The sequence below is a fragment of the Schistocerca serialis genome, chromosome 7 (assembly GCF_023864345.2).
Source record: "Schistocerca serialis cubense isolate TAMUIC-IGC-003099 chromosome 7, iqSchSeri2.2, whole genome shotgun sequence".
In the NCBI taxonomy this organism is placed as follows: Eukaryota; Metazoa; Arthropoda; class Insecta; order Orthoptera; family Acrididae; genus Schistocerca; species Schistocerca serialis.
This window is the reverse complement of record NC_064644.1, coordinates 596,085,897-596,157,985: the sequence shown is the minus strand read 5'-3', so window position 1 is coordinate 596,157,985 and position 72,089 is coordinate 596,085,897. Positions and strand designations below refer to the sequence as shown.

The 72,089-nt window shown below is 45.2% G+C and overlaps 1 protein-coding gene across 1 annotated transcript; it reads left to right on the top strand.

Annotated features, from left to right (window-relative positions):
* Positions 1–38,716: 38,716 nt before the first annotated feature.
* On the top strand, positions 38,717–53,535 carry LOC126413275 (repetin-like). Its single transcript, XM_050083176.1, has 2 exons — positions 38,717–38,855; positions 52,307–53,535. Exons 1-2 carry the CDS (start codon positions 38,717–38,719, stop codon positions 53,533–53,535), a joined length of 1,368 nt encoding a protein of 455 aa, XP_049939133.1.
* The last annotated feature ends 18,554 nt before the right edge of the window (positions 53,536–72,089 follow it).

Here is a 72,089-nt window from a genome sequence, read left to right as displayed (position 1 = left end):
GGCAGATGTGGACTCTGACCATAATCAATTGGTTATGAACTGTAGATTAAAAATGAAGAAACTGCAAAAAGGTGGGAATTTAAGGAGATGGGACTTGGATAAACTGAAAGAACCAGAGGTTGTACCGAGTTTCAGGGAGAGTATAATGGAAAAATTGAGAGGAATGGGGGCAAGAAATACAGTAGAAGAAGAATGGGTAGCTTTGAGGAATGAAATAGTGAAGGCAGCAGAGGATCAAGCAGGTAAAAAGACGAGGGCTGGTAGAAATCCTTGGGTAACAGAAGAAATATTGAATTTTACTGATGAAAGAAGAAAATATAAAAATGCAATAAATGAAGCAGGCAAAAAGGAATACAAACGTCTCAAAAATTAGATCGACAGGAAGTGCAAAATCGCTAAGCAGGGATGGCTAGAGGACAAATGTAAGGACGTAGAGGCTTATCTCACTAGGGGTAAGATAGATACTGCCTACAGGAAAATTAAAGAGACCTTTGGAGAAAAGAGGACCACTTGTATGAATATCAAGAGCTCATATGGAAACCCAGTTCTAAGTAAAGAAGGGAGAGAAGAAAGGTGGAAGGAGTATATAGAAGGTCTATACAAGGGCGATGTACTTCAGGACAATATTATCGAAATGGAAGAGGATGTAGATGAAGATGAAATGGGAGATGTGATACTACGTGATGAGTTTGATAGAGCACTGAAAGACGTGAGTCGAAACAAGGCCCCGGGAGTAGACAACAGTCCATTAGAACTACTGACAGCCTTGGGAGAACCAGTCCTGACAAAACTCTACCATCTTGTGAGCAAGATGTATGAGACAGGCGAAATACCCTCAGACTTCAGGAAGAATATAATAATTCCAATCCCAAAGAAAGCAGGTGTTGACAGATGTGAAAATTACCTAACTATCAGTTTAATAAGTCACAGCTGCAAAATACTAACGCGAATTCTTTACAGATGAATGGAAAAACTGGTAGAAGCGGACCTCGGGGAAGATCAGTTTGGATTCCGTAGAAATACTGCAACACATGAGGCAATACTGACCTTACGATTCACCTTAGAAGAAAGATTAAGGAATGGCAAACCTACGTTCCTAGCATTTGTAGACTTAGAGAAAGCTTTTGACAATGTTGACTGGAATAATCTCTTTAAAATTCTGAAGGTGGCAGGGGTGACAGGGAGCGAAAAGCTATTTATAAGTTGTACAGAAACCAGATGGCAGTTATAAGAGTCGTGTGGGCATGAAAAGGAAACAGTGGTTGGGAAGGGAGTAAGACAGGGTTGTAGCCTCTCTCCGATGTTATTCAATCTGTATACTGAACAAGCACTAAAGGAAACAAAAGAAAAATTCGGAGTAGGTATTAAAATCCATGGAGAAGAAATAAAAATTTTGTGGTTCGCCGATGACACTGTAATTCTGTCAGAGACAGCAAAGGACTTGGAAGAGCAGTTGAACGGAATGGACAGTGTCTTGAGAGAAGGATATAAGATGAACAACGTAAGCAAAACGAGGATAATGGAATGTAGACGAATTAAGTCTGGAGATGCTGAGGGAATTAGATTAGGAAATAAGACACTTAAAGTAGTAAAGGAGTTTTGCTATTTGGGGAGGAAAATGACTGATGATGGTCGAAATAGAGAGGATATAAAATGTAGACTGGCAATGGCAAGGAAAGCGTTTCTGAAGAAGAGGAGTTTGTTAACATTTAGTATAGATTTAAGTGTCAGGAAGTCGTTTCTGAAAGTATTTGTATGGAGTGTAGCCATGTATGGAAGTGAAACGTGGACGATAAATAGTTTGGGCAAGAAGAGAATAGAAGCTTTCGAAATGTGGTGCTACAGAAGAATGATGAAGATTAGATGGGTAGATCAGATCACTTATGAGGAGGTATTGAATAGGATTGGGGAGAAGAGGAGTTTGTGGCACAACTTGACTAGAAGAAGGGATCGGTTGGTAGGACATGTTCTGAGGCATCAAGGGATCACAAATTTAGCATTGGCGGGCAGCGGGGAGGGTAAAGATCTTAGAGGGAGACCAAGAGATAAATACACTAAGCAGATTCAGAAGGATGTAGGTTGCAGTAGGTACTGTGAGATGAAGAAGTTTGCACAGGATAGAGTAGCATGGAGAGCTGCATCAAACCAGTCTCAGGACTGAAGACCAGGACAACAAAGCTAGGATTAACAAGCTCCAAGGCACAGGCGATTTAGATAAAAATCTTTGGGATTGTATCTGTTTGCTTGTTGCCATGGGAAGAGACACGACTTTGGAGAAAATCATCTTTTCCCCTCTGCGAAAACTTAAAAAAGCCAGTAATCGGCGTTTTTTTTTTCAAAGACGCAGGTTTAATAACTCTTGCCCAGGTTCAAAATGGTTCAAATGGCCCTGAGCACTATGTGACTTAACTTCTGAGGTCATCAGTCCCCTATAACTTAGAACTACTTAAAACTAACTAACCGAAGGACAATACACACATCCATGCCCGAGGCAGGATTCGAACCTGCGACCGCAGCGGTCGCGCGGTTCCAGACTGTAGCGCCTAGAATCGCTCGGCCACCCCGGCCGGCTCTTGCCCTGTTTCATCATGAGTTTGTGCTGTCGTGTGGGAGGGGAGATTTAGCACCTCTAGAGCATTGTGACTGGCTCAAGACGGTGTGAAGGCAGTGTCGTTCACGCACTTTGCGGGAAAACGGAGTTTTTTTCTGGATAGGTGGGAAGCTCTCGGGTGCGGGACTTCTGCTCGAAGCTCTGGCATTATAGTGTTTCGAGAATTTCCACGTAAATTCTAGAACCACTCGGCTTGAGAGTGGCAGAAAGGAACCTTACCTACTGCGCGTCACCTGCCTGTGTGTGCAGGTGTGAAATCATTCGCGACCAAAAGGTCGACACGGCGGTTGAACGGCGGCACCGACAAGTACTTGCCGGTCGGTCCGTGGGAGTCATAATGAAAGTGCACGGCAGAACCAAGGAACTTCTGTGTTATCGTGTGCTGCTTTGTAATTGTGACTATTGTTAGTGACAAAAGAGCAATCGAGATTCTGAACTGTGAAAATGCTCTTAATTTGGACTTGCTAGAGGCAAGACATATTTTACGATATGTGTGTAGTAGAAACATGGTTGTTAAGCCAACTCTTTTCTAAATGGACTTAAATCTGCTTCTAGTGTGAGACGATACGAGTTACTTACGAGAAGTTAAATATTTATGTGCGAAGTGTGAATTTTGTTCTTATAGAGGTCAAATATACCACTAGTCATTGAAAGTATTCTTGGAGTAACGAATTATTTCGCAAATGGTGAGAGAGTCTTTAAGGTTCCTGTAACTAGCATCATTCTTCGGAGAAGATTCAAAAAGCCGGCTATCCAGAGAAGAAGATCGGCTGTATACACCAAGTAAGTCGACTCGTATAAGAGAGATGGGAAGCTTGCACATACACTTCACACACTCTTAGTAGTCAAAACGTTAAAGCATGTGTGGTTGGTGCTTGGGACCTGTCCTGAGACTGACTTCACTTGCGAGTAGTTTAGACTGGGGAGCCTGTGGTGAAGTTCTTACTGTACCGACAGTGTGGCTTCGAACGTCTGTGACTACTCGTTTGCTAAGGGCACACTTTTTTGGTTTTGGTTTACCAGTCTCGACGTTTGGTATCCTTGTGCGATCTGTCATACAAGTGAGCCAAATTGCTCCTTGGTACGACCAGTGAAAGGGTGCGTCACACACTGAAATCTACCGGGATTTCAGGGCTCTGGTAGAGAGTAAATTGCGATCCGTCTGCCTTATTGCTAGACCGTGAGATTTTTGCATTTATTTCGTTGCCGCGTTCGATTCACATGTGCCGGCTCCACGCCTCACCTCCTCCGCCGCACACGTCCCGCCAGCTGCAAGTCACGTCGTCACATGAAGTAAACAGGGTAACATACTACCGCTCCGGCATTGTCAGGGCGTACAGATCTCAATCGCCACTTGCTCTCAGCTGCACCTGTGTAGAGACACTTCAGTTGATATGATCAATCAAAGTCTGCTCAGCGTCACATCAGTTCTGCTTACGTTGTCCACATTTTTAGGGCCAGAGCAGTTGACCCAATGATCACCTAGTTAAACTTTCTTTGACAACCAGGCGCCACCCAATGGAGTGTTTAATCATCTGTTAGTTGTTCAAGGAATTCAATCTATAGCTTGTTTATTATACTTTATGTCTTGTTTGGTAAAATAAATGTTGTTAGTACACTAAATTTTTCCAACATTCTCAATCAACTAAATAGTCCAAACAAGTTACCTTTCAAGTTACTGTCTGCAGGAACTGAGATAAGAAGCAAAATTTGTTAGTTGAAATGGCTACAGCTTTTAACACATTTGCAGAAGAAATATATCAGAATATTCGCAATTTAAGGCATCAGGCGAAGTAGTTTCATAACACAGAGAAACTAACACAGGGAAACAGGCGAAGTTACGTTCGAAAGTAAACATTTTGGAACTTCCAAAATTGTCATTTAACTGCAGGTAATACTGCTGTATCTATAATTATGTGACGTGATATTTATTTATTATATTATTATACTGGGTGTTCAAGAACAGACCTTCAGGAATTTACAAGTAGTTCCTTCAGTTAGTGCAAGTAGAAACGTTCAAATAAACGTATGTCTGGAAATTTTTCATTTATGAGTTATCCGCTCTGTTTGGCTTTTGAACGTCTATAGGTGTAAAAACGACGTCTGAAGTAATATTATTTCGTAATTATTACTTTACCGCATATTAAAGATGATAAACGTAGCTGATGCTGTAAATATTAACGTCACAAGCAGTCGCTCTTCAATGTACTTACGTCTAGCTTGGAAGTTTTGGTTCCGTTTTGCAATGATTATCATTTCTGTTTCTATCGCTGTCATTCTAGTGAACTGTCGATGTTGTGGATATTGTATCAAAAGCTCTACAGTGAGGCTCTTGCATGATACAAAATCATGCCGCCACCTAATCCTCTCTCTCACACTACACGAACCCGGGTCATTTACGTTTTTCCATGCCACTAAAAGTATTAGAAGGGCAGGAGTAGACCAACACTCTTCCATCGCAACCCCTTCCTTCACGTGCAGAACTACAACGGAAAAATCTCCGCTCTCACAGAGACACTCACCTCGCTGTGTGCAAACGCTGCCGTCATCTGGTCCCGCAACACTCTCAGACAGTTACAGAAAGTACTCGCAAGGAACAATCAGACAGTAACTGTCAGCGAAAATTCCCCCCTAGTGAAAATAATTCTGTCAACACTATCTGAGACTACCAAACTGGCTCAGAGCACGAAAACTCTCAATTGTAAACCTTGCCTCAGGGGCACACCAGTGCACCAGCTTTAGTTTCAGGCAGCCACATTCCATCTTCCAAGTGATTCTGCAACCCGTCGCTTGCTCTTATCAGAAATATATGTCTGAGTGATGCTAAATATAGTTATTTTTACATAAAGAAAAGTATAATCTTCTCAGTAACCTTCAAATCGTTGGCTACACCGTTAATATGAGTTAGTGAATTTACTCATCGCACTTTTAATGACTATGCCTATGGACACTTTCAGAACTCAAATTAATAATCAAACTGATTAATTTAATAAGACAGAAGTTTAAATTGTTGGTGCTGTACTTTTGTACGACGACAATAAAATAAAAACAGTAGATAGTTGGGGGAGTATGAATGAGAACAGTAGCGTATTTAACTTTACAAAATATTGACAAGTTTTATTAATACTTTTGTGAGTACAACTAGCTGATAAATGTTCACAAAAATGACAAACACAAATCAGAAAAGGGATGATGTTTGACTGGCAAAGCATACATTGGGGCAGAAGCTTTACTATTGCTCCCCGAAATTAATCCCTTTTTCAACCCAATATGGCTATCCACTATAACGTCCCTCTCTATTCAAATGTAATCAACTACTGAACCACAAACTGTGGTTCCCCTAGGAACAGGTAGCTGTGAATATCATTTAACAACCCTACGCCGGTGCAGCAGAACTTTACCCTTTCACATTGATTCAGGCAGCAGCAGAGAGTGGCGCGTTGCAGACAAAGAGTGGTAAGCTGCGGCTGCTGTAATGTTCTGACGCATCCACGAAAATTTGCAGATTGTTCAGTATGAGGTGCACCCGTTCGCTGGTCTGGCCAAAACCAATTTGACTCACAGGCACGACAATGCGTGTTGGATTTGTCAAACGTCAGAGACGGCCGGCTTAGGACGCAACATGTGTCCGAGATGATATGCAGTTCCAATGTTGGTACATTTGTAAACTGCCAGTGGCTCTTAGTCCACCGCAAGATACAGACTATAAGTCTCACCCACTAGAGAAAGATCTGAAGTGCTCTGCCAGGGGAGGACCAGAAGGAGGCAAAAAACTGCACCCACTTTCCACCAAGCCTCGGTACGAGAGCCGAGTTATCAGAAACGGAACCGCCCTCAGTTGCACAAAGCAATCTAACTGTTCTCTGTACATTGAACCTCCCCTCTTGACTATTCTGTTGGCCTGGTAGCTTGTCCAGACACAGCAAAGGGGTTCCCACGCTGGACTAGCAAGCCTCCACTTCGCATATCCTGAAAGGAGCCAGCCAACGAGTCCAAATCTCTCTTCTCTGAAAGATGATGATTTTAGACTACAGAAGCGACATTCTCATGGTAAGAGTGGCCATGTTTTCTCAAAAAACATCTACCTAGTCAGGGCCACAGTCTTTCATTTGCGAAGAGATCTAATCTTTAAGGGCGACCATTTCGAATTTCTAATAGAAGGCTGTTAAGCTTCCCAGACAGTCGTGCCCGCGGAATATTTGTTTTTGCCGTTCGCTTGAAGATCCCGGTGACTTCCTGGCGTCAGAGGGGAGAGGGGTGGGGTGGGGGTTACAGTCTTGTCTTCACTAAACACGTACACCAGCCGCCCTGTGCGTTTCATCCCAGCTTCTAACATGAGTACCCACAGAGACTTTCCCTCCGTTTACACAAAAGCTTAGTTTACCGATGCCTCTTCTAAATGGGTTCCTCCACCCACTTTGCGCCAACTGGCCGCCTTCGCGATGGACTGTTGCCTGGCCCAGGTAAAATGTTTTGCGAACAGGCGCCGTTTCGTCCGATCCAAAATGGAAGGAGCAGAGGACTTCAGCCAGAAGTCCTTCTGCAGGTAAGATCCACAGAGCGCTGCTTCCCAGAATCACTCGCACAGCCTGGTCGCTGCACTCAGCATTTATGGCCCCCAATTCTTCTCTCTCTCTCTCTCTCTCTCTCTCTCTCTCTTTTCTCTACGTGGCCTTCAGTATGACCCCTCGGGTACAAGTTGTCTACAGGTTACACATGCAGTTGTAAGAACATTCTACCCACAATTTCATCATCTAAAAAAGTCATAAACCACACATACCAATTGTGGTACTGGGTAACACCGAGATCATGACCTAAAATGTGAACGTTAATCTGCCTGACAATGTTGTTAAAGCGAAAGTGGCGTGCCACAACTTAATCCTCAGACAGCACTAGCTGAGCCGTCCACGTCGTTGCTGCGGCGGCGCGAGTCGGAGGCGGCCTACAGTTGTGTGTGCCCGTGATCCTACTGCTTATAAGTGGCTCGCAACAGTTCGTGTTCACACGTCTGGGCTCACAAGCCCTCTCATCTGTGCTGTGATACCTGTACGATCTGCCACTGCTACCCTCACACTACGACGATGTTGGCGGGCGTCTGTGCTGTTTGGATGTCCAGAACCTCATCTACAGGTGTGAAAATGTTCACTTAAGCACTGGTACCAGCGTCGTTGTACAGCTGATGCAGCACCTCCGACTTGTGCAGCACTTCTCCGAAAAGACCATCCCGCAACTTGAATGGGCACATTTGATCCCTCTCAAGCGCGAGTACATCTCCGTGGCATGGTTGCCTGCTTGCTTCCACGTTCGCATCGCACTGAGACTTTCGGCTGTGAGCATTCCCTATTAAAGGCTAGACACAGTTGGAGCTCTGGCAGGCATGCCACTATGCTATCTGCTACCGGACGACGCTGAAACTATTATCAGTACATCTACTATCCCCCCGATGGCAAATTCCGTCATCAGATCAAAATCGATGTCATCTTACAGGTGTACTACTTTTTTTCGGCAGTGTATATCACTGCACGACATATAATTCAAGAGATATGACACTATAAACACTGAGATGGGCGGAAATATGCCGCATAATCATGAAGTTTTTACACATTTATGACACAAGAAGTATGAATAAAACGCCTTCAGTTAATTGTTTTTCTTATTTTATTAAATTTCGGAACTTTTAAGTCCATCTGCAGGCACAAATCTCCTAACACATAATTTACATTCGTTCTTGAATGATGTGGAATGCGTTTCCTGTTATGAGAAATTTGGAGGTGAAGTTCTGTGTTTCGTGAATCGAGTGCAGAAAATATGCGTTAAACAGTCAAAGAAACAGTAAAAAACTAACCGAACAAACAAAGAAGAACATTTTTTTTTTAATGTTCAAATGTGTGTGGAATCTTATGGGACTCAACTGCTAAGGTCATCAGTCCCTAAGCTTACACACTACTTAACCTAAATTATCCTAAGGACAAACACACACACCCATGCCCGAGGGAGGACTCGAACCTCCGCCGGGACCAGCCGCACAGTCCATGACTGCAACTCCTGAGACCGCTCGGCTTATCCCGCGCGGCGAAGGCGTTATGTTCAAACTTTCTGTGTACTGAATACAGCCACATTCACAGCCTTAAAATATGGACAAAACTGATGGAATTAAAACACATTTATTCTTTACTACTCAGACACTCCTACAATCTGGTTAACTTAAGGAATCCCTGACACCTGGCAGCGCTTTCGATACCTTTCAACTGTTAAGCGCACACAACTGTAAGCGAAAATAGTAGTAGTCTGTAGAGCTGTGAAGAGCCGTTGCCATACAGATGTTTACAGAATCGCGTTGTATCTCCTGGACATGTGGGTAGAAATATTGACTATAATCAACTTCTCAGTTAAATGGTTCAAAGGCCGGCCGGAGTGGCCGAGCGGTTAAAGGTGCTACAGTCTGGAACCGCACGACCGCTACGTCGCAGGTTCGAATCCTGCCTCGGGCATGGATGTGTGTGATGTCCTTAGGTTAGTTAGGTTTAAGTAGTTCTAAGTTCTAGGGGACTTATGACCACAGCAGTTGAGTCCCATAGTGCTCAGAGCCATTTGAACCAGCCAAATGGTTCAAATGGCTCTGAGCACTATGGGACTTAACTTCTGAGGTCATCAGTCCCCTTGAACTTAGAACTACTTAAACCTAACTAACCTAAGGACATGACATACATCCATGCCCGAAGCAGGATTCGAACCTGCGATCGTAGCGGTCACGCGGTTCTAGACTGAAGCGCCTAGAATCGCTCGGCCACACTTCTGAATTAATTTGTATTTTGTATACTATGTTTCTTAATTTGGTTACTGTACTTAGACGTTTATACGTTATGCCTATTTATTTGTACTACTGTTTCATAATTTCTAAGATGTTTTGACAAATACATCGAAATGAATTTTCTTCGATATTATTTTTCTGACAGAAAATTGGCAGAATGAATAGCTGGGCAATGCCGGGTTTATTAGCTAATAACTAGATGAAATCAAGTTTAAAACATTAGGACAGACACGGTTAAAAAGGGAACGGATGACTGTGTCTGTGTTACCACTTAGAAATAATGGGTGACCGAGCCACTCTGTGACACATTAAAATCTCACTCCTAGTATTTTTGAAAAAGTCCAGATAATACGCAAAATCTTAAAATACAAACAGTACTCGCCGTGTTGCCAGTTAAAGGAGAGGCTAGCTCCTGTGTGACTCAGGTCTGCCCTCAGATCATCACATGAAACACACACAGTTACAATATGTCGAATCGACAGTTGTGTTGCCCATCTGTGAGACACTGGGGGCTCCTCGTGACGTAAGAGAGCCGCGTGTCAGTGGGCAACGTCTCACTTTAAATCCTGTATGGGATACTTCTTCCAATCATCGCGATTGGAAGGACGTAAACCACTGTCTCACTGAAAGTTTCACTGAACGCAGCTTATTATTCCTCACTCCAACCCTCTGAGCCTCCCATCGACACATGGTCTTGTATGTCACGTACATAGTAACAGACTTCAGATGGGACTGAACAGCGACCAGAAGGTGGAAGGGAGCAAGCTTACATGGTAGGCGCATCAGCGAGTACATTTCCCAGGATACCGATGTGTCCTGCAATCCAACAGAAAACTATTTCATTTTGCTGCCTTTGCAAGAAAAAGGTTGCCTCCTGCACTTCTTGCAGCATTTGATCTGCTGGTTGCATCTGGCCAATAGCAAGGAGAGCACTGTGAGAATCTGAACAGAAGAGAAATTTCTTGTCATGACGCCGTCTCATTTTTTTTCCACTGCACCGGATAGCAAACAATTCCGCGTAATAAATTGGAGCCGCATCCTCCCGAGGACAATGTCGAGGGACACGACGGAGCAACAGAGAAAATATCCCTGATTACAGCCATCTGTGTAAACAATAATAAAATACAGTGGCGATGTAAAACCTCGTTGAATTTAATTTTAAACATTGGTCTGAGGTACAATTCTTCCCATAAGCAGTGAGTTAGAAAAGTAATCTGGACCTTTTTAGTAGCCTGAGGCATTCCCTATTCTACCAGTGGCTTTCGATCTTAATGCTAGTGTCCAGCTTGACACAGTCAAGTCGTTTAAAAATCCGGGCGTGACGTTGCGTATGTATATGAGGTGGGCTCAACTTTAAAGTTGAAGTTGTAGAAAAATAAAACCATCATCTTAGCATTTGTCTATTTTTTTTTATTAATCCCGTCTCGAAACTTTTTGTATTGACAGGATAGGTGTAAGGGGCACTCAGATGAAAACCGAAGACCCATACCAACGGGACTGTGGGATAGTTTCATTCAAAAGTAATAACTCTGAGACGTTTATACCGCTGGGAGGCAACAAGATCGATTCCTGTTTCACAGAACGCTGACGTTCACTCTTACACTTCCTCATCCAATTGAAGACGACGTCCACTCATATCTTTCTTCATGTCACTAAAGATTTCAAAATCACACGGTGACAGATCCGGGCTGTACGGAGGTTGTTGCAGTATTTCCTGACCACATGGCTGACGCGTAGCGTTCGCTTGTGGGGGCCGTATTTGTCATGCAGCAGGATGATTCCGTCCAACAGCATTCCTGTTTTTTGGGGGGGGGAGGGGGGTTTAGGGCGCACAACTACAGTGGTCATTAGCGCCCAGACTAAATTATGAATGCACTGCGAGGCGCAATGTTAAAACAGTAACTAAAAAGGACAACACTATAAAAGGCACATTAACAGCCAAGGGATTAAAAGGAAACAGCATAATCAAATGTCCTTTGACAGGTTTGTCAAGTTGATAAAACGAAGAACTCGAGCAGCTGCTCCTGGGTCTTCCGCTAAAATTTCATCCAGAGTACATGGCAGGCCAAGATCAATGCGCAGTGTATTAAAATTCGGACAGGACGTTAAAATGTGGCGTACCGTTAGCAATTGCCCACATGGGCAGAACGGCGCCGGCGCAGCTGTCAGCAGATGGCGGTGGTTGAACCGGCAGTGTCCAATCCGTAACAGGGCCAAAACGACCTCCTCCCGCCGAGAAGAGCGTGAAGAGGTCGTCCAAGCCGTGGGGAGAGGTTTCGAGGCCCGAAGCTTGTTTTCAGTAAGTGTAGACCAATTGGCATACCACAGCGATAAAATGCGCTAACGAATGACCCTGCTAAAATCAGATGAAGGCACACAACAAGAAGCTGTCCGAGGCTGAAGGACCGCAGCCTTGGCCGCGGCATCTGCAGCTTCGTTCCCAGGGATACCGACATGGCCAGGAACCCACATAAAGCTAACCGGAGAACCGTCGTCCGCCAGCTGCTGAAGAGAGCGTTGGATCCGGTGCACGAAACGATGAACCGGATACGGATCATTGAGGCTCTGGATGGCGCTCAGGGAATCGGAGCAGATGACATAAGCAGAATTTCGGTGGCGGCAGATGTAAAGAATAGCCTGGTAGAGGGCAAAGAGCTCAGCTGTGAAGACCGAACAATGGCCATGGAGCCGGTATTTGAAACTTTGTGCCCCGACAGTAAAAGAACACCCGACCCCGTCATTGGTCTTAGAGCCATCTGTATAAATGAAGGTCATATTAATGAACTTCGAACGAAGTTCAACAAAACGGGAGTGGTAGACCGAACTGGGGGTAGCCTCCTTTGGGAGCGAGCTGAGGTCAAGGTGAACGCGAACCTGAGCCTGGAGCCAAGGTGGCGTTTGGCTCTCGCCCACTCTAAAGGTTGCAGGGAGTGGAAAATCAAGCTGCTGAAGGAGGCGACGAAAGCGAACTCCAGGGGGGCAGCAGGGCAGATACATACAACCCGTATTGATTGTCGAGAGAGTCGTTAAAAAAGGAACGATAAGACGGGTGGTCTGGCATTGATAATATCCGACAGGCATACCGACAAAGCAGTATATCGCGCCGATAGGTTAGTGGCAATTCACCGGCTTCAGCATGAGGACTCTCGACAGTACTAGTATAGAACGCTCCGATCGCAAGACGTAACCCCCGATGATGTATAGAGCTCAGGCGGCGTAAGATGGACGGCCGTGCAGAGGAGTATACAAAGCTCCCATAATCCAGCTTTGAGCGGACGATCGACCGATACAGACGAAGCAGGACGGTTCAATCCGCTCCCCACGACGTACCGCTGAGAACACGGAGGACACTGATGGAACGGGTACAACGGGCAGCCAAATATGACATGTGGAAACCAGCTAAGTTTCCTGTCAAATGTAAGACCTAAAAATTTTGTTGTCTCCACGAATGGGAGAGCAACGGGACCGAGATGTAAGGACGGTGGGAGAAACTCTTTGTAGCGCTAGAAGTTAATACAGACCGTCTTCTCGGCAGAAAAACGGACGCCACTGGCAACACTCCAGGAGTAAAGACGGTCAAGACAACGCTGAAGACAGCGCTCCAGGAAACATGTACGCTGCGCGCTGCAATAGATGGTAAAATCGTCCACAAAAAGGGAGCCTGGTACATCAGCTGGGAGGCAATCCATTATTGGATTGACCGCTATGGCGAAGAGAGCGACGCTCAAATCTGAGCCCTGAGACACCCCATTCTCCTGGCGAAAGGCGTCGGACAGGACAGAAGCCACACGTACCCTGAACTTGCAATCCATTATAAATGCACAAATAAAAAGAGGGAGGCGACCGCGAAGGCCCCGCATGGTGCGGAGAATGGCCGCCCTCCAACAGGTGTCGTAAGCCTTCTCCAAATCAAAGAACACAGCCACTGTCTGGCGCCTACGAAATCCTCATTGTACATTGGAAAGTAGGCGTCGAGATTCGAGCAGCTAAACCAAACGAGAGTTAACCATTCGTTCCATCACCTTACAGACACAGCTGGTAAGGGAAATGGTTCGATAACTGTAAGGCAAGTGCTTGTCCTTCCCCGGCTTAGGAATCGGGACATCAATAGATTCGCGCCAGCATGTGGGAACATGACCCTCAATCCAGATGCGATTATAAGTACGAAGAAGAAAACCTTTACCCGCAGGAGAAAGGTTCTTCAGCATCTGAATATGAATAGAAACAGGCCGCGGAGCGGAGGACCGTGACCGGACAAGTGCACTTTCGAGTTCCCGCATGGTGAATGAGGCATTATAACTTTCATGATTCGAGGAGCGGAAGTTAGGTGGCCTTGCCTCCACTGCTTGTTTTCGGGGCAGGAAGGCAGGGTGGTAATGAGCGGAGCTCGAAACCTCTGCGAAAAATCGGCCGAAGGCATTGGAGACATCCTAAGGGGCCACAAGGACGTCATTCGCGACCGTCAAGCCAGAAACTGGTGAATGGACCTTAGTGCCAGATAGCCGGCGCAGGCTACCCCAGACAACAGAAGGAGTAAAACTGTTGAAGGAGCTTGTGAAAGCAGCCCAGTTGGCTTTCTTGCTTTCTTTAATAACACGACGACACTGCGCACGTAATCGTTCATAATTAATACAATTCGCCATTGTAGGGTGGCGTTTAAAGGTGCGTAAATCACGTCGACGAGCACGTAGAGCGTCTCTACATGCTGCGGTCCACCAGGGGAGTGGTACGCGACGTGGAGAAGAAGTAGTATGAGGGATGGAATATTCAGCAGCAGTGAGAATGACTTCCGTGAGTTGTGCGACCTGACTATTGCAGCTTGCGAAGTTTTGATCCTGAAATGTCGTCCTGGAAGAGAAGAGTCTCCAGTCGGCTTTGGAGATGTTCCAACTAGCTGAGCATGGAGATGGGGTGTGATGCAGGAGATGGAAGTGGTCGCTCGAATATGTATCAGAAAGAGCGTACCACTCCAACCGTTGTGCAAGTTAGGTAGTACATATAGAGAGGTCTAGATGGGAATAGGTGTGAGTTGCGTCCGAAAGAAAAGTAGGGGCGCCAGTATTGAGGCAGACAAGATTGAGTTGGTTGAAAAGGTCTGCTAACAGGGAGCCTCTCGGGCAGGATGCTGGAGAGCCCCAAAGGGGATGGTGGGCATTGAGGCCTCCAGTCAACAAAAATTGTGCAGGTAGCTGAGCAATAATTTGCATCATGTCTGCCCTAGTAACGGCAGACGACGATGGAGTGTAAACAGTAGAAATGGAAAATGTGAAAGTGGGGAGAGTAATTCTGACGGCAACTTCCTGCAGATCGGAGTGCAATGTGATGGGATTGTAGTAGATATCATCCCGGACCAGCAACATAATCCCTCCATGAGCCAGAATACCTGCCACAGGGGTAGGTCAAAACGCACAGAGGTATAGTGTGCCAAGTCAATTCGATCGCATGGGCGTAACTTCGTTTCCTGGAGAGCTACTACGAGTGGACAGTGCAAGCGTAGCAGCAACTTCAAGTCCTCTCGGTTGGAGCGAATGCCGCGAATATTCCAATGAAGAAGTGCCATCGTGAGAAGAAAAAGAAAAAGGAGAAGGGGTCACCTCGAAGGCCGCTGAGGGCCTGGCTTCGAGCTAGCACTGCTGTCGCTATCAATAGGCGGAGAGTCATCGTCCATTTTTTCAAGAGGTTCGTCGGCCACCATGTTAAGATGGTCGGGAGGGGGAGCTTCCTCCGCTGGTGAACGGCCGGATGTTCGGCTACCAGCGGTGCGACCAGGCGAAACAGATGACGGCCTGGGGCGGCAACCGCTGGGTGGCGCAGGAGAAGAAACGCGCCGTGGCGGAGAAGGAGAACTTTTCTTCCTATGAGCCTTCTTGGAAGGTCGTTTAGTCGAAGTACTGGTCGACGGCTGGGAGTTCAGGGTACGTAAGAAGTCTTCACGGGACGGTTCCTTCTTGAAGGGTCTTAGTCTTGGCAGAAGCTGATGAAGGCGCTTGTGGCTTAGGGGTGACGGTAGGAAGAGGAGACGTTGACCGGGCGATCTTAGCACTGGCCGAACGGGCGACCATAGCGCTATAGATAAGATCGTATGTCTGCGTTGATACCTCCCTGGTAGGCAAAGGAGAGGCGAAACGAGGACGGTACTGTATCTCCCCGCTGGGAGCAGCGTGGGCTCCCTACTAGCAAATAGCTTGCGAGCAGCCGAGGTGGACACTTTCTCTTTGACCCGAATTTCCTGAATACAGCGTTCATCCTTCTAGATGGGACAGTCACGAGAGGACACTGCATGGTCACCCTGACAGTTCACACAACGAGGAGACGGAGGTGGACAGTCACCCTCATGGGCGTCCCTGCCACAAGTGACGCATTTAGCCGCATTAGAACAAGACTGGCGGGTGTGGTTAAAACGCTGACACTGGTAGCAACGCGTAGGTGTCGGGACATAGCGGCGAACAGAAATAACCTCGTAGCCCGCTTTGATGCGCGACGGCAGCTGAACACTATCAAACGTCAAGAAAAGTGTCCGTGTCGGTACAAGGTCATTGTCGACCTTTTTCATGACCCTATGGACAGCCGTCACACCCTGCTCAGCGAGGAAAGACTGAATCTCCTAGTCAGTCAATCCGTCGAGTGATCTAGTAGATACGACACCATGCGGCGAATTCAAAGTGCGGTGAGCCTCCATCCGGACAGGGAACATGTACAGGAGTGTGGCCTGAAGGAGTTTTTCATCTACATCTACATCTACATCTATACTCCGCGAGCCACCTTACGGTGTGTGGCGGAGGGTACTTATTGTACCACTATCTGATCCGCCTTCCCTGTTCCATTCACGAATTGTGCGTGGGAAGAACGACTGCTTGTAAGTCTCCGTATTTGCTCTAATTTCTCGGATCTTTTCGTTGTGATCATTACGCGAGATATATGTGGGCGGTAGTAATATGTTGCCCATCTCTTCCCGGAATGTGCTCTCTCGTAATTTCGATAATAAACCTCTCCGTATTGCGTAACGCCTTTCTTGAAGTGTCCGCCACTGGAGCTTGTTCAGCATCTCCGTAACGCTCTCGCGCTGACTAAATGTCCCCATGACGAATCGCGCTGCTTTTCGCTGGATCATGTCTATCTCTTCTATTAATCCAACCTGGTAAGGGTCCCATACTGATGAGCAATACTCAAGAATCGGACGAACAAGCGTTTTGTAAGCTACTTCTTTCGTCGATGAGTCACATTTTCTTAGAATTCTTCCTATGAATCTCAACCTGGCGCCTGCTTTTCCCACTATTTGTTTTATGTGATCATTCCACTTCAGATCGCTCCGGATAGTAACTCCTAAGTATTTTACGGTCGTTACCGCTTCCAATGATTTACCACCTATGGCATAATCGTACTGGAATGGCTTTCTGCCCCTATGTATGCGCATTATATTACATTTATCTACGTTTAGGAAAAGCTGCCAGCTGTCGCACCATGCATTAATCCTCTGCAGGTCCTCCTGGAGTACGTACGAGTCTTCTGATGTTGCTACTTTCTTGTAGACAACCGTGTCATCTGCAAATAGCCTCACGGAGCTACCGATGTTGTCAACTAAGTCATTTATGTATATTGTAAACAATAAAGGTCCTATCACGCTTCCCTGCGGTACTCCCGAAATTACCTCTACATCTGCAGATTTTGAACCGTTAAGAATGACATGTTGTGTTCTTTCTTCTAGGAAATCCTGAATCCAATCACAAACCTGGTCCGATATTCCGTAAGCTCGTATTTTTTTCACTAAACGTAAGTGCGGAACCGTATCAAATGCCTTCCTGAAGTCCAGGAATACGGCATCAATCTGCTCGCCAGTGTCTACGGCACTGTGAATTTCTTGGGCAAATAGGGCGAGCTGAGTTTCACATGATCTCTGTTTGCGGAATCCATGTTGGTTATGATGAAGGAGATTTGTATTATCTAAGAACGTCATAATACGAGAACACAAAACATGTTCCATTATTCTACAACAGATTGACGTAAGCGAAATAGGCCTATAATTATTCGCATCTGATTTATGACCCTTCTTGAAAATGGGAACGACCTGCGCTTTCTTCCAGTCGCTAGGTACTTTACGTTCTTCCAGCGATCTACGATAAATTGCTGATAGAAAGGGGGCAAGTTCTTTAGCATAATCACTGTAGAATCTTAAGGGTATCTCGTCTGGTCCGGATGCTTTTCCGCTACTAAGTGATAGCAGTTGTTTTTCAATTCCGATATCGTTTATTTCAATATTTTCCATTTTGGCGTCCGTACGACGGCTGAAGTCAGGGACCGTGTTACGATTTTCCGCAGTGAAACAGTTTCGGAACACTGAATTCAGTATTTCTGCCTTTCTTCGGTCGTCCTCTGTTTCGGTGCCATCGTGGTCAACGAGTGACTGAATAGGGGATTTAGATCCGCTTACCGATTTTACATATGACCAAAACTTTTTAGGGTTCTTGTTTAGATTGTTTGCCAATGTTTTATGTTCGAATTCGTTGAATGCTTCTCTCATTGCTCTCTTTACGCTCTTTTTCGCTTCGTTCAGCTTTTCCTTATCAGCTATGATTCGACTACTCTTAAACCTATGATGAAGCTTTCTTTGTTTCCGTAGTACCTTTCGTACTTTTTGTGCCTGAAAGGCACAACAAGGTACCGTTACGCATCCTGGTACAAGGTATGACAGGGCCAGTTATGGCATCTACGCCCTTCTGAATAACGAAAGGGTTCACAGATGAAAAATCCTTTTCGTCCTCAGACCTAGAAACTACGAGGAACTTTGGGGCAGGCGGTAGTACTTTTGTCACTGGTGGCTGGTCAAGTTTCCGTTTTTGGGCAGAAGTCGAAAGAAAAAGAGAAAGCCATTGCGGATGAATCCCCCATGATTGCCAGCGTCTCGGATGGCGCGCTCCTTCCTTGTGGGGACCCTGTCAGAGGGCGCTCCCGCCTTAGGTGAATGTTTACACCCGAGAAACGGACGGAGGGACCAATCGGCATGGTCAGAAGGTATCAGATCAGGCAATCACCCCTCCACGGGCCTGGCCTCTACCAGGGAGTACGCACGGGCCCTACTTGTCTACCCAGGGCGGGGAATTACGCTTTACCCCGTCACCGGCTACGCGTGCGAACGCGCGGTCGGCCTTCAGGCACGCACAGGGAGGAAAGAAGAATAGGAAAAAAAAGGGAGAGAAAGGACAGACTGTCTCAAACGCCGAGGCTAAGACCATAGGGTGGAAAGAAGGCAAGGAGAATATTGCAAGGAGAAGAAGGCAAGGAGGAGAAGGCAAGGTAAAAAGTAAGGAAGACAGTGAGAGAGGGAGAAGGACGAAGAAAGGAAACAAACATAGGAAGGAAGAAACCAGAATAAGCGAAAACCAAAATGAGCACAAATTTAAGTCGTTGAACCGTCCGTCTCCGGACGCAGGTGCAAACTACCCCCTTGAGGCGGGAGGGACTCCTTTTAGTCGCCTCTTACGACGGGCGGGAATATCTCGGGCCTTTTCTTACCCCGGACCCGCAGGGGGGAGCTGGGGTTTTGATTATGGCGCTTCGTAATTTTTGCAAAGTGTGTTCATGGTAATGCGCACTGACTGAGGTTCCACGCTCGGGGACCTCGACGAGAAGAAGGCCCTTGATGTAGAAGGAGGTCATCATGGGCTTACTGGAACTTAACAGCATTCGATTTGTTTGGGGAGGGGGGTGGGAGCGGAGGGAGATGTACGATGTTTCCACTGTTGGTTCTCCCATTTACCGTTGGGCTGTCTGTATGCTGTCGGACGGAGGAACAAGACTGGGTGTGGTTGTGGATCCGTCAGCGGCCGACCGCGTTCTACGAAACAGGAACTGATTGTCTCGTCTCTCAGTGGGATAAATGTCTTAACGTGTGTGGTGACTGCTTATGAATGGTACCATTCCATGGTACCACTTTGGCGGGTGTTCAGTTTTCACTTGGCTGTCCCTCATACAAACTAAAGGGGAGTGTAGAGGAAAACGAAACAAGCAAATAATCCGAATGTAAACACTGATCCTTAAGCCAGTGGTTTCTCTAGTGCTGTATGTTGCCACTGAGAATACGAAGTGCTGATATGTGCTTGAGGACAAACACATTAGAAGTGTTGCGCATGACTAACGTCCATACAGAGGCAGGTTCCAGGATGTCTCTTCATCGGTGCCATGTCAAAAATCGCAGGCATGTGTTGAAAGCATTCACATCCATCCACAGTGTGCTCCCGGTGTTCATAGACACCATCAGTCGGAGCAGAACACACGAACGCTTTCAAATATCGCCACAAAAAGAATCCAGCTGGTTCAGTTTGGGGAACAACACCGCGTATAGATCCTAAACTTGACTCAGGTGGTAGTCATTTCACTCGAGCTACTTCAATTACCCTCGCTTCCCGTCTAACCGAAACAAAACGGAGTCTGTGAGTGAAATGACGCGGAAGCTCTGGGTCCGAAAAACTCTCTCCGTCACCACCGCTATTGTAACTTTTTTGGCGGAACTGAGAATCAAAAAGTGGTTCAAATGGCTCTGAGCACTATGGGACTTAATATCTCAGGTCATCAGTCCCCTAGAACTTAGAACTAGTTAAACCTAACTAACCTAAGGAGATCACACACATTCATGCCCGAGGCAGGATTCGAACCTGCGACCGCAGCAGTCGCGCGGTTCCGGACTGAAGCGCCTAGAACTGCTTAGCCACCGCGGCTGGCACTGAGATTCACCGTGTTGAGATACCAGCCGTCGTACACGGCGAAAGCACAGGTGGCTGTCGGGAATATGCTGCCCGTGAGTGCTTTAAAAAAATCTGAGGAGAAAGTGAAGCATTACTTTTGGAGCACGAAAAGGTGGCCTGTCGATCCCTCCCCTCACCCTCCTGCCCCTCCCCCCCCCCCCCCCCTCCCCGGCTACTCCTCTCCGTCAACACTCTCCCGGAGGACAAAACAGAAGCGGCTCAGGTATCTGTCAGGAGGTAAGAAAGGCGGCCATTTACTGCAGAAGGGAGCCCGGAGAGAAGAGTGAGGGCGGTAGCGGGTGGCGGTCAGCGCAGCCCCACCGTGGCGCTGATGACGTCGGAGGAGGACAGCCGGACCGCGCCCTAATTGTTGTCCGGGACCGGCGCTGCCGGCGCAAGTTTGGGCCAATCAGGAGTCGGGCCGGCGCTCGTTAGGCCACTAATGGAAGAACTGTGCGGCTTACTGCGCCGTCTTAACGAGCCGATAGTTACTTGTTACACTAATGAGGGCGGCTGGATGCGAAAAGCTCATTAACAGATAAGTGTGGCGCGCGCCGGGGACAGCGGCGGCTCAAGTCTGCGGCCGTCGTGAGCGCGCCGCGGGCTGCGGGCCGCCTATTCATCACAGCCGGCGCTGGACCGCCCTGCCCCCTGTCCCCCAGGCCCCCTCTGGCCCCCCCTGCCCCCTGTTAGCGTAACGAGTCCTCGCCGGCCACCGCCAGACGCCCCCGCCTTCCGCCTACACCGGCCCTGATCAAAGACCCCGCTGCACACTTCTCCGGAGCCCCCGTGTACCCGGAACCAAAAGACGCGCGCCTCCCTCCCGTAGGAAAGTAACAGCACACGCTTGCACTAGATTAGGCTTAGCGACAGGTGAAAGTTACTGCGGTCTTTCTAAGTGTACAACTACACTCCTCGAGGCGTGACAAACGGCGGCTCGGTTAATCGCATCCACCGGAGCGCTCTGCCAAGGAGCTACCCTGGTTTCGTCGACTCCAGCTGCGTTTACACATTGTCAGCCTCCCGTGAGCAGTGCACACAAGCCTGTCCGCTGTCCTCTCCATTTGCTGCTTTATTTCAGAACAGCTGATTGCTCAAAGATTACGCACACATTGAAATTTGCCTTTGCGCTAGAGTGGAGAGCAGCTAGGAAGGCGGGTGGGGGTCGCGTTCTGCGCACAGAGAGAGAGGGAGGGAGGGAAACCGCGTTGCGACGCTGCCAGTTTCCGTGCGTCAGTTGGCGCACTGACACAGCTGACGGCGCGCTAGTACAAACATCGTTCCACAGTGAACTTTAAGAACTGCATTCTTAGTAACGAGAATCCTTATGCAGGCGCGCACACACACAACCTTCCACATACAATAAATTAATATTGAACACAATCACAGCATTCCCAGTCGTATAAAATATCGAGATAAATAATTTCTCTACATTAAGTTCTATATGGCTCAAGACGACAGACTCTGAAAGTAGAAGAGCTGTAAAGAAAATTATTAAATAAAACAGGAAAACAACTGCATGTACTAACAAGGTATAAATGCAAAACTTTATGCTGTTTTCAGATTTGTAAAAACTTTCTTAAAAACTCTAATTTATATATATGTAATTAATAACGAATATTTTTCCTGTTGTATAACAGAAAGCAAATGAAAGCCCAGCGACGATGATGAAACCTCAATGAAACGTCTCTGGGTGATAGCATAAAAACAAACAACTGTGTTTTGCTCAAGGCGGATCCCTTCCAAAAGTGCAGTTTATTTGTAAAGCAAACACAGACGGAAGAGCTTCAAGGCGATACACACATCATTTTGTCAGTGATCATGATGTAGCTTCATTCTTTCGCTAAATACTGTCAGTGTTTAATGTTCTGTCTTTTGAACGACAAGGATTTGTTTCGTTAATTAAACGAATTTTTGCATTGCTTACATTAGGCACCCACAGTGATCGAATACATTAAAAGCATTTTCAAGTTTTAATAATTTGTGACCATAAGGATATCAGAAACAGATCGTTTAATGTATTACTAGAAGCTAATTTTCTTTCATTGTGCAACCTACTACGGAGTTACAGTATGTGTACTTAATTGAGCGAAATATGTTTTATGAAAAAAAAAACAGCATCGTTATGAGGTCAAAGATGAAACTTGAGCTACTAATGATTTTTTATGCTGCTGCAGGCACAGTCGCACGAAGTTATAAGTAGCAGTAATTGTCACTTACATACTTCACAGCAAGGAATCTACTCCATCGTCTTCGCTATTCGGCATAGATCAATCAGACTCGGCAAGATTGATGACGAATGGTTCCATAACCGTTTCCCTGACAATTTCCCTGTTGTAATCTTCATCTTGCAGCTTTTCTGCGTGGCTTACGCAAACTGCCCATACAGATGTTGAGATGCTATATATTGCCTCATGTGTAAGTCTCTCAACATCCGCCATTTTGAATCTATTGTTCTTTTACGCAATATATGCTTTCATCTGAGCCCATACCAGCTCGATTGGGTTGTAATGGCAGTGGTACGGGGGTAATATAACTATTCGGTGTCCATACTGATTTGCAGTTTCGTCTCTCTCAAACTCTGTATGCAGGCTTGTGTTGATTGACAAGAACCAGCAATTCTGCTCTGGTATGCGACGAGTTATGAGGTATTCCGTTAGATGGCAGCCATGTCTGCCTTTTTGGAGTTCCTATTTGGAGCTTGGTTCACTTGCACCGAGTAGATGCATTGTCCATGACTATAACTGAAGATGCAGGAATAGGTGGCAATAATTGTTGTGTAAACCACCTTTTGAAAACGCTGTACGTCATTTCAGAGTGGTAATCTTCAGAATTCTTAGCTTCGGACGCCTTAAAAATCAGCTTACCTTGGCAAATAAAGCCAGTATATGTTGATCCGACATGAAGCACTATAATTGTGTTACCCTTACCAACAGGAACTTTTAATCCACCGTATCCATCGCTCATTTTCCAGCACATACTCCTTGCGTGGTTCTGATTAATGAAATTTTCATCTAAGTAGACTGTTCTCAAAAACACAGTTCTTTCAGTTACAATATCGCTTCGTTCCATTAACAATTTCCTACCATCGTTCGTTTTCTGATACCTGAACCCCTTGTCTTTCAGTATCCTCAACATGGCCCGTTTGCTACCGTTAAAATTTTAAGTTTCTTTCATACGTGAAACTAGTTTATCTGCTGTTGGATACTCGCCTTCAGCATACATGCTGAACACTATGCGCCGCAAAACCTTTTTCGCAAAATCGTCTAGTCACCCACTTCTTTTTTGAGGTTGTGTTGCTTCCCTGGTGATTTGGAAACAGCTGAGTCGCAGGCTTGGATAGACGTCTTAGCTTCGCTGGATATTCTCTGGACGGTCCTCAAACCAATATCACAGGCTTCAGCTGTCTGCTTCTGGCATTTGGCTACGGTGCGACCAGCGCCTTGTGCCGGCGTGGATGCAGCGGAAGACTGTCTCTTAACGTATTGGTAAACACGGAACACTATTCCTCTTGCCTGTCTGTGTAGCACTTGGCGTGATTGCTTACCATCACTCATAATGAACAATATGAAGACAGTCAGCACTCATCACGGAACACAATGACTGAAATAAACAGTTAGAACTTCCGAACTCAGCACGACCCGCACAGGACGAAGACAAGAATGTCACTGGCGTGCGATTGGCTGTAAGTCACGTGGTGCACTTCCGCACGCTTCTGCGCAGCCGAACCTTACCCGCCTTCGTAGCTGCTTTCCGCTCTAGCATTTTGGCCTCCCGTCGGGTAGACCGTTCGCCTAGTCCAAGTCCTTCGAGTAGACGCCACTTCGGCGACTTGCGTGTCGATGGGTTTGAAATGATGATGATGATGATAACCGCAAGACCGCTACGGTCGCAGGTTCGAATCCTGCCTCGGGCACGGATGTTTGTGATGTCCTTAGGTTAGTTAGGTTTAACTAGTTCTAAGTTCTAGGGGACTAATGACCTCAGCAGTTGAGTCCCATACTGCTCAGAGCCATTTGAACCATTTGATGATGGTGATGATATGGACAACGCAACACCCAGTCCCTGAGCGGAGAAAATCTCCGACCCAGCCGGGAATTGAACCCGGGCCGTTAGGTATGGCATTCCGTCGCGGTGACCAGTCAGCTACCAGGGGCGGACATGATTTAAATAAAAGCACACGAAATGTAAACAATATTATCGTACATTTTCTTTGCTCTGACTGTCTTTATAACCCGTGGAATTAACCAAAGTTAAAGTAAATAACTGTCTACAGTGGATCACAAATAAGAACAACCTGAAATCAACAAAGGACCTGAGCAAAATAAACAGCCTTGATGTGTACTTCCAATGAAGACATGTTGAAAATCGGTAATTATCAGGCAACAGCGTTTAAGCTCTGCTAGAGGAGATATTTTCAAAGGTGTTAACTGGAAGCGTATGATGGTTAAAAGGCACTCCGATAATGCGCTGAATTGTTTCATTAATTATTTGAATATTGTTAATGCTGTGTCGTCCGAACAAGACACAGCCAGGGCAAAAGCACCACAGGCGCAAAGGTGCGAACTGGCGCCAGTGCCCTAGAGACTCGCCTCTTGCGCGAGTTCTAAAAGCGCCACGGGTAGCGCTGAGGATAAAGATATCGACTTCGCCATGGCCAATTGCCGGCTGAGTACAGTCCGCCACTAACCGGACGACATCGGTCAGAAACCTACTCGGAAGATAGGAGAGCAGCTCTCGCCCACTGGGTTATAGATCAGCGTCCACGGCTGACAAACAGGGAACGTCTTAGAAGTGAGCAGACAGTTGCTGTAAATCGTATCTGCTGTGTGCTTTGAAGTTTACCTACGATCATTTGCAAATAGCCATCGAGGCTCTTTTAATTGTGTTATAATAAAAGCAGTGTTGCAGACGTTGTGATTCAACTAGTCACAAAGGTAAGTAAACTTTCTAACTGATTTGTGCGACTTTCTTACTAATTTGTTGGAGTGTTGTAAAACCTTCGTCCTCCTATCCTGTTATCTGACCAAGTGGCATAGCTGTGTACTAGTGGCAGGGAGAAATTTTCTTATCGGTGTACTGCACCAGAAGCCGTTAGAAAAACTCACAGACTCGGCCTATCGTAACAGTAGTGGCAACTCGGTCTCCACAGCAGGAGCGACGAGGCTTTACAAAAGTTAATCTGTGTTCAGACACAACGTCTTTTAGTGAAATGCGAAAAAAAGTCATTTGTTTATCATCTCAATGATTTTATGTTCCTTATTTGGATCTACTTTTTAATGTTTCCATTGTGTTTACGTCCTAAGACATTCAGTAACTGTTATTACGAATTACACATGTAACAGATCAACCCACCAGGGTAGTCGAGAACACTTAATGCGCTGCTTCCTGGTCTTGGGTAGGCGGGCCAGCCCTGGACCGGATCCGCCCTGCGGATTAACGACGAGGGCCGGTATGGCGGCCAGTCTGGCTGTGGCTTTTAGGCGGTTTTCCACATCCCACTAGGTGAATACTGGGCTGGTCCCCCCGTTCCACCTCAGTTACACGGCTCGTAGACACTTGAAATTTCATGGCTTATGCTAGGCTCAGGCACTGGGGTACACTAATTCCGTCCTGGGGGGTACAGGATATGGACAGTGAGGGTATCCGGCTACCTTCTGAAGCCAACATCGCCACGTCCATAAGTAACAAGGGCGACCGCACGTTGAAGTGGGACAAATGCCCAGTGAAAATGATGCTGACACATGTAACAGATCGCCTTTGCAAAGAGATCTATTTGCAAAGATATTCGTGAGTCAGTAACCTTACATTAACTATGGAATCTGCATAGGCAATTTGAGCTTCGTGGAAAACAAAAGCCGGCGGCGGAGGTCTAGCGGTTCTAGACGCTCAGTCCGGAACCGCGCGACCGCTACGGTCGCAGGTTCGAATCCTGCCTCGGGCATGGATGTGTGTGATGTCCTTAGGTTAGTTAGGTTTAAGTAGTTCTAAGTTCTATGGGATTATTGACCTCAGAAGTTAAGTCCCATAGTGTTCAGAGCCATTTGAACCATTTTTTGAAAACAAAAATTTTTTTGAGAGGAATGTTACTTTTGGTGGCAAACTTCGCCAGCAGGCACCGCTTCCTAATTAACCTGTTCTCTACCGTCCTTCCATTCCCCACGCCACCCTACGGTGTGTGGCAGAGGATACTTCTGGTACCCTTACCTGTTTCTGCCTTCGCTGTTCCACTCGCGAATTTCGCGTTGGAAGAATGATTATCTGTAAATCTACGTATTAGCTCTACGTGCTCGGATTTTCTCGTCGTGCACATTTTGCGAGACGTATGTGGGAAGAAGTAATATGTTGCCAGACTCTTTCCGTAACGTACTCTCACCGACATTCAAAGTAAACCCCTCCGGAATGCCACATCCCTTCCTTGCAGCCTCTGCCACCAGAGTTTTTCAGCACCTCCTAAACGCTCTCGCGCTCTTGCTTGGATCCTCTCTATCTAATCAACTAATGCAACCTGGTGCGGTCACAGGCTGATGAGCAGCACTCAAGAATCGGTCGAAGAAGTGTTCTGCAAGCCACGCCTTTGGGGATGAATTATATTGTCTTAAGAGCAATCCTGTGAATGTCAGCCCGGTACTTAGTTTTCCTACTGTTTTTTAGTTGGTCGTTTCACATTAAGTCGCTCCTAGATATTGGAAAGTACTTACTGTTTCTAGTTATTTGTCATCAATACTGTAATAGACACGTAGTCCATTCCTTCGCCTATTTATTGTATGTGCAATATGCTACATTTATTTATCTTCAGTGGCAATTGCCAGTCCCTAAATACTCTTCAGGTCTTCCTGCAGTTAGCTACATTCATTTGAAGACGCTACTTTATTACAGACAACCACATCATCTGCCAACAGCCTCATGTGGCGTCCGAAGTTATTCTCTACATTATTTACCTGTATATTATGAACAGCAACAGACCTATCACACTAAAGTCTTTAACGCCGCGGAGCACTATTTGAATCACTTTCTACTTCACATCGAGCGGGATGTACTCCTCCCGGCAGGAAAGCACCAGTGAGAGCCTGGCATGTCGGCTCCCACACTGTAAGGCTTTCAGGGTGTGGCATTTAGGGTCCTGGGTCACCAGTCTCTTCATTTATTGTCGCGATGCAGTATCGGTTAATTCATTTCGCAGTCCGCGTTGCCTGGTGTTAGAGGCAGATTTTATGAAGCTAACGAAAGTGTGTGTGGTTTTCACAATCAAATCCAAATCTATTGTAAAAGTGGATGCGTGTATGTATGAATGTTCCACATCTCTTCCTAAACCACGGAACGGATTTCAACCAAACTTGGTATACATATCCCTTAGTATGAAACAACAAACTGAGTTCAGGAGGTGTGACGGCGAACAATGGGATGCGCGAAGAAGTGCCGCATCATGCATCACGTTTTAATTTATTACTTCTTTGCTGTCGTCTCTATTCGCGCCACATTCTGCAGGCAGTATCAGCTTATGCCGCTGAATATACCAGGCGTAGAAGTTTGAATCCGAAATTTCCCTATAGATGGTGCTAGCCGCCAGTGTAGGGCCCGTGAGACCTAGAGAACTTGTATAGGGAGAGAGTGGCCAACCGGACGATACGGCGGCCATTTTTCTGCCAAACTGCTGGCGGGACTTTTGAATGGCCAGCAGTGGAGTACACACTCACCGAATCAAAAGCACAAGACAATATTTCGAAATCATTCGTTAAATGCCTTTCTATACAGCTATGATATACTCATAGTATGCTACTACGTACAGCACAGGAAAATTTGATACAGTGGCTGTAAAAATTATTCGTTACTTGAATTTATCTCCTTTACAGTTCGTTTACTAGACATATTGCAATGAAAGTAACGTAAATAAAAAAAATTAGTGTATAGCATTTGTTTTGTATCGGAAGTGCATAACGCTAAAGATTTAACGTACCTGTATTACGTAGTACTTCTTGTCACGTCTTCAAACTTTTTGCATGTCACAAGTAAACAACTGCTTACGACTTTCTTTCATATATATCCACCTTCGCATCTATTGGAACAACCAAATGCAGCACAACCTGGCATCGTTTACGAACGTCTGCAGAACGAATTACAGATGTCTAAAACAATACTGTACAATTACTAACGTGTTTACTTCAAACATGTAGGCCTACCGACTTCATCACAAAACGCTTCATTATTTCAACTCGTATTTAAGATCGCAAACGCTAATTACGTACTAGAAACGATATACAATTAAATCGAACATGCATGCACAACGCTTAACAAGTCTCTCAATAATTCAAATACCTTTTAATCGTTTCCAAAAGTCCTCTGAACTTCAACTCAAAAGCACGGCGAACTTAGGAAGCGCGAGAGACGTTTGGCAGAAAAATGGCGCCAAAGCTAATCAACGAATCACGGGCAACTTCACCTATGGCCACTCTCTCTGTATACAGGCTCTCTGGTGAGAGCGCCTCTGCAGCACCATCTGCTTCCTGTAACGGCTGACGACGAATGTCAACACACAGTAACCCAAGTTACATATCTGTTTCAAACCCGTAAACTTTCAAAACATTCCAAAGCGGTGATTTTGACGTGAGAAACGACGAGCGCGGGAAACCACCGAAAAAGTTCGAAGACAACGAATTGCAGGCCTTATTGGATGAAGATGATACTCAAACTCAACAGCAACTCGAGATACAATTGAATTTGACGCAGAAAACCGTTGTTTCTCTTCGGTTGAAACCGATGGCAAAGATGGAGAAGGTGGGAAAGGGAGTTCCGCATGAACTGAATGAAAGGCAGCAAGCAAATCGAAAGACCGCTTGTGAAATGCTGCTTGGCAGATACAAAAGAAAGTCGTCTCTCCATCGAATAGCGGCAGGTGATGAGAAATGATATATTTTGAGAAACGTAGGTGTTTTAAATCATGGATGAATCCAGGCAAACCATCGACATCCACTGTAAGATCAATTAGCTTTGCAAAGAAGACAAAGCTCCGTGTTTGGTGGGATCAGAAGGGTGTCATCTATATGAGCTGCTAGAACCTGGCGAAACCGTTAACACTGATCGTTACCAAAAGCAAATGATAGACTTAAATCGAGCATTACGTGAAAAACGACCAGAATATGGAAAAAGGCAACAAAAAATCATATTGCTCCAAGATAACGCCCCGTCACACACAGCGAAACGTGTCAGGAAAACGATCGAGGATTTCAGTTGGGAACTACTAGGGCATGCGGCTTACTCTCCAGCCTTGGCTCCGTACGATTATCATCTATTTGCATCAGTGAGACACGCTCTCGATCAACAACGCTTCAGTTCGAATGAAAATGTACGAAAATGCCTCGCTGACTGGTTCATTTGAGAAGAAGAACTGATTTTTGGCGTGGCATTCATAGCCTTCCGGAGAGGTAGGAGAAATGTACAAATAGCAATGGACATTGTTTAGCTGTTTTAAACAACAGACGTCTAAGTATTGCAACCAAATTCCGGTTACATACTTCTACACCTGGTACTGTGTACAAAATTATATCGTTGTATGACACACAGATCAGTAGGTATGTTGTAAACACTGAGGCACGTGATAAAACGCCACGTCGCGCATGAAGTTTTAATACGTCCGTTCTTCAGTAAGACATTCCTCATCTTGAGGAAATCCTTGACACCGGACAGCGATTTTGATAGCTTTCAACTGCAAAGTGCAGACGACTGTAGGCGAAAACAGTTTTGAAGACGTGTTGCCGTAGAGACGTTTACAAAATGGCGTTGTAGACGCGCGATGTAGCTGCGCGCAACATATACAAACAGTCCGGTATCATCTCACACCGAGTCTACTGCAGAACAACATACAAAGTTTTGCTTCTAAGAGGAAATTGGCAAAATCAATACCCGGGCAATGCCGGCTATGTCAGCTAGTGAGCTATAAAACTTCATATATGAGGCGTAGTGAAAGTTTTAATTATCACCTCGAATATTAAAGTTACGTAATTAATTTATCGTTTGTTTTTAGGTAGATGTGAACAGTAGACCGAAGTACAATGCGGCGCTAGAGGAGGCAAAACAAAATGGCGCTTTGCGGACAAATTAGTTTTCTGGGAAGGCTGCAACAATATAAGCTTGGCTAGTGTAAATTGACGGCAACGGTGGAGTATCACATGACAACTGTTACCTGAGGCAGGCGCTTCCAGTGTGACCATACAAGTCTGAATGGCGAATAACGAAGCAGCAGACCGTCTGTCTCTCAAGAACATGTAATCACAACAGGTGGAGGAGGTTGTGGTTCTCGGAGAACGGCGTGTCGCAGCCGAGGTGATGTAGAAAAATGAAAATCACTTGCCGATCAGCTTTAACGTCTTGGACGACATTCTGAACACGATATAGGCCGCCGCCCGAGCAGCAGAAATGTATCTGTCTGGACAATCCAGATGACTCTTCGGGTGCCTAATCACCATAATCACCATGGACGAGAGAGGTCCCTGTACCACCATGAGCCCGAGAAAGAGGAGGAAAGCAAGCAGTGGAAAGATGTGGATTCACCACGACCGAAAAGACGCAGACTCACCCACTACTGGGCAAACCGTTTTTTGGAACTGATATGGTGTGTGGAGAAAAATGTGTCACATTGAGGGGTGAATATGTAGAGAAAGACGTAGTGCACCTGCACCATCACAATGTTTCATGGTCGCTGCTTGATTTTTTTGTGTGATCATTCAAATTTAATGATTTTTCTACAGCGGATGTACATCATAAGAGCCGTCTGCTGCATTCTCTATGGTGTTTGGGTAGCTCTTCGCAGTTTTATTTCCCAGCGTGTACCTGGAGTCAGCCCAAACAAATACTGCTCGTCTTGTCTTTCAGGCGAGGCTTAGTGTTAATGAACAGCAACCTCTCTTTCCCATTACAAACAAAATTATTTTTTAAAGCAAAATTTTACGTGCCCATGCGGTAGAGCGGTCACAAATTAGTAGCGATACGTATTAAAGGGGACAGTAAAACACAGAAAAATGACGGTACTCTACGCAGTGACGGCACCGCCTTGCCGCGCTCTATCTACACAGTTCCTGCTGCTGTAATGGTTATGATAGATGCCACTGGGTACGCAATACGACTACCTATAATCCACACGGTCGGTAATGTGGACGACAGCCATTACATTTAGGTCGTAGAAAGTGCCGTATTTTCGACATTTCTGCGTCAATACCTTTCAAGAAGATAACATAAGATTGCGTGTTCAAATGGTTCAAATGGCTCTGAGCACTATGGGACTCAACTGCTGAGGTCGTTAGTCCCCTAGAACTTACAACTAGTTAAACCTAACTAACCTAAGGACATCACACACATCCATGCCCGAGGCAGGATTCGAACCTGCGACCGTAGCGGTCTCGCGGTTCCAGACTGCAGCGCCAGAACCGCGCGGCCACTTCGGCCGGCAGATTGCGTGTTGTCTGCGTTGTCCTGACCTACCTCGGAAGAGAGACTTCGATTGTGCGATTGTTGCCCTGGACAGCTCGTCGTTTAGATGTATCCCTCACTGGAACCAACTGATTACGCATTCCGTGAGGCTGGCACGCCACGACCTGAACGGCGCACAGTGGGCGAACTCGCTTGCAGATCTGCTCATAATAGACAAATGGACGTAAACTCCTACAAAACTCTGTTCTTTTTGGGTTCCTTGGGTCTCTGATTAGGAATCCGATCCAGGAATTACAAAATTTAAAATGACGGATCCAAATTGGAGGATCAAAAATTATAAATTTTTCGAGTAAAACTTCGGGTACAGAGTGTTGTGAAGTCGCTGATAATGTGTTAGAAGTCCAAATTAACGTACTGAAATGTTTCATTCGGTATTTTCCATTTTACGGTCGAAATTATGGTTGTGTCATTATTGCTTTCAGAGTTGTCCACTGATAGTCGGTTCGAAAAGAAGATCTTCTACCTCAGTTGTCATCTGTTTCTGTTCTGCAGCTTCCATTTTCTGGATTCTCGAGATGAATTGATCCGAAGATGCCAGAAGCCGATTGAATACGACATGCACCTTTTTCTCACGGGAATATTTGCGTATAAAATCTCGGTAGCGCCGGATATCCTCAACCGAAGCTTCCTGCAGATTTTCAGACAGTCGACCAATAGGCAATGGAGAAGCTTCGATTACGGCATATTCGTGCATCAAAGCTATGTGGGCTGATATCGGCATCGGGCAATATTGCAGCATACTGTGAGTCCGGTGAATCTGAAACCCAACTTTTGAGAAATACACGTTTTTTTCAAAGTTCTTGAGAGATATGTTTTAGTTCTACAGTACTCTTCACAAAATTTGAATGATTCTAGAGCATTTTGCAAAAAAAAAACAACATCAATAAAATTTTAACGTAATAAAAATTATTTGTCATTTTGCGAAAAATATTATAATCACTATTTCGAATAGCTCCCAAAGAAATTTATACAAAACCAATAAGACATTTTTGTGCATATAATGGTTTGTGAGATAACTGCAAGAATGTGTGATGTATTGCGATAGGTCACAAGAAAGGTTTGCGACAGTTGGTAGCACCAGTACCTTGGACGTCCGTCCGCAGCAGGAACATCGCTGCCCGCAAACCAATGACACTGGCCGCGAGAATCAGCCACCTGGAGCGGCAGCGCCGCAGTGAAGAGAAACGCGCGCCTAAGTAACCGCGCACGAGCAGAAGTTGTCAGCCGCGCTTGGTATGTCAGTCAGAGCCTTGCTGGGCAGTTCCTGCAGGACGTACGTCGTGTCTTAAAGTGTTCAAGTCGTCGGGTGGGATACAAACAGTGGCCGACAGACACAGTGGTTTGTCTTCACTAGAAACAGAACGGTGAATGGAATTATCGTGTGTGGACAGAGACCTCCTGCCTAGAGATTTAACTGCGTTCTGTTGGTTTGGTACTGTTCTCCGAATAGTACATCAAGACAGAAGATTAATGTTCTTTGAACTAAAATCTAACGAAAATTAATTAGTTTGTGTTCATAGAACTGTACTCAGTGCAGGATAGGTAGCCTAAACCTTCGTTCTACAATAGCTGTAACGTGCGTTACCGAAGTTGAATAATATATTTCACTACTCACAACTCTCACGAGGGGTAAGATAGATACCGCCTACAGGAAAATTAAAGAGACCTTTGGAGAAAAGAGAACACTTCCACTAATATCAAGAGCTCAGATGGAAACCCAGTTCCAAGCAAAGAAGGGAAAGCAGAAAGGTGGAAGGAGTATATGGTCTATACAAGGGCGATGTTCTTGAGGACAATATTATGGAAATGGAAGAGGATGTAGATGAAGATGAAATGGGAGATATGATACTGCATGAAGAGTTTGATACAGCACTGAAAGACCTAAGTCGAAACAAGGCCCCTGGAGTAGACAATATTCCATTAGAACTACTGATGGCCTTGGGAGAGCCAGTCCTGACAAAACTCTACCATCTTGTGAGCAAGATGTATGAGACATGCGAAATTCCTTCATACTTCAAGAACAATATAATAATTCCGATCCCAAAGAATGCTGGTGTTGACAGATGTGAAAATTACCGAACTATCAGTTTAAATAAGTCACAGCTGCAAAATACTGACGCGAATTCTTTACAGACGAATGGAAAAACTGGTCGAAGCCGACCTCGGAGAAGATCAGTTTGGATTCCGTTGAAATGTTGGAACACGTGAAGCAAAACTCACCGTACGACTTATCTTAGAAGAAAGATTAAGGAAAGGCAAACCTACGTTTCTAGCATTTGTAGACTTAGAGAAAGCTTTTGACAATGTTGACTGGAATACTCTTTCAAATTCTGAAGGTGGCAGGGGTAAAATACAGGGAGCGAAAGGCTATTTACAATTCGTACATAAACCAGATTGCAGTTATAAGAGTCGTGGGGTATAAACGGGAGGCAGTGGTTGGGAAGGGAGTGAGACAGGGTTGTGGCCTCTCCCCGATGCTATTCAATCTGTAAAGGAAACAAAAGGAAACTTCTGAGTAGGCATTAAAATCCATGGAGAAGAAATAAAAACTTTGAGGTTCGCCCATGACATTGTAATTCTGTCAGAGACAGCAAAGGACTTGGGAGAGCAGTTGAACGGAATCGACAGCGTCTTGAAAGGAGGGTATAAAATGAACATCAACAAAAGCAAAATGAGGATAATAGAATGTAGTCGAATTAAGTCGGGTGATGCTGAGGGAATTAGATTAGGAAATGAGACACTTAAAATAAGAAAGGAGATTTGCTATTTGGGGAGCAAAATAACTGATGATGGTCGAAGCAGAGAGGATATAAAATGTAGACTGGCAATGGCAAGGAAAGCGTTTCTGAAGAAGAGAAATTTGTTAACATTGAATATAGATTTAAGTGTCAGGAAGTCGTTTCTGATAGTATTTGTATAGAGTGTAGCCACGTATGGAAGTGAAACATGGACGATAAATACACTCCTGGAAATTGAAATAAGAACACCGTGAATTCATTGTCCCAGGAAGGGGAAACTTTATTGGCACATTCCTGGGGTCAGATACATCACATGATCACACTGACAGAACCACAGGCACATAGACACAGGCAACAGAGCATGCACAATGTCGGCACTAGTACAGTGTATATCCACCTTTCGCAGCAATGCAGGCTGCTATTCTCCCATGGAGACGATCGTAGAGATGCTGGATGTAGTCCTGTGGAACGGCTTGCCATGCCATTTCCACCTGGCGCCTCAGTTGGACCAGCGTTCGTGCTGGACGTGCAGACCGCGTGAGACGACGCTTCATCCAGTCCCAAACATGCTCAATGGGGGACAGATCCGGAGATCTTGCTGGCCAGGGTAGTTGACTTACACCTTCTAGAGCACGTTGGGTGGCACGGGATACATGCGGACGTGCATTGTCCTGTTGGAACAGCAAGTTCCCTTGCCGGTCTAGGAATGGTAGAACGATGGGTTCGATGACGGTTTGGATGTACCGTGCACTATTCAGTGTCCCCTCGACGATCACCAGTGGTGTACGGCCAGTGTAGGAGATCGCTCCCCACACCATGATGCCGGGTGTTGGCCCTGTGTGCCTCAGTCGTATGCAGTCCTGATTGTGGCGCTCACCTGCACGGCGACAAACACGCATACGACCATCATTGGCACCAAGGCAGAAGCGACTCTCATCGCTGAAGACGACACGTCTCCATTCGTCCCTCCATTCACGCCTGTCGCGACACCACTGGAGGCGGGCTGCACGATGTTGGGGCTTGAGCGGAAGACGGCCTAACGGTGTGCGGGACCGTAGCCCAGCTTCATGGAGATGGTTGCGAATGGTCGTCGCCGATACCCCAGGAGCAACAGTGTCCCTAATTAGCTGGGAAGTGGCGGTGCGGTCCCCTACGGCACTGCGTAGGATCCTACGGTCTTGGCGTGCATCCGTGCGTCGCTGCGGTCGGGTCCCAGGTCGACGGGCACGTGCACCTTCCGCCGACCACTGGCGACAACATCGATGTACTGTGGAGACCTCACGCCCCACGTGTTGAGCAATTCGGCGGTACGTCCACCCGGCCTCCCGCATGCCCACTATACGCCCTCGCTCAAAGTCCGTCAACTGCACATACGGTTCACGTCGACGCTGTCGCGGCATGCTACCAGTGTTAAAGACTGCGATGGAGCTCCGTATGCCACGGCAAACTGGCTGACACTGACGGCGGCGGTGCACAAATGCTGCGCAGCTAGCGCCATTCGACGGCCAACACCGCGGTTCCTGGTGTGTCCGCTGTGCCGTGCGTGTGATCATTGCTTGTACAGCCCTCTCGCAGTGTCCGGAGCAAGTATGGTGGGTCTGACACACCGGTGTCAATGTGTTCTTTTTTCCATTTCCAGGAGTGTAGTTTGGATGAGAAGAGAGTAGAAGCTTTCGAAATATGGTGCTACAGAAGAATGCTGAAGATTAGATGGGTGGATCACATAACTAATGAGGAGGTATTGAATAGAATTGGGGGGATGGTGGTGGTGGTTAGTGTTTAACGTCCCGTCGACAACGAGGTAATTAGAGACGGAGCGCAAGCTCGGGTTAGGGAAGGATTGGGAAGGAAATCAGCCGTGCCCTTTCAAAGGAACCATCCCGGCATTTGCCTGGAACGATTTAGGGAAATCACGGAAAACCTAAATCAGGATGGCCGGAGACGGGATTGAACCGTCGTCCTCCCGAATGCGAGTCCAGTGTGCTAGCTACTGCGCCACCTCGCTCGGTAATTGGGGAGAAGGGGAGTTTGACTAGAAGAAGGGATCGGTTGGTAGGGCATGTTGTGAGGCATCAAGGGATCACCAATTTAGTACTGGAGGGCAGCGTGGAGGGTAAAAATCGTTGAGGGAGACCAAGAGCTGAATACAGTAAGCAGATACAGAAGGATGTAGGTTGCAGTAGGTACTGGGAGATGAAGCTTGCACAGGATAGAGTAGCGTGGAGAGCTGGATCAAACCAGTCTCAGGACTGAAGACCACAACATCAATAACAACAACAACAACAACAACAACTCACAACTCTGTGCTACTTTTATTGTGTGTGTGTGTGCGCCCTAGAGCCGACGAATTCGTCCTACCAACACACCTTTTTAGTTTGTTTCAGCGGCAGCGGGAAGGCTACACGGTAGAAAAACGACCGTTCACTAAAAACGTGCGAGCTTTGTGCACGTAAATACATTTGAACTCGTGGACTATGCTATTAAGATAGTAGGAGAAAGATTTACGAAATTGCAACCACGAAGGGGAAATTTTAAGTGCATATAAGTGATTACACTGGTTAAAATGTCAAACTACCGTCTACAACGCTACCCATCTTACTTTATCCTGACAACTAGACAGGATGGCTGTCACATATTAAAAGGGTCGCACAGACAATATCTAAAAAAGTGTCGTTGTCCTAATCACTGTCTTCTGTTAACTGTCACGGCACGTATTATACCGTCTTGAGACTGGAATGACACAGCAGCATTGGGAAAGTGCGGACCAGTGTGATCTGCACAAGATTTCTCGGGACTGAAATCAGAACGCGCACGCTTTTTCTCTCTTCTGTCCAGGTTCTGAAGTGAGTTGACCCATTGCGTGGCACCACACTGGATGAACTCTGGGTAGAGTTTAGATAACATGTGGTGACGTCTACTAATTTATCACCGAGCTCAGTTCGATCCGATGTCCAGCCTATCTAGTCCCATTTTTGCTGCCAGAAGTGGCAACTCTGTGTACTAAATGTCACGCCATGCACACCTCCAAACCTCCCACAAACTGAATCGCGTATTCTGTTTGTTGTGCTGCATGCTCTCAGTCAGTAACCGTTCGTTATCTTCCACACTTCCTTGTCAGAGTTTAAACTGTATCGGCCAGCAGTGTAAGTTAAATTGAACCATAGGCTGCTGTAACACTAGTGCTTTGGTTCAAATGGCTCTGAGCACTATGCGACTTAACTTCTGAGGTCATCAGTCTCCTAGAACTTAGAACTACTAGAACCTAACTAAGGACATCACGCACATCCATGCCCGAGGCAGGATACGAACCTGCGACCGTATCGGCCGCGCGGTTCCAGATTGTAGCGCCTAGAACCGCTAGGCCACACCGGCCGGCACTGACGCTTTCGCAGTTTTCTTCGTGTCCTGTTGAGGCCTTTGTCATTGGCTATTCAGCCTCTCAGTAAACTGCGCGCCACGTCTCACCGCGGCGGTTGACTGCGGCTCTGCGCTCTGCACCCTACACACACACACACACACACACACACACACACACACACACACACACACAGGGCGACTCAGGCAGGATACGGTGGTCCGGTTGTACCTCGGCTCCGGTGTAGCTAGGCGGCTGCCGTCGTCTCGACGTGGTACGTGTCATTGGTGGTCGAGTGCGTCGCGTACTTGGTTTTATGAGGTTTCGTCCCTTTTGTGTGACAATAACTATCTGGGTATAACGCCTTACTACTGCAAGATGACACCGTCCTTCCACACAGGAATGAAGAAATAAAGATCACTGTAGTAACATCGAAAAACATAATGCCGGGGACGATCTTTGTAAAACATAACACAGACAACATCAAACATTAATATTGTATCCAGTTTCATATCAGCGCACACTCCGCTGCAGAGTGAAAATCTCATTCTGGAAACAGCCCCCAGGCTGTGGCTAAGCCATGTCTCCGCGATATCCTTTCTTTCAGGAGTGCTAGTTCTGCAAGGCTCGCAGGAGAGCTTCTGTAAAGTTTGGAAGGTGGGAGACAAGGTACTGGCAGAAGTAAAGCTGTGAGTACCGGGCGTGAGTCGTGCTTCGGTAGCTCAGATGGTAGAGCACTTGCCCGCGAAAGGTAAAGGTCCCGAGTTCGAGTCTCGGTCGAGCACACAGTTTTAATCTGCCAGGAAGTTTCAATAATATTGTAATTCTAAATAAGTTGAGAGGCGGTTGTTTCATTTTCGAATACATCATTGCAACTACGTTGCTAGCTATCGTCTTCTAAATCAAACACCTTTGTAGCTGAAGACTCGCGCGGGGTAGATCTGTGTGGCAGACTTCGTGAGGTTGGTAACAGCTGGCATGCGAGGTTTCTCAGCCGAGTTAACTGCCGTGTGCGACCTGAACGACGGCTCACACATCCGCTGCCCTGGCGCCGCTTGGAGTGGACCCACTTGGGGCGCTGCGCCGTCTGAACTCTGCGCGCTGGATGTGCTCCAGTGTAGAGGCCATTCTGCGCCTCTCACTATCCCTAATATTTATCAGTCTGATTAGGGTAGCACGATGACGTTGCGAGCTTTGGTATCAGATTTACGCTTAGAAAATTTTTGGCTTGATAGCCACTTTAAAATAGCCATGTGGACCTTTGCGTTAAGCTGGATGGGTCTACTTGGCCCTGTAGCTCAACCTAATAGAATAGCAATAATTGTTGCATGACAGATTTTCGTTCTTAACACTCATTGATGTGTTCAAACACTGACTGCATCCGGTGGACTTAACATACTCCAAGTTAACGGACGGTCAGTTAATTCTCGCTGCGCATGTGCTCACGAAATTATTGTCTCATACCCTTCCTTCTGAGAATCTCAAGTTGTTTAATGCTTAAATCTTTTGACGAGTAGGTTTCATGTTAAATTAGCATGGATTCGGTATTCCATAGCTGCCTCCACATGTTCAATAATACTGGTAAGTTTATCTACAGAGGCACTTAAAACGTAAATGGATGTCTTTAATAGTGTAGTTGTTTTCGTGGTTTCATTATAAATGTTGTACTGAAATCGAGAATTCACACTTCCCGTTTACTATTGGCAAACAATTTTTACAAATAAGCAGAATTTTATTGCAAAGCAGGGTCATTTATTCAGGTGCAAATGCAGACAATTATATTGTAGGTATTGTTGCAGAGCAGAGAAGACCTTCCGTTACGCAGGTAACATTTTTAATTACAGGGTCATGAGGAACAATTTCTTTTGTATGTGTTTTAGGACGACCGAACGTTAGTTCCTAGGTAAGATAATTAACTGTTAAAGAACGGCAAAGAGTTACTTATAACGTTTCATCGCTAAGAAATTTAATTAATCAACGGTAAAGCTGTTATCAATGCGAAAGCTAGTTTGAACACCGCAGAGCTCTCCTAGCTATGGTCCTATTGCAGGTGGTACACCCCGACATCACTGCGAACCTTGACGCGTTTACCCAGCCAGCAATTCGGTTGCATACAGTTTGACGGGACCTTCGGATCCGTGGTGTAGCAATTTTGCCATTGAGGCAGCAACTAAATCTGAAATAAAACCTATATTTTTCGAGGCAACTTTCTGTGTTAGAGCCAGATTACATCGGTGCAGTTAAGTTTCCCGTAAATTACCTGTTGACTTTGCTGTCCCGAGACAGATAGAAGCAGAATAGAAGAGCTCCAACGTGGGGTGTGTATAAAATAGAAGTGTCATTGAATTCCTCAGCGCTGGATGAATCGCGCTACTTCAAACCTATCAGCACTTGGTGAAGGTGTATAACGAAAATCGTATCCCAGTTATCATGCAAAGAAGTCAAACATTAGTATATGTATGCGCATTTTAGGTACAAGTATTCACCTGTCTTGCTCTGCTCAATTATCAGTGGGAGGAATTATTTTAAAAATATGTTTTACTTATATTTCTTTCTCCCTTTCTGTTTAGTGTTCTAAGGCCAAGTTTTCTATGTGATGGCAAACGTTTTTTCGCCTTTTTCATCATTTATTAAAAAAACATCAGCTGTTAATGACACAGGCAACTGATCAAATGACAAACATCTTCATACGAGTGCTATAGAATCTTTGAAGTAGTAAGAGGCAAGACAAGCTTTACATTAGCTGATTTTGTAAGACTACAACGTGGAAAACCGCAAGTAAAGTTACACGATCGTCACTTCATCATCAAACTCCACTTTCTGCTACAGTTAACTTCCTGCACCGAAGTGCAGTATGCTTGACAAAAGGCGCGTTACAACACTAACACCAAAATCATCATTTGAAAATATAATTCGAGTGTCGTTTGGTGTTTCACTGCTTGAATGCAGAAACGAAGATAAATGTGAAAAAGTAACGTATGTCGGATGTGCATATTGTTCTGATACCCTTTGCTTTGACCACTTCACCGAAATCCGACACCCACTCTTGTCAGATAGAATATCGGCGCAACATTATCAGTTTAGGAGAAAAAGTTTGTTGCTAAAATAGCGTAATTATTTTAAGTAGGCGGGAATACAGCAATAAATCACGACATCGGAATGCGTGTTCTTTCGGTCCTATAGAAATGACGAAAAAAATCGCAACACCAAAATATAATTAATGAAGAGTAATTAAATTTCGGGAATACATTTGTCTAGGTAATGTATTTAAGTGATCAACATTGCAAGATCACAGGTTAATGAAAGGGCGAGATAAGCTGTTACAAACGTGGAATGCTGGTACATTCATAATCGGTATAACCGGCAGAACGTTGAATGGAAGCATGCAAACGTGCATGCATTGTGTCGGATGTCAGTTTGTGAAATGGAGTTCCATGCCTCTTCCACTGGGTCGGTCAATACAGTTCTGGTTCTGGATGACGGTGCAGTTGTCAACCGATGATATCCCCTAAGTGTTCTATTGGAGACAGATCTGGTGATCGAGTAGGCCATGGCATGTCGACATTCCGTAGAGCTTGTTGGGTTACATCAGCGATATGTGGCGAGCGTTATCGTGTTGGAAAACACCCTCTGGTTCAAAATTGTTCAAATGGGTCTGAGCACTATTGGACTTAACTTCTGAGGTCATCAGTCCCCTAGAACTTAGAACTACTTAAGCCTAACTAACCTAAGGACATCACACACATCCATGCCCGTGGCAGGATTCTCTCGGTAGGACCACGTGACCGTCTAAAGGCCGGTCTTCTTGTGACCGCTGCCAGCAGTCACGTGCACTGGCTTACATTCCCGCCAAGTCTTTTTGCAGTGTTGCAGAGAATATCCAGCTTCTCGTAGTCCTAGTACAAGACTTCGTTTAAACTCAGTGACGTGTTGATATTGGCGTATGTGTCCCCTTAAAAGCATTCTTGTTTCGTGCATTGAATAGCAGATTATTCGAACGCTTCTCGTGGTGAGACGAGCAGTTTTGTGAATCGCTCATACCATTGTTGTTGGGATGAGCGATTTATATTCTAAACGTACTTAAATGCAGTTCTGACCGATCGAGGTCAGACACTTTAAAAGGTTCCATGCCATCTTTTTCATGTCTCTTCTAATTTTCATCAATTTTATTAATGTTCTATGTCATTGCACGGTAGTAACAGACCGAATAAGGTTATTGTAATGAGAGTATTTGTACTGAGAGCTCAAAAAAATTCTTTTCACTTGATTCTTAAACACGTTGGGTTACTTCCCTGGGAGGCCTGTGCTAGACAAGCAGCGGAGGACGCGGCACACGGCACTTCCGGTTGGGGGCTGCACTTCCCTGAATTCTGAGGGGTTCGTATAATAGGCTTAAGCGCCTGGCGGAACGACTGTCGTCGGTCGAGTTTCACCTATTGTATGCAGGGCGAAACGACCTGCGAGACGTCTGAGTGTCGCCGCAGTTTGTGTGTTTTTTATTCCAAGAATACTTGTGGACCGTGCCCTGCTGGGCGCGGCTGTCTGGCACCAGATGGCCGGTGGTCAAGGCAGGTTGTTTTCGTAGCCAGTCAAACGGCAAGTTCAGTGCCCTCAGGTGAATAGTAGAGGCATGATTGGTCAACTTAAATTGAGGCTAGTTGACGTCATAAAGCCCTGCTCGAAATTGGAGGTAACGGTCGCTATTGGCGCGAATGATGTTCCGGGACAGTGTGGGAAAATTTTGGAATCAGTACTGAATGCTGATTCGCGGGTTTCGAAGAGAGTAGGGAGTTGAGCAATGCTGGCTTCGCTCTTGCATCGCATCACAGAGGAGATTCGGGATCTGATCCTCGTCAGAGTCGGACAGTCCTGCGACTTGGTCGCTCTTTTCGGAAGGACTTAGAATTCTCGGACAGCCTTCGCGGCCAGGGGTTGACACAGAGTTGCTGCACGGCAGAAGTCGGCGCCTACATCATCAGGACGCTGCCTACCGGCGGCGTGCTGCAGATTTCAGTACTGGTACAGCATTTTGTGGCTCCGGCATTGTACGACCTTATCAATTTCATACTGAATCCCTCAGCAGCACGCGCGTTCGCTTTGCTACAAGTCCACCTCGCTTGTTTCTCCATGTGATCCCATTCGAGCTCTCACTACTAATTGCGATACTGCTTTATAGTCGGAAGATTAATATTTGATTCATTAGCACCTGCAGTCATTGTCGTCAATCTGTTGCATCACAGAGAGGAGGAGAGCCTTGTTCTCGAGCCAACTTTTGTTCTCATAATAGTTCAGTGTACCCTATTTTTTAACCTACTGTTTGTGTCGACAATCATGTGCATTTATGTTCTGATGTATGATAAATCTCATTGTAATATTTAATCAGCATATCATTTCGTAGATATATGCAGAATTCCATTTCCTGTTGTTTAATATGATAAAGTTCTCTTTTTTTAGTAGATTACGGTTTTTATTAAATTATTGTGAGTGTGCACTCCTTATTTGACCAACTAGCAGGGTCCACCATCATTTCCTTCCGTTACCGTTGTGCGCGTAATTAATTAGGTGGTAGATAAGGAGGGGGTCGAGTGCATGTCTCGTCCTCATGCAAAATTCGTCTGAATTAAAGAGGTGCAAACTCTTCTCCACCCCGGCACCTCGCAACTTCCCTTGTTAGAAGCAAAGCAACATAACGGATGAAGTAGTAAAGAGGCGCTATTTACTGCCTTCTAAACACCGTTTGTTATGTTTCTATCTACATGCTTCTCCGAGGAAGGAAGTCTCAGTTTAATGACTTGTTTAGATAACACAGTTCCTATTCCTCCAGTTCTAAGCCGTGTGGTGAATTTACTAGACGACCTTTATCAAGAATATCCGCTATGAAGTTAGCTTTGGTCATAACTCCACTATCACTGCTAGTTCTGTTATACTGGTACTACTTTCCGACTTTTTATAATATGGACGGTCCCTCACAACCACACTTTTCAGAACTCAAAACACACGCAATTTTCGTGCCGGGTGTAAATGAAAACGACTACTAATGATAAGCGAGTCTTAGTAAACGAATAATACGCGAAGAGCACTGTAGCAGACTCATTTTCCAGGAGTAGTCGAGTGAGATGAAGTCTTCCACGACCTACAATTTCATATATCTGATTTTATTAGTTACTTAGGCGGTCAATGCATTTCGTTCCGACGCCAATTAATTCTTTCGCCTCTTGTAAAAATTGGTTAACATGGGAAATGTCGAGCTGTGCAGCGGCCACAAATCCCCGTTAAACTGTAGGTCCCGTGGCAGCAGGCTGGGTAAATCATCACAAACGTTGGAGTAAAGCAGGCGTACAGCGCATCAAGTAGAACCACGGCTACACTTTTTATGGCGAAGCAGGATCCCGGACAGGTTGAAAATCTTAAACCCGGTGTGCACAATCGGTTGCTGACAGTACGGGCATTACTATCTTGTCAACACATATACAGTTTCTAAATTCAATAGTTGAGTTATTGGCTTTAACCTTTAACGTAAGATTATACCTCTTAACGAATAGTGAGAGGTGGCATGAGCCCCCTCTCATATTTCTATCTTACGATTTTCCTCCCTAATTGCATGCAGTGAAAAGTCGCTATTCCTTCACACGCGGACTTCCCACGCAGCGTCTCTCGTCACCCGGGTGGTCCGGTGACAGGCGGGTTCTGCTGATCTGGAAAGGGTTAAGCCGACGGGTGTGAGGAAGTCGAGTGAATGCTTTGCAAACGCCGACATTGTCAAAAGAGACGTCCGGAGGGGCCTGAAGTAGCGGCTGGGCTAGAGGTTCCGTTACTTCGCAGAAACTTAGCGAAAATACTTTCTGGCGGGCTACCAGCGAGGCGTGGGAATGACTTGTGTACCCAGACAGTTGTGGCGGGAAAATTCCCGCGCTTTCTGCAAAATAGTAACTGCGATTGGCTTGCTCAGGGCACAGCTCCGTGACATAGCAAAATCAGCGCAGAAATTGGCGCCAAGAATCTCCATTGGTGGAATGGTAGTGCTCCGGCAATAGAGTGGAATTTTCGCCGGTTTTCGAGTTGCTGATTGGAACGTTTAACCACGGCCACTGTCGTGGGGGCGGGAATGTGTGTTTGGCCTGTATGGGTGCTCTAGGGAGTCGGCTCTCGCCTTTCGGTCGAGGACGTCGAAGCAACCAGCCATCGCCTCCGGTACGCCAAATCGTGTTCTTGCAGTTAAGAAGACAGTTTGGTAATGTATGTCTGCAGCACCGGCAGATAGGGATTTTCCTAGGTGATAATCAGAGCTCAGCAGAGCGCGCCTGTTCGTCTGTTTCTAATTTTGTTCTGTCTTGGGTAGCAGCAATTAATGTGGGGTTAGCTGTGTGTCTCTCTTAAGATTTGAGTGGCAAGGAATTGGCTCCACATACCACTTCGTCATAAACCTCACAATCTAGTTTAGGGACAACTTCACCTTCACAGCGTTTGTTTGAGTATCCAATTTGAGCCAATTTGATGTATTATAAATGTTTCATGTGTTTTTGTTTATTATTTTGTGTTTAGTCTTAATAAATCATATTGTTATTTTGGACAGAACTTTCATTCTGTTAATCGGTAGAGCAACCCATCATTTCTCACTACATTAATGAAACCTTCCTTTATTTAACTTATTTATCAAATTAAATTATTGCAGGTGCCAAACTCTTTTCTACTCCACTTGCAGGGTTGATTACAGTCAATTCGTGTATATTTTTTAATCCATGTGCAACAGCAAAAGTCGGAGTTAGAATAGAGGGGGGCTTAGAGCATCATTTACATATGTGGATTCTAGAAGGATTTAGTGTTAAATACACTGTTTGCCCCGGCACCTCGCAATAGGTGATGACAAAATTTAAAATTTTTAAATTCGATCAATAATTATGTGAAACCAGCTGTATACCCACTGTTGCCAGATATGTATTTATTCCAGGCTGCTATTAGTCCATCTCAGCCTTCCCCCCCCCCCCCTCCCTATCTGCCCATCTCATCCTCCCTCCCTATTTGTGTCAACCTCCTTTTCTCCTCTCCCTTCTTTCCTCCTCTTCCCATTCTCTGCCCATTTCCTCCTACCTATTTCTGCCTCTCTGTTCCTTCACTTATCACTATCTATCTCTTCCTCATTCCTTTCCCTGTTCGCTTGCTTAGCTGGGTAGCTCAGCGTGCTCAGTTAGAGGGTTAGCTACCCTCTGTAACAAAAAAAAAACTGAGCGAACGGATCAACAAAGAACCTGAACGGCTGCCATCGGACGTCCGCCACGAACAAATTCATCGGCCAGTACAGAGCAAAATGAGATTAAAAAAAAAAAAAAGAGTGGTTACGTGCTTGCCAACCATGCAGCGGGCCCGGGTTCAATTCCCGGCACGGTTGGCGATTTTCTCCGGTCGTGGACTGGGTCTAGTGTTGTCCTAATCATCATTTTATCCTCATCACCAGCAGGCGAGTCGCCCAATGTGGCGTCGACTGAAATAAGACTTGCACTCAGCGGCCGAACTTCCCCGGATGGGGCTTCCCGGCCAACGGTGCCATACGGTCATTTCATTTTTTTATTTCTTTCCCTGACCATATCTTCCTCTCTCCTCTCTGTCCATCTCCTCCTCTCCCTATCCGTGTCTATCTCCTTCCCCTGCCCCATTTTCTCTTCACGTTATCATGGTCAATAGGACGCTTAGCTGAAATCGTTCCAGAAGTTGAGGCTGAGCTTTTCACCCGTAGGTTTGCCCGCGTACGCTCATATCGAATACATTTCGCACGTATTTGTACATATAACTGGAAGACAGCCCGTAAAAATCTCGCTACAAATGTCTTATCAAAAGAAATAAAGGATCCCTGGTACAGAGTCGTTAATAACGTTATACACTGAAGCGCCAGAGAAACTGGTAAAGGCAGGCGTACACGTTGAATACGGCGCTGCAGTCGGTAACGCCTGTATAAGACAACAAGTGTCTGGTGCAGTTGTTAGATCGGTTACTGCTGCAGGTTATAGAGAGTTAAGTGAGTTTGAACGTGGTGTTCTAGTCGACGCATGAACGATGGGACACAGCATCTCCGAGGTAGCGATGAAGTGGGGATTTTCCCGTACGATCATTTCACGAGTGTACCATGAATATCAAGGAGTCCGGTAAAACATCAAATCTCCGACATCGCTGCGGCCGGAGAAAGATACTGCAAGAAAGGAACCAACGACGACTGAAGAGAATCGTTCAACGTGACAGAAGTGCAGCTTTTCCGCAAATTGCTACAGATTTCAGTGCTGCGCCATCAACAAGTGTCCGCGTGCGAACCATTCAACAAAACATCGTCGATATGGGTTTTCAGAGCCGAAGGTCCTTTCGTGTACCCTTGATGACTGGACGACACAAAGCTTTATGCTTCGCCTGGGCTCGTCAACACCGACATTCGACTGTTGTTGACTGGAAACATGTCCGCTGGTCGGACGAGTCTTGTTTCAAATAGTATCGAGCGGATGGACGTGTAGGGGTACGAAGACGACCTCATGAATCCATGGACCCTGCATGTCAGCAGGGGGCTGTTCAACCTGATGGAGGCTTTGTAATGATATGGGGCGTTTGCAGTTGGAGTGATATGGGATCACTGATACGTCTAGATACGACTCTGATGAGTGACACGTACGTAAGCATCCTGTCTGATCACCTGCATCCATCCATGTCCATTGTGCATTCCGACGGACTTTGGAAATTCGTATAGCGCAATGCGACACCCCACACGCCCAGAATTGCAACAAAGTGGCTCCAAGAACACTCTTCTGAGTTTAAAGACTTGTGCTGGCCACCAGACTCCCCAGACATAAACATTGTTGAGCGTATCTGGAATGCCTTAGAACACGCTGTTCAGGAGATATCTCCACCCCCTCGTACTCTTACGGATTTATGGACAGCCCTGCAGGATCCATGGTGTCAGTTCGCTCTAGCTCTACTTCAGACATTGGTCGAGTCCATGCCATGTCGTGATGTGGCACTTCTGCGTGCTCGCGGGGGCCTTACGCGATATCAGGCAGGTGTAGCAATTTCTTCTGTTCTTCAGTGTATTTATGCATATATTTAACCTTCATCTTTATTGAATTTCGCCCTGCAGTTCCACTTTCACGCAGCTTAATGGTTATAGCTCGTCTCCTGAACTATGTGCTGTGCAATGATATAATTTTGCGGGTACATTCAGTGACATATGCGATTACTGTCTGCAAAACCTGTTGGCAATGCAGTTCGTGGTAAAGAAGTAATAAATAGAAACGTAGCGCTTCAAGCGATAATTTTACTGCTTTAACTGCGAAAACGTAAGCGAGAAACTGTTTCTTTCACCATTTTGTGATTGTTGTCAGTGATAAAAGTTTCGTAACGCTTTAAAATTATGTGCAATGTTTGTACTGAGTCACTAAGTGTTCACATACTAAAAAATACGGGATAACTAAAGTATGTGTATCCGAGCGCCACGGGCTGCACTCATTTGTCACCACCACCCTTTTGACACTCTTACCCCACAGCGATCATTATCGGGCAGTAAGTGATGTGTGTACCAAGTTTGGCTGAAATCGATCTAGTGGGTTAGAGGCAGATGTAGAACATACACATTTACAAACATGCGTAGACACATATATACGTACATCCATATTTACAATGTGTTTGGGTACTGAAAATCCAATTTTTGCTAACCCTGGAAGCCGTTAGATAGGGGTAATTTCCAAGAATGTTTGCCTATCGAAGCCGGGGACTCCAAACGATTAATATCGAACATGCCATTCTAAATCGATAAAACGACTGTGTTGATCATGTTATAATAAATAATTTGTGAGTTGCTAGGGAAACAAACGATTTATGTCGGCAATAATCTGGGACTTCTGGTGTCGTAGACGTTTCCTCGGCCTATTGCCTCACGTGGAAGAATCTGATTCCATGTTTATGTAACGTAGACAATTGTTTGAAGTTTTTTCGAGAATATGGACTAACGCAGAATAACTAAATTAGAGACTGTGTAGACTGTGGTGGGGCGAAGTCTATAAAAGTTTGTAAGAAGAGTTCTGATAGTGAAATACCTTTACAATTTCATTGTGCAAACTGTGGTAAACGAACGACTATCGGGAAGAATACATGGTTCGTATGGCTCTGAGCACTATGGGACTTAACTTCTGAGGTCATCATTCCCCTAGAACTTAGTACTACTTAAGCCTAACTAACCTAAGGACATCACACACATCCATGCCCGAGGTAAGATTTGAACCTGCGACCGTAGATGTCGCGAGGTTCCAGACTGTAGCGCCTAGAACCGCTCGGCCACCCCGGCCGGCGAATACGTGGTTTGACTATTCAAAATTATCGATTCAGTCCGGCATAATTCTTGTACCTTGCTCGATTAGGATCTACACCCTGGAAGAATTAGAAACTGACTATCTACCAATGCAATGTGCGACTATTTCGGGCTTTTCAGAGAAGCAATAGTGACGAATGACAGTGTCCCGATGGGTGGGCCAAATAAAGTTGTTGAAGTGGACGAGTCGCACATAGCAAGAAGGGAAAACCAGACCTTTAAAGAATGAAAGCGAACATATTTGGGTGCTCGGTAGTATAGAACAGGAGTCCCGGAAGTGCTTTGCGGTAAGTGTGTTCTCCAGAAACTAGGTAACTTTAGTCGGTTTGTTAAAGCAGTTTATACTGCCCGTTATTAAATTGATTACAGACGACCTTCAGTCCTACAAGACACTGAGAGCATAAGGATTAAACCACGAGTTCGTCAACCATTCTGCAGCTTTCTTGTCTTCCGACGACCCCAGCGTGCACACGCTCCGCGCGGGACTAGCCGAGCGGTCTCAGGCGCTGCAGCCATAGACTGCGCGGCTGACCCCGGCGGAGGTTCGAGTCCTCCCTCGGGCATGGGTGTGTGTGTTTGTACTTAGGATAATTTAGGTTAAGTAGTGTGTAAGCTTAGGGTCTGATGACCTTTGCAGTTAAGTCCCATAATATTTCACACGCATTGTGCACACGCAGATCATCGAGCAGCTGTGTAAATCTGTGAATTCTTCCATTAAAAGAGAAGGGCGTCCAGGCGAAAGAGACAAACTCTACTTGTTCCAGTATCTGCATTTCCATGACTTGCGGTTGCAAGGAAAATTTGACGCATGTGACACTCTACCCACATTTTTGCGTGACATAGGCAGAACCTACCCAGGTTACGGCAAAAAGGGAATGTTTCCCGTAGCATAGACATCAAATTGACTTTCTCGTGACAACGTCGACGACGAGTGAGGTAAGTCGTTTCCTTTGTAATTACAAGTATTTTAATCGACCCTCTTCTTTTGTCGTTCCTATACTAATCACTGTAAACATGCTCATAACGTCCGCCACCGTAGCCGTGAGATCGATTTAAAATCGCACGTTCAACATCTGTCGTCTGGAGCCTCCGGCTTCGACAGGCCAAGTTCTTGGAAATTACCGAGGTAGGCATTCTGCAGCTACGATAGCATTACCATAGCCGTTCAGTAAAAGCGTTTCAGAGTGGCTGCTTTTCCAAAAAGCATTTTGCCTACGCTCCAAGAAGCCATAAGCAGAATTGTCAAAAACTCACCAATAGACTCCGCCGAATACGCACACGCCAGCGTCTCGAACGGAGCGCCCCGAAACTTCGACTGAAAACCATGTAACAGAGGACTGCAGTCACATTGTCACGTTACCACAGAAACGTAAACAAAATTGCGGTACGTTTATTGGTCGTGACAGACGCGGCGCAGCCGTCGGCCACGCCCACTTCACGGCGGACCCGCTCGGTTCTTCTGCCAGCGACTGGTTGCTCTCCAGGCTGCGCCCACCTTACACGAGTTGGAGAGCCTTCGACAGTCACAACACATCGTGGCGCCAAGGGGACGCTACACTGTGGTGCCACAGCAAGTGAGCAAGTGACGCGCCGCTAGAAGTACGGTCTGAATGGATGTGAGTGCAATAGGCACCTGAAAGCGGCGTCCAGCTTCGTGCCGTGTTGATGGACTTCCGAAAGGTGTTCGGTGTAATTCCTCATGTCTATTAATGAACGAAATACGTGTTTACGCAATATCAGCCCAGCTGTAGGACAGGAGAGAAATAGTGAGACGTAAAATTAGATTCGTGTGCACCCCACTGGACCTTATACATGAGTAGGGACTTCAGAAAGCGACTCACGCATGTTGGCCTTCGGCAGGACGACTGATCAACAAGAGTGGTGCACTACCAGAAAAGAGTGCGTTTTCCTGGTCTCCTGCAGACTCACATCTGCTGCGGTGCTGCTAACGGGTCAACCATACTGTGGGAGTGAGATGGCGCGGCAGCTGGAAATGTACGGAAAGTACACAGGACAGCAGGCTGCTTGTTGGCAAGACGTCTAAACTGCACACAGATGCACCGTTAAATTCTGGCAGTATATGGACCAGAGGCAGTCTCACATCTGTCCGTAGTAAAATGGTACTAACAAACTGACCGAGGCCGTACAGACGTGCGTAGTGGTGATCGGTAAGTTCAAGTCTTGCACTATGCGACTTTCGGCTTATCAGCAAGCTGAAAGAACATTTGGGAAGATAGAGAGATTTCAAAATGAGGTATTTCACAGAGTGGTTACCGAAAGGCTCCGTGATCAAGGAGCGGATTTCTGTCGACGAGGAAGTAAATGATTGATGACTATGTTTTAAAATAGTGTCCTGCATCTGTGTCACTTTGAAATGTAGCGCAGCATTCAGTAAAACTTACCTGGCCTGTGAAAATAATGTGTAACGTACTTTTTGAAGTATGCTTGCAGGATCATTGCTGTTCACATTAACTACATGTGTTTAACAGTTCCTATACAGGCCTCCAGGTGATGAGGGACCGTTTGATCATCGAATCACTTTCAAATGCCCCACTTCACGCTACGGTTTGTCGTGGTACGGCTGCACAACATGTGCATCGAGGACATTATCAGACCACCTCAGCCCACCACATTACGTCACTAGGAGGACAGAGCTACCATGATCACTGCTTTGGTATCAGATTGATATCAAATTAATTATGCAAATTAATTAATTGATCAATTAAATACTCCGACCCCAAATTACGTCATGGGTTTTCCCCAGCCGACACACAACTCCCTGCCCTGCCCCCCCCCCCTTCACACTCCTCCCTCTCCCTCTTCCTCTGCCCCAACTGTCCTATTGGCGAGCATTTCGAATTTTGGCGGGAAATTAAAAAATAGCGGGAATATCTTTGTCTCAAGGCTGTGATGACATCACACCCCAACCCCCTTCCCCACCCAGTAATTGGCGGGAAATTCAAATTTGTGAGGGAATTTTTTTTTCTTCCACTATGACCAGAACTGGTGGGAAAACTTCAGTCTATGCTGATCGGTCGTTGTGGAAGCATTGCGATCTGTTCAGTCACCAAGATGAGCTTAAAGGCTAGAGGGATTTCAGTAGCTCTATTACATATACAGATTCGAGGGAGGACTATAGCCATCATATAGGTAGACCTCTACACAGGAGATAGAAGACTATCACAATGGAGAAGACTATCACAATGGAGAAGACTATCACAATGGAGAAGACTATCACAATGGAGAAGACTATCACAATGGAGAAGACTATCACAATGGAGAAGACTATCACAATGGAGAAGACTATCACAATGGAGAAGACTATCACAATGGAGAAGACTATCACAATGGAGAAGACTATCACAATGGAGAAGACTATCACAATGGAGAAGACTATCACAATGGAGAAGACTATCACAATGGAGAAGACTATCACAATGGAGAAGACTATCACAATGGAGAAGACTATCACAATGGAGAAGACTATCACAATGGAGAAGACTATCACAATGGAGAAGACTATCACAATGGAGAAGACTATCACAATGGAGAAGACTATCACAATGGAGAAGACTATCACAATGGAGAAGACTATCACAATGGAGAAGACTATCACAATGGAGAAGACTATCACAATGGAGAAGACTATCACAATGGAGAAGACTATCACAATGGAGAAGACTATCACAATGGAGAAGACTATCACAATGGAGAAGACTATCACAATGGAGAAGACTATCACAATGGAGAAGACTATCACAATGGAGAAGACTATCACAATGGAGAAGACTATCACAATGGAGAAGACTATCACAATGGAGAAGACTATCACAATGGAGAAGACTATCACAATGGAGAAGACTATCACAATGGAGAAGACTATCACAATGGAGAAGACTATCACAATGGAGAAGACTATCACAATGGAGAAGACTATCACAATGGAGAAGACTATCACAATGGAGAAGACTATCACAATGGAGAAGACTATCACAATGGAGAAGACTATCACAATGGAGAAGACTATCACAATGGAGAAGACTATCACAATGGAGAAGACTATCACAATGGAGAAGACTATCACAATGGAGAAGACTATCACAATGGAGAAGACTATCACAATGGAGAAGACTATCACAATGGAGAAGACTATCACAATGGAGAAGACTATCACAATGGAGAAGACTATCACAATGGAGAAGACTATCACAATGGAGAAGACTATCACAATGGAGAAGACTATCACAATGGAGAAGACTATCACAATGGAGAAGACTATCACAATGGAGAAGACTATCACAATGGAGAAGACTATCACAATGGAGAAGACTATCACAATGGAGAAGACTATCACAATGGAGAAGACTATCACAATGGAGAAGACTATCACAATGGAGAAGACTATCACAATGGAGAAGACTATCACAATGGAGAAGACTATCATAATGGAGAAGTGTAGGAGAAAGAAGCAGAAGAATTGGGTTCAGTAGATTGTTGCAAAGCAGTGGGATAGAGTAGAGATGCATGTTGCAACCAGTACATGCTCATGCACATGCAAAAACTGTGAAGATATTCCACATGAAGCATTCACTCTTCCAAAATGGAAAAGGTGGGCACTTGATGCTAACTCACTTCATTGGAAGCATATTTGTACATATAATATATACCACTAAATAAATGTCGTGTGCCGGCTGTTGTGGCCGAGTGGTTCTAGGCGCTTTAGTCTGGAACCGTGCTGCTGCTACGGTCGCAGGTTCGAATCCAGCCTCGGGCATGGATGTGTGTGCTGTCCTTAGGTTATTTAGGTTTAAGTAGTTCTGATGACCTCATATTAAGTCCCATAGCGCTTAGAGCCATCTGAATCAAATGTCGTGTGACTAGGGCCTTCCGTCGCGGGTGCAAGTCTTCCGATTTGACGCCATTGCGGTGACTTCCGCGTCGATGGGGATGAAATGATGATTAGGACAACACAGCACCCAGTCCTTGAGCGGAGAAAATCTCCGACCCAGCCGGGAATCGAACTCGGGCCCTTAGGATTGACATTCTGTCACGCTGACCACTCAGCTACTGTATATACATCCCTGAAGCGCATCAACTTCTCATCCCCATCCCCTTCCCCCTCCAACATCCCATCCTCTCATCCAATCATCAGTCACTCACTATCCCTGGTGCTGTGAGGAATGTGTTTTATTGAAGAGCTGCTGATGTCTGACCAAGAGGACTTTAATAGCAACGTTGTCTGCAAGCATACTGCCAAGGACTGCGACCGTAGCCTCCTACATGCAGAATGGAGGGAAGTTATGTTGCATGAGTGCCTAAAGAAGAAGAGGAATACTGTTATGCAGGTAACGGCTACGCAACGAAATGACATCAAAATGCTTTCTGCATGTCAGGCAGACTGCTGCTGTTGTTATAGCTGATTGCCATTTTTCAAATGCCCAGTCAGTTTTCCACTTCACAAGAGACGTCTGCCTCCAATCCAGATGACCAAGCAATTGGTCTATAACACAATTATGCCACCAGAGGCGCTCGAAATTGGCAGGAGCCAATAGTAAGGTAGTATCCGATGACATCGTTGATATAAGGTGGGCCCAGAAGCTTTGCAGCCTCAGCTGCAGTCAGTCAGTCAGACTGAAGCGCCAGCTGAGGTCGTCCAGTGCTGCCCATCCACAGCAGCAGCAATGGAATAGAACGCCGTTCTGATGGAGTCTTTGTGCTGCTTTATCGCTTGTAACGGTTGTTCTTCTTTGTTCATTTGTGGATGCTGTATCCTCCAGTCTGTTGGGACCTGCAGCAGCGACATGTCCAAGCCTGTCGGGACTTGCAGCTGTGGCATATCCGACATGTCGGGACCTGCAACTGTGGCGTATCCGACATGTCGGGACCTGCAGCAACAGTAGCACCCTGGGATCCGGTCGTGCACCTGGTCAGCTTGTTAAAGCAGGGCAGTGAGCTGTTATTGTCGATTGAAGACATCCAGCCAGTCCCTGACTCGTGAAGTGCACGGAGGGGGGGAGGGGGCTAAAGAGCATGACACAGGCTGGTACTAGATCCCATCGTACGCGCCATTGCAGAAAATCCCAGAGATACTGTATGGATATAGTGAGGATATAGTGGATGAGAAGATACCAATTAGGCCTGTGCAACGCTTCTGTTCTCTTCAGTATACAATTTAACCGCTAGTGGTTCGAAGCGTTTACATATTGCTGTAGAAGCATTCACAGACGAGTGGGGTGTTGTGATAGAGATCGAGAATGCGGCTAAAACCGTTCAAGCGCAGTTTACGGAGGCGGAATGTGATGAATTGCGTCGTGGAAAAATCTACATCAAGCAGAAGTTAACCATCGAGTATCATCTGAGCCATTTTCCTTCGGACATTTACTCTGGTGTTCTAACTCTGTCCACTACAACAGTGTACGATGACTCTGCACTTCATGTGAAATCGGCTACACATCCATTGTCTACAGCACTCCACCGTTACAAACTTGTTCGGTCTACAGATGGTGCTATCCATTGTGTTGGAAAGACTGAACCGATGGCTGCCTTGTGGTAATTCTGTGTATAGGGACATCACAGAGTATCTCCGTATGAACAGCGTGCTTGTAGACGATTTCGAATAGAGGGTCAGTATGGTGTCAACAGAAACTAATGTACTGCCAATAAGTTTGAGAGAAATACGTAATCAATTCTGTGCTTGCTAGAAGGCTTTATTTTCTATATTCTGTACTGGTGTGAAGATAAATCAAAAACTTCTTCATGCAGTGCAGCCTGTGTATGATTACTGAATAAAAATGTATATGAGCATTGTGGTGTCACAAGGCTTAGGCCTGTCCCACCCCTCATTAAATAGACCAAGACTTATACGAATAATTGAAGGGGTTTGAGATATAGTCATAAGCCACATCGAAGTAGTTTCGAGATACAGCGAGTTTAAAGTTCCACGGAGGTCTGAAAATGTTAAATACAAAACAGAAACCTTATTTTTACTGCAAACACTTGCTTAATACTTGCAAAGCATGTTGTTAAATAGTCAATTCTCTGCATGCTATAAAATATTAATTTTAGAATGATTCTAATTAAGATGTAGTCAATGGTGGCTTATTGCTATATCTCCCAAAAAATTGTTTAAAACATAAAGTATGAATTTGTAAGGATTTATTTTAACTACCCATACACAGCAAGCAGAATATATAATTTTTACACATAATATATACATATCAGGTATAAGAGATGTATAAATTAATTTTTCATTGATACAGTTACATCAAGAAAGTTACTCTACCTCATCATTGTACACATTATTTCCAGTACATGACCGAAAAAAATCTTGACATGACAGTACATCATCAATTTTTTTCTGGTTAATTGGTAGTGGCTTTCTGTACTTTATTGGCAGCTAATATCGATATGGTTCAACTAGCCTTCCTTTCTTTTTGACATGAATATCCACTGACATGAAAGCTCCTATGTCTGAATAAGAGTGCTCTTCAGACTCAAACATAAATTGAGTAGCTTCACTGAAATGGTGGGGATCTCCAGACGTGGATTTTGTACGTTTTGAAATCAATGTCTTAAGGCTTTCTAAACTTCTGAAGTCTTCTCTTTCCATTTTAGTTACAATGGAATGTTTTGGACTCGCAGATTTTATTACTTCTGCCAATTCATCTGGAGTGTACACTATTGGATGTCTGTTTCTTGCATACCGTTCAACGCGGCCAAAATCACGATCGCAAGGTAGCATTGTGTGACCTACCACAGGGAAGTAATGCTGGACAGAATCAAATGTTTTGGTAGTAACAAGGGACCTTTCCAAAGCAATAATAGTCCAATTCTTTGCCTGACCCTTGCAGTTGTCTAGTTGTCTGTAATTATGTGGAAATGTTTTGTCTGAGGATTAGTTATCTCCAAGTACTTCAATAAGCAGCTCCCAACCTCATCTGAACCCCGTTCTCCATCTTTCTCGCTCCACAGAAACATATAACCCTTATTTGATCCACAATCGTGGATACCACAGTTGTATGTCCATATTTTCCTCTTGTAAAATGCTGGACCAACTGTTAGTTTAGGTGTTGGGAACGTTTGCTGCATGTCCATTGCTATCACATTATGCTCTTTCGAATTTTCTTTAGCCAGAGCAATTAAAGACGCAATCATATTTTGTCCTCTGTCAGCCTTTTTGAGATGCAGGTCATATTGTTGTTTCTTTTCTGTGACTTCTTCTGCATATAATTCTGGGTTATTTATTGCAATTAGAAATCCATCACATTTTGACCAGGTGTCACTTTTGGGTAGTTTGAAGCCTATGTTAAATTCAGATACGAAAATTTTTCTGAATTTACTTTCAGATACTGCAGGAACCTGCTTTTCCTTGCAGTATTCTGAGTATTTATCTCGAAATAAGGAACCAATTCTGAGATCACAATCCAAATACACTTTATTGGGATTCTGTTGCCTACTGTAATGACTGTTATATTTAGGTATGGCATTGAGAAATTCTCTAACACACTGTACAGCTTCGTCTTGAAATTTATGTGGGTAGTTTCCATGCTTTCCTGAAAGAAAAAAAATGATGAGCTTATATCCTCTTCCTAATAGAAATATTTGTGTAGTACTCAGTTTGAGTACATCCCTAACTTATAGCACAGAGTAACATACAAACCTCTTCCATCTTCTTTTGGGACTGCAAATCCCTGCTTCATTTGATGTTGCAGATTCCTCACTCTTCGTGCATGTATCTGTAAGCCATGAACCCTTAGGAAAGCTTCCTTGCAAATCATGACTTCTCTTCCGCATACCCTCACATTATAAGAAAATGTAATATCCCTGGATGTTATTTTCTTGGAAGTCTTTTTTGGATAGCTTTGAAAAATTACGACAAATATAACAAAATGAAATAAATTTACAAAATATTATACCATTTGTATTTAAATAGTGAACAAACCTCCGCTTTTTCGGTTCCATTTTCATACTGCTCATCAGGTAAGTATTCTGGGCATTCAAGTTTCCTATGTCCCAAAATGAATGAAAAATATTTTCTTCCTCTCTAAGCAGTTCTGTGAAGCATTTATTTAAATAAGTACACCGACTTCCTATAGTAGCAGCCTGAACAGTATTGTGGGTTTTTAAAGACTTATACTACTGACCAGCATTTCGTAGACGTTTTGCTTTATTTTTCTTCCACTGATCTATATTTCGCTTTCTTTTCCCTGAAGGCTTTCGTTTTTCGGGTGATTCTTCATTTATTCTACTTATTTCAAGCTATAATATGAAGAGCAAAATAGTCTAAGAATTTGCGTGAGATATAGTCATAAGCCACACAAAACATTAAATTTCGCTAAAATCACGTTAATGAGAAAATATTTTTACACGACTTTTGCCTTTGAAACTACATTATTGCACCATTAAGCAGTAATATAAATGTGCCCATCAAGTTTCATCATTAACACATAGGATGGCTGTCAAATGCGTTGGCAATGTTGAGAGAAACAAAGTCACAAGCCACAGGACATTAACCACCAGAAATAAACAGTTTTATATACTTACCGAAACATCATCTGAGCTGGAACTGCTGGTCGATGGATGCCAAGATTCATCACTGTCGGGATCCAAAGGGTAAAGCTCTTCACTTCCACTACTGTCTGTGTCAAATATGCGTTGAAGACCCGAAGACGCTTCAGACGTTCCTGACCCACCTGCCATTTTGCCGTGGCTTGTGACTAAGTATCGTCTGAAACTACCACCAGATGGCACACCATAAAACTGCACTCCGTCATAGCCTGCCATCTGTTGCAGTAACACGGAACGTTTTCAACACATTGTGAAGAAGACATTGTTAAGAATGCCGCAACATGAAATACTCAATTTCGTGAAAGTTGTTGCTTATGACTATATCTCTCCGAGCCCTTCAATTGTAAGAACAGTTATTATTATTATGTTCTTTTAGTTTGTTTTTGGGTTTTCAGAAATACTGTGGGAAGAAAGTTTATTCATGTTGCAGATAACGTGGAAGACGTTGCCCAACGATCATCACGAAAGTTCGACGTAGCGGCAAGTGGGTAAGGAATAAAACGAATGCTGCAAACTACCGCGAGTCATGGAAGAGCCTGGGCCGCGAGGGCGTCGAGCTTCCTAGGTCGTTGTCGGACAACGTCAAAGGAAGAGATATTCTGCTTTCTCTTTGTAAACAGATCGATCGAGTCTTGAAAGGTTCATGTAAAACGTATAGGCGGGTGACACATTAGGTGGTACCCGATGCCTGTAATACTTCCACAGTTATTAAAAAGTTGTTAAACGGCAAAACCAATACTTCATCATTTATACAGATAAAAAGTAGTAAAGATATAGGAAAGGAAGAGTTGCGGCGTCAGAACGAAAAGTGATACATCGCTCAGCAACGAAGAAGGACGTAAACAGAGGGCGTTACGTGGTGAAAACAAATCAAATGATAAAACAGTAAGTCTGTAATTAAGCATAAAGCCACGTAACACTGTACCATGTATGTGTTTTTATTTCATACCTGTCATTACATTGCAAGTAATAAAGCTATTGCTACCAGTATTTTCACTGCAATCAAGCAATAGCAAAAATTTATGTCATATCAATAAATTCTCTGTAAAAGCCCATCGCACGCCAGCACCTGCTACAGCCGGTATCACGGAAGGCCATAGTGACCCATTGCAGATCAGTACCTGATGCACTCGGTGTCATGACAGGGTGGGTGAAACATAAAGAATTTGTTGTAAGTGACTGGAGCTGTGACGGCCTGCAAGAAGACCGGAAGAAGAGTGGTGTACTCCTTCCCGACAACATAGTGTAATAATTGTAGGTCCTCCAATCTGCAGAAAGACAAGTGTTCTCATCTCGCTGCTAACACACCCGAATGGAATCCACTTTGAGCATACATGTGTATTTTTAAAAACACTGTTTCACCTCAAATGCCAACATTTACAGGAGATATTGCAGGGTGTGGATGGTGTGACATTCACTACATTCAGTGAGAGCAGTGATATAAGCCAAACACAGCCCTGGTATTTGCCGATGTTGCCGTGGAGAACCGAGATCAAATTCGTAAATATTTTTGTTTTGTTCGCCATATGAGTATTCATGTGTTTTATCTAATTCAGACATATTCCACAAGTACGAAACAGCAAGTGAGGGATAATGAAAACCTCAACAGGACAATCTGAATTTAAAACACATTTACCACTTTCATGTTGGAACCGATATATTGTTCAATGATTTTGTGAAAGTATGTGCAGATTGCCGGAGTCACTCACTGTATGGGTTTCTCGTTGTTGATAAAACAAGACAACTGAATGATGACAGGTGCAGGCGGAGCCTCCAGGTGTCCACATATACAGTATATAGCCATGGCGCCGGCCGGAGTGGCCGTGCGGTTCTAGGCGCTACAGTCTGGAGCCGAGCGACCGCTTCGGTCGCAGGTTCGAATCCTGCCTCGGGCATGGATGTGTGTGATGTCCTTAGGTTAGTTAGGTTTAATTAGTTCTAAGTTCTAGGCGACTGATGACCTCAGAAGTTAAGTCGCATAGTGCTCAGAGCCATTTGAACTATAGCCATGGAAAGAAGTGAGTACCTCAGTACACGTATCACCATCGATAAATTCGCACGCATGTCGGACGCTCAGGGTATGGACGCGTACGCATTGACAAATCATCCGTTTGTACATGGACGCGAAAATTCAAACTCTCGAACGTAAAGTTGGAGGCGTACGCAAGGTACTAGAAACGTGCTGTTGTACCCTTCTGAAACTAAACAATGCACTGAATGGTCGGGTTAATACAATCGGAAAGAAAGTAAACGACTTAACAGAAGGGGAAGTAGCTGTTCCGAAAAGGGGGAGCAGCATAAGAAGAAGAGAAGCGGATGTACGGTATAAAGCCTCACGCTGCGCGTAAGTCTGATTAGTATACAACGAGCTGTCGAGGCGCAGATGCCCATTCGAGTGCAATTGCGGCTGCTGAGGTTAGGGAATTTGAAGCGGTAGCAAACATTAAGAGAAACCTTTAAGCCAGTTACAGAAACTCTCAGGCAACTCTCATCAAAGTTACGCGTTGACGACGATGCCATTGCCGATTAGCTTCACAGTGATACTAGGATAGACAAAGTATATGGTGCAAGCAGAGTAAAAGCATACATGCTGGACATGAAGCCTATAGGTTTAACTGAACACAATACAGTCGGTGATAGTTTCAGAGAACATCTGTTCTACTGAATCTTATTTTCATAAGAACCACAAAAACTGTAAATTAGTTGCCTAAAGATCTGCAAGTGCATGTTTAAATGCTGTGTTTCATGGAACTGCATAAGAATGCGAAAAGTCAACGCAACGTGAAATACAAATCCATTATAAACCTATATTGGATGGTAAAAAGAAATAGCAATGGTGATGGTATTGACATTCAGGATAAAAAAGGGACCAAGCGGGTCCCACGGTATAATTTCTGAGCTTAGAGAGAGAGGTATCATCTAAGTATGAAGACTGTAGTTCGAGAACTGCACAAACCAGAACGCAAAACATACTCTCGAAGACATGATATGATTAATGGTTTGGATGGCCTATAGCAGGCGGATCTTGTCGAAATGATGGAATATTCACGTGTGAATAATGGTTTCAATATATTTTGATGGTCATTGGAACTTATTCTAAGTTTGCCTGAGCAAAGCGAAAGCAGAGAACGATGTGCACATGTGTTTGAGTGACTGCTGCAGACGGGTACGTATCGAAGCCCAGGCAAGCTTCAAACAGATCACGGCGGCGAGTTTTGCAATAGATATTTCAAGACCGTGATGGAGCAGTATGGAATACATCAGTACTTGACATTCACCGACCTGAAGCGAGTGTTGTGGAGCGTCTGTACAGAACAGTGAAAGCGCAAATGTGGACACATTTCGATCTTAGTGGCTTACAAAAATGGAATGATATCGTCCAGAAAATAATTGCACAGATAATCGAACCAAACATCGCACAATAAAAATGAGAGCAATCGACGTTCATGAAAATAGACTTCTACATACAGTATAAAATCGTATTAAAATACTAGATCCACCCAAACAGCAGTACGTATTTAGAAACAAGACAGGATTTGAGAAGTTATACATGACAATCTGATCAACCGAGACATCCACAGTTTCCAAAGAGCAGAGAACGAATCCTAGAACCTCTCTCTTAAAGGACAGCAGTTGGACTGAAACTGCAAGACACTTTTACACAGAAGAGCTTGGAATCAGATGTGTATCTCGTAGGGAGGATCATACAGCGTCGAGGGACTGGAGTGTTAGTTAAATAGCTTGGTTTTCCTGCATCACTAAACGCCTGGATAGACGGTGACGATTTCCCATGTAACAGGGTGTGCAGACCATAACCACCGCAGTAGCATAACATAGGAGACCCATTAGAGAAGGAATTGGTATTGTCGACAAACTACCACATTCCTGGATATAGCTACTGCGGACTTTGAACAAAACTTCAAATACGATTGGCACGCTGTGGTAAGGGGATAAATCTGCTCGACGAAGCGTGTATGGAACAAGACGTCGCATACACAGCAAATAAAGATCGTTACATTGAAGATCGAATTTTAACTAATAAAGCAATACGTGCGAGAAGGGATATTGCTATAGGTCAACGCATTGCAGCATATGCAGTTGAAAAAAGAAAGCAGGAATGATAAAGTTGGGCTTGGGTAGCAAGAAGTTATGAGCTCTACGCGTTGGGCGCTAAGGAAGAAGACGACAATCAAAGGGTGCATGAAAAACTGCATCCTGACGGCGATGTAAGCAGTAAAAGTGCCCTGGAGCAGAAAGGAGCGAGAAAAAGAAGATGGACTAAACCACACAGGCTTCTACCTGTGTCGAAGACGTCGGGTGGAATTATTCCCTTCTTCATCCCTGCCTTAGCCGGTCTCTCGGTGGTGGGCTCACTGGCTGGGGTGCTGCAGCCATTGCCAGGACCGTCAAGAACGCACGAAACTCCCAGTAGCAACTGCAGAAGGCACAAAGACCTAACAGTATGATGTAGGCAGTAACCATCGGAAAAGGATTATACTTGAAACCATACAACAAAAGGACTAAGTCTCTTCATAAATTAAAAAAATACCCCTAGCAGTCCTACCACAGAGAGCACTTACAAATACAGATCTGCTTAAGTTTGTTAAGACGAAATTCAACAATCCGATATTCCGAGGTGTGTTAATGTGGAATATATTTCCAAGAAACTGCGGAAATCAGGAGAATGCGAACTTGTCAATTATACATGTAGCAGGAGAAACTGGAACTCAAGCGGTAGCATATGCTAAAAAAAAAATAGGAAATGCAAGTAACGTCTACTTTTCGACTCGTTCGGCGATCTGCAACCTCAATTGGAATTACGATACTTCACATGCAGAAGACGTGTTCTTCAATTTTCGACGGTACCAAGACTTTAATACATTCGTGTATGGTCGTCTATGCATCATGTTGCTCATAACGTTTACGAATGACATAAGGACGGGCTTTAAGCATCCATTCTCCAGTTGAAATCTAGATGCAATGTCGTACATTATAACTTTATAAGAACGATCGTTTGTATTAGGTGCGAATTAGTTCCCATCAACTGATTTAAGCATTGGAGACTGGAATACCGTGCTGATTGGACTGGAGACATGAAACACCATCTCAAATATCACACAGTCTAACAATAACCTGCGTGTGGAAATTAGTGGTGAAAACGAAACTGTGGAAATTGAACCTGGTGCATATGATATTGACGATTTAAACGAGGTTTTCAAATGATCTGGAAAATGGATTGAGATACGTGCAAACATCAGTACACTTATACCTGAAATAAGGGCAGTGAATGCATCGATTGATCATAAGCAGAAGACTTCTATAGGCCCACTACTGGGTTTCGTAGAAGGACATGTTTTGAAGATGGATCCTAGCAAATTTTACAAATCTGATCTGACAGTTGTGAGGAAATCACTGTACGACTACATCTAAGGCAGCGTGGGCGTAAAGTATAAAACCAGCGCACACAGCGCAGCAGTTCGCAGCAGAACGGCAAGGTGATAACACGTGTGAACTGTGAGTTTCTTAAATCAGTAGGCATGAAGCCTCACAATGGCAGCAAACAACTGCAGGCTGCTGCCCACCCTGCCCCCAAATTATTTACGTACATAGAAAATAGTAATGGTCTTTGGGGCACTCCTCTGAAGAACACTAGCAACCTGCTGGGTCCTTTTACGGATGAAGTTTTGGAATCCATCTCCTTGGTTCAGTGGTCAGCGCGTCTGGCTGCCATGCAGTTCCTGTATCCCCATACTAAGTATTGAGTCAGTATTACGACCATTATCACAGTAAAGTAAGTATCAAATCCAGTAGTTATTTTAATTGCTTTTTGCGGTGTTTAAAGATTACTGACTTTAAGCGTTCAGACTGTAACAGATCCATTTATGCTCTACTTAACGCGAAACAAGTGTGCCCCTCTCTGAAAATATGTACTTATTATATCAGTTAAATTAACCATTTCTGTGACAGTTAAGCAGTAAAAGCTCACATGTCTAAATCACTCCCTTATGTAGTGACAAGTGTGATGGGTACTAGCTTGCTTATGTTGAATACGGAGAGAGAGAGAGAGAGAGAGAGAGAGAGAGAGAGAGAGAGAGAGAGAGAGAGAGAGAGGGAGAGAGGGAGAGAGGGAGAGAGGGAGAGAGGGAGAGAGAGAGAGTTTGCTGCAAGAATATTTTAGTTCACATCTGTGTTGGTCGTGACAAACTACTGTTCCAGTACTTGCTACATTGTGCTGCTATTTCGAATCTTATTTACAAAACAGAATTTAGTACTAAGTAAAGCCATTTGCGATAGTTAATTTTCTTGGTGAACAGTATAATCAGCTGATACCACTTTGTCTAATTAGGCTGGCGAATATATTTACATAATTTAAAGAGTACTTTGACACTACGGTAACATCTGTTCGAGTCCCGTTAATTTAACTACTGTTTTCTTTCAAAAGTAACCTTCTGGATAACGAAATATAGCCAGATACCTTTTCCATTCACACACGGTCAATACTAAATTCCTCTCATAGGAGTAACATTTCCGGCGAACTGCTATTCTAGTAGTAGCCGCTAGTGTTACAAGGTCTTTCAAGGAGAGAATGTATCATTACTTCATTGGAGGCAGTGTCTCGTTGTAAACACGCTGGCTCAGGCGGCGCTGCCGTGAAGTGAACGAGACGCCAGAGAGTCGCCACCGGCCGCGTATCTGCGGCGCAGCTTCCCGGAAACCGCCGGCTGGAGGCTCCGCTATCTGAGCCGCCCTCGCTCTGCCCAGGCGCCGGGCAGCGCCTCCACTATGACGAGGCATAAGTAATGACGCCTACTGCTGTTCTGTTTTTACAGACCAAGAAAATTAAATGTCATATAGCTAGCAAAACAGCTACAGCACTTACGAGTAGTTTGTCACGCTTGAATACGATCACCATCGTTCTCCACAGTTTTCTCCCACGTTGAAATAAGAGCATGTGTACCTGTACAATAAAAATCATGTTACACATTTTGCGAAAATGTTTGTGTACGTCACTTTTTCAGGAATGGCCGTGGCACCGCCTTTACCAATGGATAACTGGCGCCAGTCATCTGTTGTTACCCGAAAGTCGTCACGCGTGATTTGGTCGACATGCTGTACGAGTGACGTCACTGCAGTCCTCGTTGCTACAGCGAACTGCTTTTGCCCTTCAGCTTGCCTACAGCGACGTCCACCGTAGGATGTCTATACGCCTTCAGCTTTTCACGAATACTTCTGCACTAAGGAAATCAATCACAGACTGTTCTATCACACGTATGTCAGTGTGGCGACTTTCTAAACTCATACTGTGTTGCTCTTTCTCGATGTAGGGCGCTGTTAGTAGAAGGTGCTGTGGAAGATGATTCGCGGACGTGCTTCCGACATAATGAAGGAGAAAAGAAATAGGCGGCGTTACTTTCTGATCGCCCTTTGTACTGTTGCTTCCTATTCTCTACGGGGAGAGGACTGTTGGAATGTTATCCCAAACTGCAGTCACAGACTTGATACAAACAGCAGCTGAGCTGGTTGTTCGGCAAAGTGAGTCCCAATTGATAACCTTATAACCAAGGGACGCTTCCCAAGAGCTTTGGGTAGGATTCGGGATGGGAAATTTTTTTTCTTTAGTACTGGGGCGATATACCCCAGACAAAAAATACCAAAGTTTAGTTTATGTTAAAGTGTTTCTGTGCATGTAAATTAGGTAGTACAGTGCCATGGAGCTTACGTTTTTGTGATTCTGGGGTTGAGCCGCAGGCAGGACAGCACGGCATGCCGCATGTCATGTCATGTACATTCCTGCTTATTAAATTTACAAACACCACGAAACAAATGTCAAATTGGCGTGACGTGTATTACACGGTTATATATGCAAATTATTAGCATTTCACCACAATCGCCCCGACAATATAGGAGTAACATCATCACAATTCCGTATACAAGGAAATACTAAGCAGCGTGTGTCTCCTTAACAAATCGCCTTTAACTGTCCCTTGATTGGTTGTGAGAACATCGTGAGATGCTTCGTGTCAGCACATGAAACAGCTCCTAGCACTTGACAGAGTTCTATAGCAGCAGGATCCTGCCCTACTGAGACAGGGATTTAGCGTTCCGTGGTATCACTGCTTCTGTTTATCAAGGTCCCACCACTGTCATGTGAAAATGGAACTGTTTGATTCAGAAAGGCCATATTCAACACCATACAGGAAGTTGGTGGCCCCACGTGATTAGCGCCAGAGACGACAGACATTGTTCATTCGGTCATGTGAGACTGTGCAGCCATGCCACATACCTCAGGTCAGTGAGCACAAGTGTCAATACGGACTGCGTAACGACCCCGTAACGACCCCTGGAGCCCTTCTGGATGCTGCTGCCGCCACATGGAACAATGTTGAGGCCTTACTTCTGATAACAGAAGCGAGAGGTGTATTAGCGCGACCCAATCATTAGTCTGGAAATTACTAGTCATCCTTGTTTTTGGGAGCTTTTGGCCCCCTTGGCGTTTTACCTCTAGTTCTAAATTCTCTCTCCATAGTGTGAGCCATTTGGGGAAGAACTCCTTCCATTGCGTCTACAGTATGGATTCCTCTCCCCCTTTCTTCCCCTCTTCCTTCTGTGCCATAGCCCCTCTGCCCTTCTAGGTTACCAGTACATGTACCCAGTCCATGTGGTCGGGCTGTTACGTACCCATCTGTCTGAGCCCCCTGACATCTCAGGGACCACACCTCTGATACCTGAGCTGTTGCCTTCCCACTTATACCTAGGAGTGATTGCTCGTCATTTCAGAGCATCAGAACTCCTGGTAATGGCCACCATGTCGCACAGCCATTGCTGCAGCTGGGTGGCGACCATAGGGAGAGCCCCTGATCAGAGTGAGTGGCATACGGGCGAGTGCTTTGTGCATGAACGTATCAAGCTCCAAAATTCTGAAACTTCGTGGGAGATTAAAACTGTGTGCTGCCGGTCCGAGACTCGAACTCGGGAGTCTCGGACCGGCAGCACACAGTTTTAATCTGTCAGGAAGTTTCATATCAGCACACACTCTGCTGCAGAGTGAAAATCTCATTCTCCAAAACTCTGTTCGTTCTCCTATGGTCATCCCTTCGAGTCATAATGGATCATTGAATGCTGCTTCTTAAGATTCTGCAGCCTTCCCTTACCTGGCTACACCTTGGGAGAAGGGCCAGGCTCGCCAACTTGGGGTGAAACACTTTTCTCGCTACAAGGACACACAAAATCACCGACAAAAAGCCGTTATTTTTCGTGGAAAATATCGAAGACAAGTTTGATGGAATCTCTCAGTAAGAGGCAGCTGGGTTCCCTGTAGATCAAAACTACTTCTGCTGCCCAGTCTGCAGCTTCTCAGAGGGACTCATCAGCAAAAGCAGCATTTTCCTGAAGATGGCGACCAGTTGGATCGCCGAAATAACAAGTTGATTTTAGGATCCGGCATCAAACCCAAAGAGACTTTCAAGACTTATTACGCCGGGGAAGCCTACGTAATCACATGCAGCTCTTCATGCTTATAATCATCTTGGAGACGTCCCAATCCCCATTACACATCACCAGTCTTTGAATATGGTCAAGGAGTTTTTCTTCATTGGAATCACATCCTTCAAACGGATGAGGAACTCCCGGCCAGACTGAAATGAGGGGCGTTCATTTTTTTTGGCGTACGCAGAAAGGTCATAAAATCAACCCCACTGATACTGGCGCCTATATTCTGGTTTGTGAAGGAGATACCCACTCATAGAAGGTCAAGGTTATGTGTTACTAGAGTGATGTGAAGCTGTACGTCCCACCACTCATGTGTTGCTTTCGATGTGAGCATGTCTTCCTCATGTACAGAGGACACACTGTGGTAACTGTGCAGACACACTCCACGAGGGGAACTCCTGTGTTCTGCCACTCATTTGTGTAAATTGTCATGACTGTTACTCTCCTCGCTCATTAGATTGCCCAGCTTATAAGAAACAAAACAAGACATGAGAGTGTAAGTTCATGGATCATTTATCTTATGCAGAGGTTCGTCAGAAATATGACTGGTTTCATCCTGTCAGTGACTCCGACTTTTGCCTCTGTTACATGCTTTCCCACTCCTCCCTTTTCCTTTCTCCAATCCTCCCTCCTCTACCCCTTCCCTGCAGTTCCCAAGCCCTCCCCTCCAGGTGCCACTTTCCCTCCCCAGCTGGTGATGGGCCTCCCTCCCATGACCCTTTCCCTGTCGAATCATACACCTGAGGCCTGTTACCACAACTCAGCCGTGGAGCACACAGTCTATGTGACACAAGGTCGCCTGCTGTCTTTCCATTATGGATCTTGCAGAAGCATGCTCTCCCTCTGTGCCCTGCCCTCCTCAACTTATGAAGGAGAATAAGAAGAAATGTAAGACCCAGGACAAGACACCCCTCCCCCCTCCCACAGTGTCTTCTCCATCTCGTAATCTTCGACAGCCTATTTATGGATGTCACTCCATCATCGTTGGTGCTAGATGGTAACCCTGCAGCATGATTGCTTCCCATTTGGATACCTGCCCTGCATTTCTTCAATGGAACTGTAATGGATACTACAGTCACCTCCCAGAGTTGCAATCCCTTACTGCCTTTCACTCAACAGCTTGCATCGTTCTCCAACAACCTCATTTTACTGATGCTCACTCACTGACCCTTCGTGGGTTCTGTGCCTTCTGTCAGTACTTGGTCGGCCCTTTGAAGACTTCCAATGGCGTCTGCACATTGGTATGTATGGATATTGTTAGTAAATGGATCCCATTTTGTACCCCATTGGAAGACGTTGCCGTTCAGGTCCACTAGCACTCTGCCATCATGGCTTGCAATCTCGATCTCTCTCCTCACAGGTCACCTACGACTGCAGACCTAACTGCCCACCTCCAGCGATTATCCCCTTCCTTTCTCCTCCCTGGGTATTTTAATCCCCATCACCGTTTGTGGGGCATTGCTTTTTCATCTAGTCAGGGGCTCCTCATTGATCAGTTTTTCAAGGATCACGATTTTTGCCTGCTTGATAATGGTTCCCCCACTCATTTTAATGCTGAATTGCCGGCCGCGGTGGTCTCGCGGTTCTAGGCGAGCAGTCCGGAACCGTGCGACTGCTACGGTCGCAGGTTCGAATCCTGCCTCGGGCATGGATGTGTGTGTTGTCCTTAGGTTAGTTAGGTTTAAGTAGTTCTAAGTTCTAGGGGACTGATGACCACAGCAGTTGAGTCCCATAGTGCTCAGAGCCATTTGAACCAATGCTGAATATTGGACTTTCTCCACCACTGATCTTTCTTCCCTCCTCTTCTTCCTTCCTTACACTGGTCGCCACATGATGAGCTCTGTTATAGTGAGCACTTCCCATTGATTCTCTCGTTCCCTTCCTGCCTCATAATGACCTGGTTACCCTGTCTGGCCTCTATATACCTCCCAGGTCATGTTTCCATCTTCTGTGTCAACTTGTTCTGATCAAGTAGTCCGTGATTTGTCTGATAAGATAATCCACATTGGCAGCTTTGTGATTTCCCACTTGACAGGCCCCGTTCACTGCCGGCCAGTTCCATGGTGGAGCACAGCCATTGCTCCTGCTGTCCGTGATAGTTATTGCACCTTGCAACACCTTTAATGGCTCCTGTGATCCACTGGTCTTATTACTTTTAAACATTTTCGCGTCAAAGTCCGTTACTTAGTCAAACTGGGAAAACAGGTGTGTTGAGAACATTTCGTCTCGTCTCTAGGTTCGTCTGCTCCTTCGTCATGGGTGTGGGCTTTATTCCACACCCTCGAGGGTGGTCAGTAGCAGTATTCCATTCCGGGCTCTGCCCTTCCAGGTGCCTTTGTACAAATCCATCAATTCTCACAGAACATCTCGTGACCCATTTTTCGATAGCATTGGCGTCAGCCTCCTATCCAACTGCCTTCCTCCTTCAGAAAGAGTGGGTTGAAGCTTTCTGCATATGTTTTACACCTTGTAAGGTGAAATCCTACAATGAACCTTTCACTGAATGGGAGCTTCTTCTGGCCTTTTCTTCTTCCCATGATTCAGCTGCTAGTCCCAATTTCATAACCAATTCCTTCAACATCTCGCTCCTCCACAACAATACCTCTTCCAGGTCTTTAACCGTATTTGGCTCCAAGGCATCTTCCTGCCTCAATGGAGAGATAGTATTGTGGTTCCTGTCCTCAAGCCTGGCAAGCATTCGTCATCCCTTGATAGTTACCAGCCAGTCAGCTTGACTAATGTCTCCTGCAAGTTACTAGAATGGATGGAGGCTAATTGGCACAGTTGTGTTCTTGAATCTCAGGATCTTTTGTCTTCTTACTAGTGCAACTTACAGGAGGGATGTCTTCAATCTTTCATGTGATTTTATTGAAAACTGGAGTTCGGCTGGCCTTTTCTCAGCGCCCCATCTTGTCACCTTTCTCTTCGATTTTCGTAAAGCCTACAACACAGCTTGGTGCCATCACATCCTGGTTATACTGCATGAATGGGGGTCTTTGGGGCCCCCTGCCGTGTTTTATTCGCCAGAGTAGTTCAGAGTCTAGGTTGGCACTGTTCTCTGCTCTCTGCGAACCTAGGAGAACAGTGATTCACAGGGCTCCATATTAAGTGTCCATTTTCTAATTCTTATAAATGAACTTGTGGCCTCTGCTGGGCCAATTGTCAACCCTGCTCTGTACGTGGATCATTTCTGTGTTTGGGCTATTTACCTCTCAGTGGCCTCTGTGGAACACCAGCTTTAGGGTGCCATCCAGTGTGCTTCCATATGGACACACTCGCATGGTTTTCAATTCTCTCTTCTTAATTAGAGGATGGTGTTTTTCTGTCGTTGAACTATGGTCCATTCTGATCTGGAAATCTACCTCAACGCCCAATGCCTGACTATGGTCCCCCATTTCCGTTTCTTGGATCTTCTTTTTGACAACTAGCTTATATGGTTGCCCCATATCCATCATCTGCAGGTTGGCTGTTTGCGTAATCTCAATGTTCTTAGTTTCCTTGTTCACACAACGTGGGGCACAAATCATTTGACACTTCTGCAGCTTTAGTGAGCATTAGTTTTGTCTTATATGGACTATGGTTGTCAAATTTATTGATCAGCTGGCCCTTCCATGCCGCTCCTCTTGGAAACATTCACCATTGTGGTATCATTTAGCCACTGGTGCCTTTTGGACTATCCATGTTGATAGTCATCTGGTTGATGCTGGTTTCCTCCTGTTTTTATTTGATGGTCCGAGCTCCTAGTTTCCTACACCACCACTCTCCACTCTTCCCCTGCCCACAGTTGTTCTTTTCGTGCCTTGAGGCCATCATCCACCTGCTGGCTGCCCTCAGGTCGGTTTACCAGTTGGGTTCTATCTCATTTCTCTCCACCATGACTTTGATGTCCCCTCCTTGTCATCTTCCCCACATTCTCTCCCCCCCCCCCCCCCCCCTTCTTGGTTAGTTGTTCAGCCA

What these genes read in the sequence shown, in the direction of transcription:
- LOC126413275 (XM_050083176.1), top strand. Translation starts at nt 38,717, where the DNA reads ATGCGAGGTTTCTCAGCCGAGTTAACTGCCGTGTGCGACCTGAACGAC. An exon ending in CGCGCTGGATGTGCTCCAGT is followed by an intron (nt 38,856 to 52,306) that starts GTAGAGGCCATT and finishes ACAATGGAGAAG; the next exon opens with ACTATCACAATGGAGAAGAC.